We start from the raw sequence: 72,089 nt of genomic DNA on the forward strand, positions 1-72,089 counted from the left end.
CTTAGACCCCTCTTTTTGTCATAGTTTGGTGTATATTTTATAAATACTTATATACTACATAAATATATACATCATATATACTTAATATACATATTTAAGAATATATAATATATATTTGAGAATATATGTGGGATATGTATATATTTAAGAATATATACATCCCAAAAATATATGAACATCTGACTTATTTACAAAAAATAGCAGTAAAACTTGTGTATGATGGGGGCAGGATGTGTGTGTGTGGAGAACGTCTAAACCTTGCTTCCCGCCCTGTTGTCTGATAGGAAGTTATTCTTTTCAGTGTAACTTTGAATAACCCTACAGTGTATAGTACTGTAATGTATTCACAGTATCACCATCCTCATTATTACTATTATTATCATTATTGCCATCATCATCAAAATCATCTACCATATACATGAGTTTGAATCCAAATGTCCATGTATCCATCATGGTGTTCTCCACTGAGGAGCAGATCACGGACATTCACCAATAACACTGCCCATGGCCATTCTCTCTTCTCAGGTCTGCAGATCCAGAAGTGATTGTGGTTTCTTACATTTGCCCCCAAATTTTCTGTGTATCAAACATCATGTTCTTCCATAATATGTCATCATTTCACCAGTTAACCATTTTTAAAATTTTCATTATAATTTAACATCTCACTTCAAGCGATCATTTTTTCACAAGAAAACAAATTTTACAATATTTGGATGACTTCTTTAAAAACTTGATGTGCATATTATGCAGAAAAAAAGAATAACGAAGCTCAAATGTAATACTTGTACTGGAAGTCTGTTTGGGGGGTAGGGGTAGGGATGTGCCTCTATTTAAGTAACAGGATCCTTCCCACCAACTCATCTTCACCGAGACACCACTTTGAATCTTGGTAAAATTACATAGTTCTGGGGCTTGCACATTCAGGTCATTTATGAATGATTGAAATAGAAAACATCATAATCCCTGCTACCTAATATGTATTGAATATAATTAGAAAAAAAATACTCGATTCCTTAATCACTTTAGAACTTAGTGGTTTGTCTACCAAATTACTTCAGAAAAATTATGGAAGCAAGACTGGGAATTTATATTGAAATTCTTTTTTCCCAGGGCTCTTGTATACTAAGGGATGTTCATGATCCTTTATTAAATGGGAAAAGGGCAAACTACTGCAATCTTAGCAATCCCTAGCTTTTTTGGACAAAACTTTGGGGAAAAAAATGATACTGACTTTTAAAATGCTCATGGTATATAAAGCATTTTCATTGCAATGAATAACTGTCACTTAGGGCCTTGGAACTTAATTAAATGCCCTGAATTGAAACTGTCTTCCCTGGCCATAAAGGTGTTTTCTCTGAGATCTGTGGCTGTCTCTCTGCCATATGTTACCTTGTAAATTTGAATGCACATTTCAGTAAATTAGGGTCACGTTATTTATATGGCTAAATTTCAATTATTGGACATTGCCTGCACCATTTTAAGTACATATATATGTGAAACGGAGCATTTAAAAGCAGTGTAAAAAATGTCAGATGATCTTTTTTTTGCATTGCTAGATATTACCACCACATGCCATTTTATTTGAATTCCCTCATCAGAAATAGGTTCCAAAGTGGAAAGTTTGAAAAATCACCAGGTTTTGCATAATGATCTTCAGATTTCATGGAAGTCGTCCATAGAGTCTGTCTCTTTTTTATACCTTGAGTTGTTTCAATCAACCTGCTGCCAACAGTGTTTCACCTGAGAACACAGATTGTTCTGGGCAGTTCTCACTGACATTAATGTTAGTTTAAAAGCCACCCCTTAGGTACTGCTTGGAAAATTTAGGGACTCTGTTCTCTGCCAGAGCAATATTTCTTCAGGATGAAATAGAAATGTGCTTTGATACTGAGAAGGACATTTCAGTTTCAAGCCTGTGGAAAATTCAGTGGACAAGCCTCTAACCGTAGTTTATTTTCAGATCAGCTACAGAAGTGGTGTAGGTGTTGCCACCCAAAGTTAACAGGGACTGAATGAATGTTTATGCCTGAGTCACACCATATTAAACGAAATTAGAAAAAGTAAATACACAAGCTCCTAAACCCTATGAATTATGGCACAAATCCAGATTACCACCTGGATGTATACAGTTCATAAGCTAAGAATAGTTTTCTTTTTCCATTTTCAAAGATTAAAATGTTTTAAAAATTAATGTTATGAAAATTATATCATGTTTAAATTTCAGAATCCATAAATAAAGGTTTACTGTAGCATAGCAGTCTATGGCTGCTTCTTGTTGCAGCAGCAAAGCTGAGCAGTTGCAAGAGAAACCACATGGCCCACAGACTGTAAAATACTGACTCTCTGATCCTTTACAGAAAGAGTTGGACCATAATTACAAATCAGTTGCTCATGATGTTTTCATCCTATAAGCAACTTTGTATATATAATACATTGTAAAATATTTTGCAACTAGTTGCAATTTTATATGTGAATAGCTTTGTATGTGTTTGTATATATGTGTGTGTATATATATATATATATATATATATATATATTTAAAGACTTTATTTGAGAAAGAGAGAGAGAGAGCAGGGGGAGGAGCAGAGGGAGAGAGACAAGCAGACTCTGTGCTAAGTGTAGAGCCCGACGACGCAGGGGACCTGAGCCGAAATCAAGAGTTGGACGCCCAACTGACTGAGCCACCCAGGTGGCCCTATATATATTTTAATATTAATTTTGGTCATTTAAGATTAGGGATAATCTTAATTGCTCTTTATATGGTCAGCATTTACAAATGTCTATAAATATGGTATTTTCTTTTTGTAATGAGAAAATATTATGACAAATATTTTCTATCATAAAACTGATATATTGTTAAACTACATAAAATACAGTGGCAACATAAGAAAAAAGGAAGTCATTCAGTCTTCCAACTTAGAGATAACAATTTCTACATGTACACAAAAATACACACCTAATTTTCAGAAAGGAATAAATAGATATGCATATATTGTCTTTAAACAATGGAATAACAATTAGGTACTTTTATAATCTGATTTTCTTCTTAACATAGTCATATTTTGTTACAAGTTATACATTTCCACTCTAGAAAATTCAAAATATAAAATGGCAATGCAATTGACTTTATGGCCTCCAGTTAGAGATAAGCAGTATTAAAATTTTAGTTTATTATTTGGTTGTTTATCTCATTCATAAGGTATCTTTATATTGTAAATGCACATTTTTAAATATGTTTTCACAACTATGTGGTCAGGTTTACATTCTACTTGGTAACTTTTTTCCTTTAACATTCCATGATAAGCATCCTTCACATCAATAAATATTTTTATGTAATTTTAGTATTTTCATAAGGATGTAAATGTTCTTTAGTGTATAAAGCATGGACATCTTTTTATATCAATAATTGTAAATAAGAAAATTAGAGCCACTTAATGGTTTACCCATATATGTTATGACATCCATATAGTGCAATAGGATGGAGTTAATATACTATTTATAGATGAATATTGACTGACATGTTATGGTTAATGCCATACTGCTGTCTTGCTAGCTGGCTTTCTTTTCCCTGTGTTGTTTCAGAGACTGGCTTCTTATTATTTAGCTTTCAACTCAAGTCTGTAAAACCATATGACTAGTATGCTCTCATTAATACAAATAGACACATATACACGTGTGTGAGCATTTGCATGTGTGTGTTATGTAAAGCGGACATCGATATCTGGATGGATGAATGGATGGGTAGATGGAAAGACAAAAGATAGCTAGGCATCTGTCCATATAGCCAGTTTGCCTGAAAACCTGAAGATAATATACCTAATACTAACCGTGGTTGTCCTTAGTTGACAGGATTTCACAGGACATCCTTTTAATGCATTTTTAAATTTTTTTCCTCAACATATTTGAAAAATGCCAGGTCATTATGGTAAAAATGACCTATGTGAATTTATACTTATTTATTAGAGCAGTTTGGGACTTCATCTGTGTGGTCAGTTTTAGACAATAATACGTGCTTGACAAATACAGCTTTCCTCAAAGGTAGTTTTTAAACTGGATTTGTTAAAGCACCACAATGCTAATGAGGCTCCTGTCACAGGTTCTCTCTGTGGTCCCATTTGTTTGAACCCACACGTCAAAACAGTGCCCTTTCCTAATGGAGCTCTACCAGTGGGCACTTTACAACTGGGCACCATTTCCTCTTGGGCACTTTACTAGATCTGTGTATACAGAGGTGACCTAGAGATATGTGGCCTTTGCCCTCCTTTGTGAAAGCAGGAAAAAAGGGTGTGGGAGAAAGAATAGCGGGCGGAGGTACACCCTTCATGATACTTGGGGAAGGAATTTCTCAGAAAGGACGTCTGAGCTAAGTAGAGACAAGAGAGGGAGTCAGCGAGGCTGAGAGAGATTCAGGGGGAGGAAATGGTTTTCTGAAGGAAAGAACCAGTATGTTTGAAGAACAGGGGACAGAGGGAAAATGAAGGGTGGGAGCACCTTGCAGAGGGAGGGAGAGGGTTATAGGAGTCTCTGGATCTTCTGAAACCCCCCCAAAGATGGACTCCTACACTCAGTGCAGTGGGAGGTACATGACCAGAATAAGGGGACTGTGATAAAACACCAAGAAACATAGACGGAGGTCATGAAGTTGCTTCACAAGTAGTGGAAGTGGAAACTTCTGGAGATACATGAAGACCATGGTGGAATGGCTTTCTCAGATTCTCATTTTCCATGGTATAGAGCACACCACCAGACCAGAGAGTCCATCAATAGTTCCAAACATATGAGTTGTGTCTTCCTGGCTCTCGCCTGCTTGCCTGGAGGGTGATTTTCTTTCTAGCAGCTGTACCACTTGAAATATCATGATGGGAGTCTCATATTGTCCTGGCAGGGAGGAAACATTTAAAGCTCAACTACTACTACTAGCCTTTTCTGATTATAAATATAATAAATATTTTTTGGATCAAATTTGAAACAAAGAAAGGCAAATACCATCTGTATTCTCGTCTCAAATATATAATTAACTATAAAATATAGGTCCTTCTATTGCCTTTTCTTTGGCTATGATGAGGAGGATGTGATGATTGAACCAGGCTTATGATTTAACTACTACTTTAAAACCTGCTTTACTCTTTACTCTCTAACCTACATGTAGACCAGCCATCTTGCACTGTCTTTAAACTAGATGTAGCATTTTACTGCATCTGCCATACCACTGCGCACATACACACACACACATCCACATAAATACACACACACACACACACACACACCTTATTTCACATACATTATGCAATGATGCAGATCTTTATTGATGGTCCTTTTGTTGCATTTATCACAAGACTTTATGTTCAGAATTTTAAATAATTTCTTTCCCATAAAATAAGGCAACACTCCTGATAACTTTCTTGCCTTCTATTTTTCCCTTGCTTCTTTCCTCTAGCATCTTCTTATAAATATAAAACAGAGGTTACAAACCTCCTCAGGTTTGCCAAATCTTCAGAATTTTGAGACAAATTGAAAAGATGTATTACATGAAATTGCCTTATCTTTAAAACAGATGCAGCTCAGATGAACCATTCCTATGATCTCTATTCTAGACTTTACATAGTTTTGTTCTTCAATCTTTGATTTTCGTTTTGTGTGTTCCATCCTCTCCATCTTAAATTCATATTATATATTTTTGAAAATCTTGCTTCTAAGCTTTAATACCCCCCCTTTGCTCATTTCAGTGTCTTTGTTCTCTGCATTATGGGATATCTTTTGAGCTTACTCCCTCTATTATGGAATTGAATGACTTCTGGATTTTAATCTCCTGTTTTGGATCCCATGAGCCTGTTCACTGTTACCTAGTTTACCTTTTGCAGAACGTCACATAAATGGAATTACACAGTTGTGTAGCCTTGGATGACTGGCTTCTTACACTAACCAATATGCATTTAAGATTAATGCATATCTTTGTGTGTCTTTATTGCTGAATAGTAGTGCATTGTATGGATATACCACAGTCTTTATATCCATTCACCTGGAGAAGGACCTTTGCTTTTTTTTTTTTGTTTTGGTTTTTTTAAGGGGGGGGCATTTTTTTTCTTTCAGGGAATGTTTTCTGACTCCTGTTTAAATGGAAGCATTCCATGGCAGAAAAAAAAAATGCAAGTTCTGTCTTTAGTTTCATCATTATAGGGTCTTCTTGAAACTGATTTCAAATATGAATTAATAATTATCCAAAATTTCTCCTGCTTGTAAAGTAACTCCTATTTGAATGACCCTTTCTTTGAACTTTCTTTTGAGCTACCAGCACATTTTCATTTACCTAATGATTTTTTATATATATCATTCAATAATGTGTTGTAACTTCACAGGCTGGTACAGCTATGACCACAATTGAAATTTAGATTTCCATCACCCTAGAAAGATCCTCAGACTCATTTGCAATCAGTCCCCTGATCCATGCCAAACTCCAGCCTCAGTCAGCCATGAATGTGTATTGTCCCTGTGGATTTGCCTTTTTTGGTCATTTCATGTAAATGAGATCATCAAATATATAGTTTTTTGCTTCTGGTTTCTTTTACTTGTTTTTGAGGTTCATCTCTGTTGCAGCAGATATTAGCAGTTTGTTCCTTTTTGTTCCTCGATAGTGTACTGTTGTATGGATATACCACATTTATTTATGCACTTGCCAGTGGATATTTGGACTGTTTCCATGTTGGAAATATAAATAATTGCTGCTCTGAAGACTTATCTACAAGATTTGCATGATGATCTCTTTTTTCTTCATTTTTGCATGGCTGAGGCTTATGCATTTCTGGCGTTGGCAGTTGAGATGAAGTTTCAGCAATTATGTGGACTTTATCGTCATTTTTTTAGGCTTTTTTTTTTTTTAGGAAAACAAGAAAGTTTTTATTTATTGTATTTTTGCCTGTTTAGAATTTCCAACAGCCTGGGAAGGGTGTCGGAGCAAAGGTGAGGGCACAGCCAGCAGCAGTATTTGAAGGTTTTACTACAATTCAGAAAAGTGTCTTTTAATATTTAATGTTAGAGGCTGTCCCCCCGACCCTCTTTGCAAAACACATCTGAATCTAACCACTTCTCTCCATCTGTCACATTGGTCTAAGCCACATCATCTTTTGCCTAGACTATTGCAATAGGCTCCTTCCTGGCTCCCTGCCCCTAGTCACAAAATAGGTAGAATGATGTCTTAAAAACATCAGTGAGGTTATTTTACCCTTAAACTTGAAATCTCCTAGTGGCTTCCCAGTGTATTTGGCATAAAATCCATTTTTTTTTTTTTTTTTTTTTTGCTATTGCTTATGAGAATCTGTGTGGTGTGGCTTTTAATCGTCTCAGTAGCCTTATCACTTACTAATCTCTTTTGCTTTCTTTACTTAGGCTAGCGTGGCTTTCCTTCCTAGCAGGCTTATCCTTGCCTCCTTACTGGGGAAATACCCTCTGCCTAAAAGACCCTTTTTTTCAGATGTTCCTGCTTGTCCCTTTTTAAAGTATACTTCTCAATGTAAAGGCTTCCTTTGGCCGTGCTTGTCCCCATCACTGTCAACTGATCTCCATTTTATAATTTCTCCATAGCTCTTATCATGATCACTAATGATGTCACTCACCCATATTTTATTGATTGTTACTCTTATCCTTTAGATTGGAATCTTTATGAAAGAGGGACCTCACCTGTCTCATTGTTGATTATATTCCTGGTGCCTAGAACCATGTTTGGCCTCCAATAAATATTTGTTGACTGAACAGCTATTTGCTGGGGCCTGGTAACCTCATGGGCACACAGTAATAGCTGAGTTGTCTTTCTGTGTTTAATTGGATTTTCCCCATCGATGCACACCGAGAGTCAGCACTGTCATAACCCCCCTGCTCAATGTAGCTGACCTCCCCTGATTTAGCCTGCACCTCTAGAGATGTGGAGATGACCATGGAAGCACCATGACTATGACCCCTATCCCTCCAGGTTTTACCCCTGGAGTTAGGGTCATTAGTAGGATTTCCATTCTCATGACTTGCTTCTCTGGGTCATGTTGGGTCACTGTTTCTCAATCCAGGCATGGCTATAGTTCTCAATCCAGGCATGACCTGGTCCTTCTGTGGTGCTTATTGAGGTTATAGGTTTTTCCTATTTTTATATTTGTTCTTTATAATAGAAATCTGGAAACATCAATGTATGTGTGTATGGATGGATGTGTGCTCACGTTTATGCTTAAAAACGTCAGATACTGTGGTAGACAGAACTCTAGATGGCCCCAATGACTTTTGCTCCCTGGTGTTATTGCCCTAATTCCTTTATGTTCCATGACAAAAGGGATTTCACAAATTAACTACTCAGTTGAGGTTAAGATAGGGAGATTATGGATGCAGGCTCAGCGTAATCACATGAACCCTATAAAAATAGAGTATTTTCAACTGGCAGCAGAAGAGAAAATCAGAGAGATTCATCACATGAGGAGGATCTGACATGGGAGGGAGGCTCCCCACTACTGAGACGGAGGAATCCAGGGGGTAAGGCCCTGACAGTGGCACCTGATTGTGGAGAACAGTCCCCGGCCAATAACCAGTAAGAAAATGAGGCCCTCATTCCTACAACCAAAAGGAACTGGATTCTGCCAACAACCTGAATGGACTTGGCAGCAGATTCTTCCCCAGAACCTCCAGAAAAGAACACAACCCTGCTGATCCCTTCATTTTCACCTTGTGAGACCTGTCAAGGTCTTCTGGCCTACAGAGCTGTAAAATAGTAAGTGGATATTGTTTCAAGCCACAGAATGTGTGGTAATTTTTTACACAGCAGCAGAACTATGAATTCAGATATGCTTTTAAAGATTGTATTTATTTATTTTATTTGAGAGAGAGTGGGTGAGTGAGCATAAGCGGGGGCGAGGGAAAGGGAGAGAGAATCTCAAGCAGACTCCGAGCTGAGCTCGACCCAGACATGGGGCTCGATCCCATGACCCTTAGCTCATGACCTGAGCCAAAACCCAGAGTTGGACGCTTCACTGACTGAGCCACCCGGGCGCCCCCAGATATGTTTTTAGAGTCATCATCTTACCCAGATAAAATATTTGTCTTTACTGTATTTTAATCATGTTTATTCTTCTTCCATGGAATGGACACTTCGTTTTTCAGAGTGTTTGAGAAAAAGTAAGCTTCCATTTCCCACACTAATTATTAGGTGTAACTGCCCAGTTTAACTTCCTGTCAGCTGTCTACTTTCTGAAACTGTTTCTGCAGTGGTGTTAATTATTTGCAGACCAAGGGCCACTATTAAACTGATGATATTCATGAGATGATACTTGGCGATAAGAACTGACAGAGATGTGTTCCTTGCTTTTGAAAGTCCCACGTCTTCTGAAATTCAGTCTCACGTCCCACTCAGTCAACACGCTAGCTTTAGGTTTTACATTTGTCTTTCAAGAGTTGTACTTTCATTGTTCATCTGAGCCATGCATTGCCCATTTCTGACAAGTGTGTCTTTGGATTCTGCTTCTGGTCTTGTCAGTTATTACACTGAGGTGCCAAAAGAAAGGGTCAGGAAATGCTTGCCCTTTGAGGTAGCTCTTCTTTCGTTTTATTGAACCAAAGGTTGCTTAAAAGGTTTTCTAGAAGGAGGGAAGTTCAGCAGCTAATTTGCTCCCACAGAGAGAAAGATTGTGGTATATAATTCCTGTTACTGTATGTAACCAAGTCTCAGTTTGTTGCTCTGAGAATCTTAGAGCAAAGCAAGATGCATTGGATCAGAATAACAATTCTTGGTCACTGACTGGCTGTGCATTGTAGATAAGTTATTGATGCTCTGTGATTTAGTTTTTACGTTTATAAAATGACAAAACCATGCATTAATTACCTAGACATCTAGTGCTCTTTAATTTTTCCTTACAGTAATGGTTCTCAAAGTGTTATTCCTGCACCAGTAGCAACAGCATTCCCTGGGAACTTGTTGGAAATGCAAATTCTCAGGTCCCACCACAGACTTACTAAATCAGAAACTCTGGTGGTGGGACCTAGCAGTCGGTGTCTTAACGAGATCTCAGTGATTGCATGTGAAAGTTTGAGAACCATTGCCATACTAGTGTATAATATAATCTTAGCATTGGACCTGGCATATATTTTAACAAATATTAGTTGACTTAAGTAATACGTGTATGAATGAAAGCAAGATTGTATATAAATAATAGAAGTTAACTAGGATGCTAGGACATAGGAAGAAGGGGCTCTGTGAACCCTATAATTTGTTTTAAAACTCCATGGAGAAATTTTTTGCATTTTTGTTTTAATATAATAATGCTTCTTAAGTTACTTTAAAAATAAAAAAAAAGAAAAAGATTCCCTATTCTAAATCACATAGTAAAATTAAGTAAAAGGAAAGCTCCAAAAAGAAATGCCACGCTGTTCCTGTAGCTTTGAAGTCTTCCTGGCCCACCTCTGGTTACTCTCAGAGTAACTGAGATGCATGACCCTGTGCACAGCGGTATCATTTTGGGCTGCCCAAGTTTGGTTTGTCTTCTGAGTACAAATGCCGCTTCCTTCCTGTCTGCTTAATAAGTTCTTGTTTTCAAAGCTCTAACTGGTTGTCACAGACAGTGATGTTGGTCTTTCTCTGGGATTTTTAGGAGTGGCAGGACCTCCATCTCTTTTCCTTTGAACCAGAGTCCTAGAGCTGTGAAGACTTAGTAGGGAATCTACGGCAGGACTGCAGAATTTGTTAATGTTCTATAGTTTCTTCTGCATTTTTCTCCTTACATGTAAATGTAGAGTTTAGTATCAGAGAGCCATAGGTTTGAATGCTGCCTTTGACCACTTACTAGCTGTATAAACTTGGCCATGTTACATAAGTTCTTTGAGTCCAAATTTTTGCATCTGCAAAATGTGGGTAAAAACATTTATGCAACCAGGTAGCATATGAAGATAGCTGGTACCTGGTAGATGTTCAATAGATTTTAACTAACACTCCATGCAACAGGTAATGAAATTGTGCCATGTATTAGCCAGGTGATGTCACTATTCACATGCAGCAAGGCAGGATAAAAATCGAGGGATGATAGCGCCTTTCCAAACACTCGTACCCATTCACTTCTCTCCTCACTTTGCTCCTCCTGTGATTTCTTAGATCACAAGTGAATTTCTAGTTTTTGTGTCTCCCTGGCATACTTCCCTCCTAAACTCTGCATTGTTGAGGTGCTTCATTTAGGTCTTTGTTTGAATGCTGCCTCATCAAAAGAACCTTCTTTGACTAGCTGCTACACAATGGCTCTTTTACCCAAGTCTCTCCTTATGACTTACTCTGCCTTATTTTGCCCCATAGGACTCACATCCAAATTTATGTATTGATTTTTTTACTTTTGTTGTTATTGATTTTTGTTCCCTTAGGACAAGATCCATGAACACAAGGACTTGGTTGTCTTTTTGCTACATTATTCCCCATCAGCCAAACCAGGGCCTGGTAGAAAATAGGAATCTAATTCAATTTGTTAAGTGAATAAAGTCTTTGATGAGTGAATGGATACATGAGAATTATTTAGTATGCCATGGCACTAGACGTAGAAGGGAGATAAATAATGCCAGGCGCCTGTTAGGCTCTCTAAACCCTCCAAAATTGTCGGATATCACTACAGATCATGTTTAGTATATGAAAGCACCTATATTATTGTGTCTAAATCTGAGGCTCTTTAATATAAAAATAAATTTCTATTTTTTTTCCAGATAGTAGATTATTTTAAAAAGTATATTCAGTAGCTTGGAAGCTGAAAATAATGTCTATCAATCAGTAAAATGTAGGTTTTGAAAAAGAATTTCAATTTAAAAAATTCTGTTGAAACTTTCAAGGAAAGAAAAAAAAAACTCTCAACAAAAAATACTCAGATATTGGCAATAGTAGCACTAAGATGAGGCTCCCTAAGTATCTGTAGATTTCTTAAGCATTTACTCCATTCATTCATTGCTATTGGCTATCCAGGCAAGTGACTTTGTTCACATTGCTGTGGAGGTTGGATCTTCACCATAGGTGACCTTGCTCAAAGGTTGATAATGATCTCTTAATGACTCTTTAGGTCTTTTTCAAAGTTCTGGAGCTTATTGGATCATTATACCAGGTGATTTTGTTAATTGGGAATTATCTGGAAGGATTGTTAATAGGATAAGCCGTTACTGAATCTGCCAGATGTTGTTTCTTCTTCTTCTTCTTCTTCTTCTTCTTCTTCTTCTTCTTCTTCTTCTTCTTCTTCTTCCTTCTTCCTTCTTCCTTCTTCCTTCTTCCTTCTTCTTTCTTCTTCTTTCTTCTTCTTCTTCTTCTTCTTCTCCCCCTCTCCAGTTGGCATTGACCTTAACTGGGGTCAGCTTGTTAATGTCTTAAGTTGCAGTTTCAGAGGTAGTTTTTGGTTGATGGGGGCGGGGGGTGGTTGGATGTGGTGCAAATAAGCACTCCATTAGAGCCCAAGTCATACTTCCCCAGTGTGCTAGGGCTGGATAGAAATGTATCAGTCATCTGCTGGAAAGATGGAATTGCCTGCAACCCCTGCCAGGCTACTCAGGGCAAGGGGAACAGATAAGACAGATTATTCCTGAATAGCAAGAGTATAAACATGATGGGCAGTTCTTTTAGTGAAGATGGGTCTGCATAATTATATTTGGAAAGACCCAAGTCTGAATCATGAGAGATGATAAAGGCAGATTTCATAAGACCTGTATAACAGCTATGGCTTCAAATTCTAACTCTAACATTTACTAACTTTCTAGCACTGGATAATCACTTACAATATTTTGGTGCCTCCATGTCTTCATCTGTAAAATGGGAACAATAATAGTATCTACTTTGGAGAGTTGCAAGAATTAAATATGAAGAATATTTAGCATAGCATATTTCATGCAAGTGTTCTGTGCATTGAATTAGTAACTACTGCTGCTTAACAAATCATGTCAAAACTCATTGTCTTGAAACAGCAGTATCTATTTTTTAATGTCAGTGCCTGAAAGTCAGAAGCCCAAGAGAGGCTCAGTGGTTGGTTTTGGCTCAGGATCTCTCATGATGTTGCAATCAAGATGCCAACTGGGGCTGCAATCATCTGAAGCAATCCTCAGGTCTCTAAGATCTGTTTCCAATATGGCACCCTCATATGCAGGGCTGTGGTGTAGGCTATTGTCAGGAGTCCTCAGTGCCCCATTTTTTGGCTCTCTCCATAGAGCTGCTTAAATGTCCTCACGTAATGGCAGCTCGTTTCTTTCAGAATGAAAGGATGCAAGAAGGAAGTGACAATGCCATTTATGACAGAAATCACACCATTCAGAATCAAACCATTAATTCCAACACATTCTATTGGCCAGACGGACCAAACCTAATTCAATGTGATAGGTGCTATATAGAGACATGAATGCCAGGAGGCAAGGATCTTTGGGGGTCATCTTGGAGACTGGCTACACTGAAAGTGTTGACTATTATAATGATATATTTTTTTCTAAGAACTAAAAATAATCCATCCAGTTTAGTTAGAACACAGCATGTGAAGAAAGCAGGGATGGTGCTAGAGAGGCAGATATTAGTCAGGTCCCTGAGAATCTTGTTAGCTCTATCAAGGAGTTTAGGCTCTTAGCCTAAGGACAATGGGAAAACATTTAGGAGTTTTTAACTGGAAGGTGAAGATCAAATTTGCTTTCTATAAAGATTTCTGATTTACACTCTGACTGTTATGTAGAGAATGGTCTAAAAATCATGAGCAGTTCTGATGGTTTGGAATGGGGAGAAATGGAAATTGAGTGAATTGATTGGATGTGGGGCGTAAATTGAAGGGTGATAATAGTTCTCAGAATTCTTGTTTGGCAGCTGGGGTATAAGAATAAAGAGTAAAAACAGGTGGGAAAATAAAATATGAATATTTTAGCTTGGAGACAGTTAAGTTTTAGAAGAAATGGAGAGAGTCTAAGTGAGAAGGTACTCTGTTGATATGAATAATCAGGTTTACAAATACATGCCTTCAGTGGTTTCCTTACCAAGAATAGCCTCCAAGGTTAACTAATAAAAACAAATTTGACCATGGCACCAACGTTTTTGCAAAACTAAAACATAAATTCTTTCTTCACTGTTTTTGGAAAGCATTTTAGATGTCTGCTTTTTTTTTCATGATTTCTGGTAAGGTAGGGAGAGCATCCATTTAACCCTTAAGTCTAGAGGTGACTCCTCAAGGAGACCTACATTAAAAGAGGCATTTCTTGCCTCGAACCCTGTGAAAACCAAGACAAGGTCATAAACTCTACCATGAGGCATCAAGAAGGGTAGGACAAGGCTGGTGACTTCTTCTGTGCCAGGAAGGTCATGGGGGTGTGGCAAGTTGCCCCTACCATCTGGCTGTGGCCTCAGCAGGGTAGAAATGAGGGATCTCACAGCTGGGGCGAGGAGACAGCCAAGCAAGTGATCTTGCTGTGTGGACAGAATGTGTGAAAGATTTCACTGGTGCATCCTTCTGACAGTTCCTGGCATTAAAAGACACAGTTTGCTATACTCAGTTGTTTAAAAAAAATTCAGTTGTTGGCATTCTTGTTTTCCCTCAACAGGACACTATTCCCCGGCTGTAAAAGTGAAGAGAAACTTCACCTCTCTGTTTTTGAGACCTGAGAGAATTGTTTCCTAGGTGAAGATTTCAATGGTGTAGCAGGATGGCTTATCAGAGGGCATATAAAAAGAGCCACACACTGTAAATCCTTCCTGGATATAAATAAATAGGATAGAAGAGCACTAGGCTCCATTGGTTTTCTAGGGACAAACAACCAATTGAGCAAGTATTTATTAACATGCAATGTACCCAGCAATGCCATATAGACTCTTCACAGTAGTGAGGGGAATACATGAAAAATTCAAGGAATGAACTGTCTGCTTTTTCTGACTGTTAATACCATTTCTTCTTTCTTTTGAGAAAGACAGAGCATGAGCGGGGGGAGGGGCAGAGGGAGAGAGAGAGAGAGAGAGAGAATCCCAAGCAGTCTTCACACCCAGTGTGGAGCCTGATGTGGGGTCAATCTCATGACCCCAGAGCTCACAATCTGAGCGGAAATCAAGCGTCTGATGCTCAACTGAATGCACCACCCAGGTGCCCCTGTTAATACTCTTTCTAATATCACTGAATAGATTTCTACTGGCTCTCTACTACAACAGCTGTGGCTTCTTCAATCACAAACACCATTATCACCACTACACATTAGCTTTCTCATGGAATTTCATTGGGATTAATGAGTGTTCAGTAAATAGTAACAATTACCATTCCTACTGTGATCATGACAGTAATGACAAATACTACTTTGTGTGTTTTACTAATTATCACTACTACTTATTTAGTATTTTCTATATGCCATCCACTGTACACAGACTTTTATGCATTCTTCTTCTTTAATTTTCACTTTTACTCTGTGCCTTTGGTTATATTAACATCCCTACTTTCTAGGTGAGAAGATTCTAGCATAAAAAAGTTGAACATTTTTCTGTACTGGTGACCACAAGGATTCCAGCCTGGAACAGTCAATAAATATTTGATCAAGAAATATTTGCCAATTGACTGATTAACTTTAAAACTTGTACTTTATTATCTGGCCTTCTAGACAAAATGGTGGCTCTTTTGTCAGAATTGTTCCATGGACATTGTATTTGGCCTTCCACAAGCTTGTTTTTTTTAATTAAATGAAGGGACACCATCATAAATTGGGAGAATTCATAACACACATACACACAATCATGGCTTCTTCTGAAAACAATAAGCAGCCACTTTGGTCCATATTTTGGCCTGGAAATAGCTGCCTTGTGCAGAGTAGCAGCCCGCTCAATTCCAATTCAAGTAGTATTTGCCCATCCTGCTTCACCTGCTCAAAGCCTGTAATCATTCCAGTTTGAAGCCTCTGAAGAAATGCACTGAAGTTACACACTATAGAGGATCACAAATTTAATAAGGAGGTGATGACTCAGTAATGAAGCAGTCAGAATACAGAGCTCAGGTCAGGACACAATTGTGTGAGATGGTGGTATGGACAACAGGTGATGTAGAAACTTGAGCATGGAGATAGAACTTTGTCCTGAGTAAGCAGGGACAGTTTTGCGAACCTGAACTTGAACTGTGATTAAGGAATAGGCAGCCTTTGTAAAGGCAGAGAGGAGAGAAAGTTGTTTTGTATGATATCTATAAATAATAAAATACACAACTTATCATATTCTCTGTAAGTTAGCGGTACCACAGCTTTTAGCAAAGGCCCTGTATTGGGGCCTCAATTTAACCAGAATTGTATTGATTGTTTTAAACTCTTAAAATAGCTTGAGAGTAGGGAAGTGAAGCTGAACTGGAGATACCCTTGGGACCAATTAACATTGCATAAATTCTAAGAGAATCCCTCCATACCACTTCCTGCCTCGCAGAACCAACTGCACTCATGCTCCCTTCCTCTAACCTGGTTCCAGATGCTTCCAGAGGGAGAGGCAGACAACTGGCAATGTAGACACTGGGAAGTCCAATGACCACAGCAGTGGTCATTGCTCTATACGTGGTATGGGATAGGTGTAAAAACTGACCGCCCTGACAGCAGTCTCTCTGGGCTCTTGATATTGGGGCCAGAATTGTCCAGCCCAACTTCCCAAGATCACAGAAACCCTCAATCTGCCAATCTCAGTAGCTGTAGGGTTGCTGGGCTTAGAGGTACTAACGCCGAATCTACTGTCCTAAGTTTGCTTCGATCAGCCAGAGTATTTTCTTCCTTTGTCCTATACCAATGCAGTGTGAACAGATACAGCATGCTAATTCAAATACGTATTCTGGTATCAAACAGACTTGGATTTGAGTCCTTTGCCTGATCTTGGGCTCATTTTCTAACCATCGAATTTGTGGTTTCCTTGTCCGTAAAATGGGGAAAAGAGTTGTTAGAAGAGTCAAATCAGATAGGGCAAGGAAAGCATCCAGAGCAGTGCCTAGCATGTATTGAGCGCTTGAAATGCATTATTTCACTATTATTGTCATCATTGTCATGAGGAGGTAATTGGAGGCCAAAGAAAAATAAGAAATAACATGAGAATTCTAGTGGAATTTGGTGGGATGACTTGCTCTCTCATAGATAATAACAAGTCCTAGGTATGGTGAGTGATCTGAGGAGACCCTGATGCTGGAGGTTAGGGAAGAAGTTGTATCTGTTTCCCTTGGAGAAGTGTGAGAGTAACATTCCATTCTGTGCTTCAGTGAGTCACAGGTAAAAGTGCTTGTGACAAGTGCAAATGGTTTGCTCAGCACCTGGAAAGTACAGGGTGTGAACCTGTTCCACAACGAGGTGCAGGCTCCTAGGGGTGAACAGAAGTGTGAATGAAACAAGAGACCGATTAATTCAGTGGCAGCAGGAGCAATGGAAGGCTAATAGCATTCCTAGAAGAGTCGCATTCTGACCACCTTCTTGCTGCCTGCCCTCATTTATAGCATCGAGCTGCTTCCCACGCACCCCAAAGTCTCCTGGTAGCAGACAGCACTCGGCGTCACTCAGCATCACATGACACTTGGACCAGGCTGGTCATCATTTTTCACACAGTGCCTCATTAAATCAGCCTGCTAGAATTTGGATGCTTTGGATCACGGGAGATTCACTGAGACACCAAAAGGCTTAGGACTGCCCATCCAAACAGGCTTCATTAGCAATATGGAAAACCAGAGAATCCTTCCCAGGCTCTACTCTTCACCTGGCAGATGGTGACTGGAGTCACCAGAGACCCTTGAACAGTCTGTACATGCTTTACAATCCTGTCGAGTGGTTCAGTTTGTAAGCTTATTGGAGGAGTTGGGGAGAGAGGAAAACAAGAGCTTCAGATTTTTCTTTTCCTGTCTTTTTTTTATAGGTTCAAACCACCTCTCCCTGTTTTTGACAGTCTCCAATAGCAGAATTTATCACAATGATGGTTTTTGTTGTGCTACTACAATAATAGTTTTTGCCTGCATCACTGTGAATCACTAAACTTTCGGGGTGAGTAGGGACTTACACATCAAATACTCTGTCGTCTTATTTCACTGCTGAAAAATCCGAAAGCCCAGGAAGGTTAGGTGGGCTTTGTAAAACCACAGGGTTCTGTTGACATATACTGTTTCTGTCTCTTTCCTAATACAATAGCCCCTCGGTTCCTCTTTTAAGGAAATAATCTTCCCAGTTCTCAGTATGTATTTTTTGGGTGAGGTTGACCAATATATCTCTGGCTCAGCCAACAGATGCCACGGTCCAGTGATTGACATGGAACCCACGTTTGGCCAATTGGCACCTGGATTAGGTGTGTGCTATGACCCCAGCGCATGTAATTCGTGGACTTGACTTACAGGGAGTAGAAAAGGGGAGCTCTCTTTCCTGTTGGGGTGGCTAAGATGGTAGGGGATGGTCCTGGAACAGCCGGAGACTATTTGCTAAGGAAAAGAGAGAACCTACCTACTAATGAGGCTAACACAGGAGTCAGCAGAGAGGAGAGATGAGGAAATACCAATTTCTGATGGCATTGTTGAGGCCCTGGATCAATTTCCTGGAATTTTCAGTAGCCCAATGCAGTAGTCTCTCTTTCTCTCTCTCTTAATTCAAGCCATTTAGAGTTTGATTTCTCCATGGGTAGACTCTGGCTGCATTAGAGCTAGCGAGATAACAGATCATCTGAGGCCTGAAGGACAAAGGAAAAAATAAACAGTGACAGTTACCAAAGAACATTAATGAGTTCAACTATTCTAATCATGACCAAGAAACTGAACTTGTAGAATCTGAATCAGAGATATCCCTAACAGACGCAGGAGCATTAGGAAATACCAGTTAGCAGTAACATTATGCCTACGCATAATCCCCAACCCAAAATGATCAGGTGTGCAAAACACATCTTCTCTTTTCAAGTTGACCTCTGCCTCACTGATGTGACCTAAAATGTGTTGTCTTCTTTTCTGTTCTGCTTATCTATTTCTGCACGACAAACTACCACCAAACATGGCTTTAAAACGATACCAATCATTTATTTGGCTCACAAATCTGGGGGTTGACTGAGCTCCGGTAGGCTAGGGAACTCTCATGTGGTTGCGGTTGATGTTGGTTGATTGGGCAATCTGCTTTACTCACGCTACTGATTCAAGTGTCAGTCTCATCCAGAAACACCCTCTCACACACACCCACAACTGTATTTGATTGAATATCCGGGCACCCTGTGGCCCCATCAGGTTGTCACATGAAATTAACCATCACATGAAGTAAAATGTAATGGCAGGTAAGAACCCATTAGCATCAACCACTAAACCAGATTCACCACTATGGATTTTGAGAGTTCCTAAAAGTCTAAATGGTTTTGAACAATCAAATTCTGCATAAAATTTTTCTGTTGTTTACTCTTCTCAAATGTAAACATAAGCATAAGCATACTGAATAAAATTATAGGTGTGCATGTGTCCTTAATAGGCCACTTGAAGTGGGGTGCCTGGGTGGCTCAGTTGGTTAAGCGACTGCCTTCGGCTTAGGTCATGATCCTGGAGTCCAGGGATCAAGTCCCGCATCAGGCTCCCTGCTCAGCAGGGAGTCCGCTTCTCCCTCTGACCCGCCCCCTTCTCATGCTCTCTCTCTCTATCTCATTCTCTCTCTCAAATAAATAAAATCTTAAAAAAAAATAGGCCACTTGAAGTGCTTTTTACATTCTAAACATATAAAATTTCAAAAACATACAAAGATAGAAGAATGTAATAAATCCCCTCATAGCTATTACCCAGCTTCAATCATTATCAATATTTTTCAACCTTGGGTTTATCTACCCACCACGCTTTTAGTTTTTGCTACATTACTTTAAATCAAATTTGAGACATCATGTTGCCTTGCACACAAGCTCTCCAGGATGCATTTCAAACTGAAAAAGGTACTTTGTTTTCTCTGCCTCGCCACCATTCCCTTATCACATCTAACATTTATAATAAATCCCTAATATCATCTAATATTAAGAGGGTTTTAAAAAGTGATTTTGATGATACATGATTTTTATCTCATCTTCACTAATCACCTTAGGCAATACCCAGGTGTATATGAGATGATCAAAATCAAGTAAGGCAAACCAGAGAGACACGGACGAAAGCCCTCGACAGGAAAATGTGACCACTGAGAGTTGCATGTTGGGCCGCATGGTAGAGACTGGAAGCATTTGAAGCATTCAGAGGAGTGAGAAATCAGAGTGGGCTGTCTTGGTGGGTACGACAGTGTCCTGTCAACCTGTCATACATGAGTTCTCGCTATGCTCCCTGATAGCGGGTGCAGAGATGATCACATTCATAACAGAATCCTGGAAAATGATGGTTTCTTTTTTCATGGGGAGAGTGATGGCTTTATAGATGAAACAAGGTGCCTGCCAAAGAAAATAGTATTTTTGCTTCTAATTGAAACAGCTTAATAACATAAGGGATAGTGCACAAAACTCTTTAAAATTCTGGGCTGATGCAAACTTGCTGCTGGGTCGTTGCCAACCCAGCACACCTGCAGCATTTCCCCACTAATATTTCAAAGTGTCAGCTTAAGTGGCCCGAGAGCCGCCTGCAGAACTATGGTAATTGATGAGATATGCCTAGACCAGCTGAGATAATAGGGCGCCAAGAAGCAGGGGAAAATGTCAACAGCTGGGGTTCAGGCTACTAATTTTGTTTTCTTAAAACTAAACTTCATGGAATGACAAATCCCACTAAGAGCTAATCTGGAATTATACTATTACCAGTTCTTTTATTTATTTTTTAATTGATGCATTCAGTCACTAAATACATAGCAAATGTGAATCAAAGGATTCACATTTTCTTCCCCTGCACCAATGGTGGGTGTTATGAGTGGTGCCCTCTCTTGGGTGAGCCTGACCAGGGGCACTGTATCCTTCTCAACACCAAGCTCCGGGCATCAGAGATCAAGCATGGTTAGTGTGTGATACAAAATCTATTTCCTTTTTTTTTTTTTTTTCTCTAGCATGATCTCAGTACACACCTAGACTCTCTGGGAAGGGAAAACAACAATGTGCTGACCACTCTCTGTGACTGTGCTGTCTCATGGTAAACAGGCTAACAAAGGCACGGAGCTCTGATCAGCGCAGAGACCCTACTGTTTTGTATTGTACACACTAGAAGGCGGGTTTGTGCAAAGCACACCCTGAATGCCCAGTTAATCCCTAGCTTGAGAATGTAAAGATCCTGCCCCTGCTCTATAGTCTCATCAAGCAGAATGTATAGAAGAATGTGGTGTTCAGCATTCAAGGTAAAGGGCTCCAGGGGTGGCCAACCTAGAGCGTATCCTTTGTAACAAACAGTGTGTGGATGGCAGGCCTTGATCTCCTTGGAATGCTGGCCGTGCAAGGAGGGAGAGACTACAGATAGTTGCTAGGCTCAGTTGCTATGCTATAAAAACTTGTGGCATGTAGATGCCAGCAGCAGATGCTTTGTACAGGAACTGGTTGTATGTTCCCTCAGTAAACTTATGTTTCCATCACTGTCTCCGGGTCTTCGGCTCACTGGACCATTACCCACCCTTGGCTTAGATTCTTCTGGGGTGCAGCAACAAACTCATTCACCACTATATTTTTAGTTCCAAGAATAGTGCCAGGAATAAGGGAGCTACTCAAAATATACGTATTTAAATATTCAATGAGTAGTTGAACAAATTGAATCAGGTACCTAGACTAACATGTATGCAAAATAAGAATAACAACAGCAATGATAATAGAAAATAATTAATAGGGCAGCTGACACTGAGTGACTTCTGTGTGCCAGGCACTGTGCTAGAGTGTTTTCATGGACAATGTCTCACTTATTACCTACAACAGCCTTCTGTGACAGATCCTGTTACTGGCTGGATGTTTCCAGTGGAGAAACTGAGGCTTATAGAAGTTGAGCCAGTTGCCCAAAGAGCAGCTAGGGCACCTGAGTCCACTTTCTGCATTCTTATCCACTGCAACATGCTGACTCTTGTGCTGAAAAAAAGCTTGGCCAATTTTAAGTGATCATTATCCTCTCTTGGTCTCTTTGTAAAATAGATCTTACACGGTCATTCATTTTTCCCCTTGGTTTTAAGAGCATTTGCTGTAATTTCACTACTTATATTTTAACTTCAGGGGAGAAGTAGAAGACAACCCTAAGAAGTGATAGCAGATATGTCCCAGGAAGAAACTTTAGAGTAACTACGATCAGCAAGGGAAACGAAGGCACTCTGGCAAGTCGTGTTCCTTAGGGGTACTTCAAGTACCAATGCCTGAGAAGAGACAGAAGGAAATATAAAGAGACAGAAGGAGTATGACCAGAAACAGAGGTGCAAACAAGGATGGATTAGTGCTTTAAGGGAGTCAGTTCTGGGAATAGCTGGTCAGATAATAGCAGAGCTTCATCTTATGGCTTTCCTGCAAGAGTCCTCTGTTTTGCTTGAATTACTAACTACACATGGAAACAGTTCAAGGGTGGGGTCTTCGAGCCTTTAAACTCAATACGATCCTGGGATTTCAGATCGTTTATTAAATTTAATTGAACAGTTTTAACACTGGCAGTTTGTTTCTGTTTTGTATTTGAAAACATAAACACTGTATGTATACAAATGTGTATATGCATATGCACACATATACCAGACAATACATACTTTACAAAAACTAAAATTAGGCATATTTCCTTTGGCAGGACCTGGCTATAATTATAAAAGAATTATTAAAAAAACTCTCCTTTTATAATTCTTTAGAAGGAATTTTTTTTTTAAGTTGAAGTATAGTTAGCACATATTGTTACATAGTTTCAGGCGTACAACATAGTGATTCGACAAATCTATATAGTGTCACACTGTGCTCACTGCAAGTGTAACTCCCATCTGTCGCCATACAACACTGTTACAGTACCATTGACTGTATTCCCTATTCTATATCTGTAAAAGGAGTTTTTAATGCTTCTGTGAATATATTTGAATTTACGAGATTAGGGGATATTGAGTGACTTCTTTTATTGCGAATACAATAACAATCAAGACAGGATAGCTATTGGGGTGCCTGGGTGGCTCAGATGGTTAAACGTCTGCCTTTGGCTCAGGTCATGATCCCAGGGTCCTGGGATCGAGTCCCGCATCAGTCTCCCTGCTAGGCGGGGAGCCTCCTTCTCCCTCTGCCTCTGCCTCTCTCTCTCTCTTTCATGAATAAATAAATAAAATATTTTAAAAAAAAAGGATAGCTGTCTATCATGTTTTCATTTCATTGCCATTGAATGATGATGTAATGGCATATCCTACCGGAGACTGTTAACTTTTGTGGACCTGCTCATTGATCTACCTACTTCCCTTTGCTTTTGGTGAGAAAACATGCTAACTTCTTTCTCTATAGTCCTGTATAAGTGGTTGCATTGCAGAGATAGATCCCATGCAGTTTCTCTTAGTTATATATACGTAATACAATAAACCTTTTTGCCTAAGGAAATTCTTTGTAAGACTTTTGGTCTAGTGACACTTATCAAAACTTCTTTCTCCCCTTGATATCTGAAGCTGTGGCATAATGATCCTACAAAACTTCTGGAAGGAAAGGAGTTAATACCTAAGCAGTCCTACCCCCAATTACATTGGATCAGGATGGTTTTGACTGAGCCCCAGTGGATGGTGAAAGATAATGAGATTGTTCAGATAAACTTATCAAGATGTGTATTCCAGTGGTGTGGGCTAAATATAAAAATGTAATGTTTTAAGGGGAATAACTGGTTTCAGCACAGCATGTGGCTAATTCTAAAAAAAAAAAAAATCTAACTATAAAGTAGTAGTTGTATAATGAGAAGCAATGGCTGAGCTTTGGGGTGTAACTAACCAAAAGGAGCACCAAATATGGGACACAAATGACGCCTAGGAATGAATTTGGTTGAGTAAAATAATAGCTTTCTATAATTGCTCATTAGTTCCATGAATTGTTTTTGTGGGTTCTTTGGAACTTTCTACATAGATAATAATGCCTCCAGTTTCCAAATTTTTTTCTATCCTATTGTTTTGGGGTTTCCCTAGGAGCTTCTTCTTAAATTGAGTCTGAGTCTTGCAGCTCTGAGTTGTTGCCCACTGTTGTTATACTGGGGCCCTGTGGATGTGGTAGTTAGGTATTGGGGAGGGAAGCATTCTATAATCTTATGATTAAATCTCAGATATTTGTAGTGGACCTAATTCCTTGAGCTGTGACCTTCTGAAGTGTTTCTTAGCCTTTTTTTTTTTTTTTTAATTCTCCCGTTTCGTGGGATGGGAAGGTAGGGGAGCCTGGATTTGTTTGATTACCCTTCTAATTCAGATAAAACTCTAGTGAAGTAGATTTTCTTGAGGGCAGACCATATACTATTGAGCTCTAGGAGTATTTCAAAACGGTTATTGTTTTCCTCCTCTTGCCGAAGTGAAGCATGAGGATATTTTTCTGTGCTCTTTATCATTGGTGGGCTCTGGGAGGTAAAGCATGTGAAAGCATGTGACCCTCCTAAGACTGGGTCCCCAGGGGATATGAATCCGCAAGCCTTTTCCACACAGCCTGAAGTTTTACTGGAGGCTAAGTACCTTCTCACTTACCTTTTAAATGTTTCTGCCAATGACTGCATCTGTGGTCTCTGCGCCTGGGCTGTGGTTCTCTGTATTCATCTGTCTCATCTGGTTTTTGGGTAGTAGTTTGTCCTGTGACCTCAACTATCTGATGACTCTAAGAGAAGTTGTTGATTTTCACTTTTTTTCAGCTTTTTTTTCCCCTTGTAATGAGGATGGGAGTGATGATGTCCAAGTTCTTTACATGTCACAGCTAAAACATTGGGCTGCTTTTCATTTTCTTCTGTATGGCTTTGACAAACAGATGTTCCCAATTTTAATGTAATCCAGTTTTTGATTGTATCCTTTATGGCAAATACTCTTTAAGTTCATGAAGATATTTATATCTGGATATTTTCTAGTGAACTTTTTGATTTTACCTTTCACATTAATATCTGTAATTTCCTTGGAATAATAACTGTAATTAGAATGAAAAAAATGATGCAAGATACACTTGTATTTCTAAATGAATATCCAATTTTCCCATGATGATTTATTAAAAAACAAAACAAAACAAAACAAACCCAAAAGCTTCTTCACTCTACTTTTAATTGCTACTTTTTGTGTGTGTGTGTGTGTTGTTGTTTTTTTTAATTTTTTATTGTTATGTTAATCAACATACATTACATCATTTGTTTTTGAGGTAGTGTTCCATGATTCATTGTTTGTGCATAACACACAGTGCTCCACACAGAATGTGCCCTCCTTAATACCCATCACCAGGCTAACCCATCCCCCCACCCCCTCCCCTCTAGAACCCTCAGTTTGTTTCCCAGAGTCCATTGTCTCTCATGGATCGTCTCCCCTTCTGACTTACTCCCCTTCATTCTTCCCCTCCTGCTATCTTCTTCTTCTTCTTTTTTTTAAACATATATTGCATTATTTGTTTCAGAAGTACAGATCTGTGATTCAACAGTCTTGCACAATTCACAGCACTCACCATACCACATACCCTCCCCACTGTCTATCACCCAGCCACCCCCATCCCTCCCACCACCCACCACTCCAGCAACCCTCAGTTTGTTTCCTGAGATTAAGAATTCCTCATATCAGTGAGGTCATGTGATACATATCTTTCTCTGATTGACTTATTTCACTCAGCATAACACCCTCCAGTTCCATCCATGTCGTTGCAAATGTCAAGATCTCATTCCTTTTGATGGCTGCATAATATTCCATTGTGTATATATACCACCTCTTCTTTATCCATTCATCTGTCGATGGACATCTTGCCTCTTTCCACAGTTTGGCTATTGTGGACATTGCTGCTATAAACATTGGGGTGCACGTACACCTTCGGATCCCTACATTTGTATCTTTGGGGTAAATATCCAGTAGTGCAATTGCTGGATCGAAGGGTAGCTCTATTTTCAACTGTTTGAGGAACCTCCATACTGTTTTCCAGAGTGGTTGCACCAGCTTGCATTCCCACCAACAGTGTAGGAGGGTTCCCCTTTCTCCACATCCCCGCCAACATCTGTCGTTTCCTGACTTGTTAATTTTAGCCATTCTGACGGGTGTGAGGTGGTATCTCATTGAGGTTTTGATTTGGATTACCCTCATGCCGAACGATGTTGAGCACATTTTCATGTGTCTGTTGGCCATTTGGATGTCTTCTTTGGAAAAATGTCTGTTCATGTCTTCTGCCCATTTCTTGATTGGATTATTTGTTCTTTGGGGGTTGAGTTTGATAAGTTCTTTATAGATTTTGGATAGCAGCCCCTTATCTGATATGTCATTTGCAAATATTTTCTCCCATTCTGTCGGTTGTCTTTTGGTTTTGTGGACTGTTTCTTTTGCTGTGCAAAAGCTTTTTATCTTGATGAACTCCCAATAGTTCATTTTTGCCCTGGCTTCCCGTGCCTTTGGCGATGTTTCTAGGAAGAAGTTGCTGCGGCTGAGGTCGAAGAGGTTGCTACCAGTGTTCTCCTTTAGGATTTTGATGGACTCCTATCTCACGTTGAGGTCTTTCAACCATTTGGAGTCTATTTTTGTGTGTGGTGTAAGCAAATGGTCCAGTTTCATTCTTCTGCATGTGGCTGTCCAATTTTCCCAAAATCATTTGTTGAAGAGACTGTCTTTTTTCCATTGGACAAGCTTTCCTGCTTTGTCAAAGATGAGTTGACCATAGAGTTGAGGGTCTATTTCTGGGCTCTCGATTCTGTTCCATTGATCTATGTGTCTGTTTTTGTGCCAGTACCATACTGTCTCGATGATGACAGCTTTGTAATAGAGCTGGAAGTCCGGAATTGTGATGCCGCCAGCTTTGCTTTTCTTTTTCAAGATTCCTCCGGCTGTTGGGGGTCTCTTCTGGTTCCATACAAATTTTAGGATTATTTGTTCCATTTCTTTGAAAAAAGTGGATGGTATTTTGGTGGGGATTGCATTGAATGTCTAGATTGCTCTAGGTAGCACTGACATCTTCACAATGTTTGTTCTTCCAATCCATGAGCATGGAACGTTTTTCCATTTCTTTGTGTCTTCTTCAATTTCTTTCATGAGTATTTTATAGTTTGCTGAGTACAGATTCTTTGCCTCCTTGGTTAGATTTATTCCTAGGTATCTTATGGTTTTGGGTGCAATTGTAAATGGGATCGACTCCTTGATTTGTCTCTCTTCTGTCTTGTTGTTGATGTATAGGAATGCCACTGATTTCTGTGCATTGATTTTATATCCTGCTACTTGACTGAATTCCTGTATGAGTTCTAGCAGTTTTGGGGTGGAGTCTTTTGGGTTTTCCACATAAGTATCATATCATCTGCAAAGAGTGAGAGTTTGACTTCCTCTTTACTGATTTGGATGCCTTTGATTTTTTTTGTTGTCTGATTGCTGTGGCTAGGACTTCTAATACTATGTTCAATAGCAGTGGTGAGAGTGGACATCCCTGCCGCGTTCCTGACCTTAGGAGAAAAGCTCTCAGCTTTTCCCCATTGAGAATGATATTCGCTGTAGGTTTTTCATAGATGGCTTTTATGATATTGAGGTATGTACCCTCTATCCCTATACTCTGAAGACTTTTGATCAAGAAAGGATGCTGTACACTGTCAAATGCTTTTTCTGCATCTATTGAGAGGATCCTATGATTCTTGTTCTTTCTTTTGTTAATGTATTTTATCACGTTGATTGATTTTGGATGTTGAACCAGCTTGGCAGCCCAGGGATAAATCCCACTTGGTCATGATGAATAATCCTTTTAATGTACTGTTGGATCCTATTGGCTAGGATTTTGGTGAGAATTTTTGCATCCATGTTCATCAAGGATATTGGTCTGTAATTTTCCTTCTTGATGGGGTCTTTGTCTGGTTTTGGGATCAAGGTAATGGTGGCTTCATAAAATGAGTTTGGAAGTTTTCCTTCCATTTCTATTTTTTGGAACAGTTTCAGGAGAATAGGTATTAATTCTTGAAATGTCTGATAGAATTCCCCTGGGAAGCCATCTGGCCCTGGGCTTTTGTTTCTTGGGATATTTTTGATGACTGCTTCAATTTCCTTAGTGGTTATAGGTCTGTTCAGGTTTTCTATTTCTTCCTGGTTCAATTTTGGTAGTTGATACATCTCTAGGAATGCACCCATTTCTTCCAGGTTATCTAATTTGCTGGCCTAGTGTTGCTCATAATATGTTCTTTTAATTGTTTGTATATCTTTAGTGATGGTTGTGATCTCTCCTCTTTCATTCATGATTTTGTGGATTTGGGTCCTTTCTCTTTTCTTTTTGTAAAGTCTGGCCAGGGGTTTATCAATCTTGTTAATTATTTCAAAGAACTAGCTTCTAGTTTCATTGATCTGCTCTACTTTTCTTTTGGTTTCTATTTCATTGATTTCTGCTCTGATCTTTATGATTTCTCTTCTCCTGCTGGGTTTAAGCTTTATTTGCTGTTCTTTCTCCAGCTCCTTTAGGTGTAGGGTTAGGTTGTGTATTTGAGACCTTTCTTGTTTCTTGAGAAAGGCTTGTATTGCTCTATACTTTCCTCTCAGGTCTACCTTTGCTTTATCCCAAAGATTTTGAACAGTTGTGTTTTCATTTTCATTGGTTTCCATGAATTTTTTTAATTCTTCTTTAATTTCCTGGCTGACCCATTCATTCTTTAGTAGGATGCTCTTTAGCCTCCATGTATTTGAGTTCTTTCCAACTTTCCTCATGTTATTGAGTTCTAGTTTCAAAGCAAAGTGGTCTAAAAATATGCAGGGAATGATCCCAATCTTTTAGTACCAGTTGAGACTTGATTTGTGACCTAGGATGTGATCAATTCTGGAGAATGTTCCATAGGCACTAGAGAAGAATGTGTATTCTGTTGCTTTGGGATGGAATGGTCTGAATATGTCTGTAAAGTCCATTTGGTCCAGTGTTTCATTTAAAGTCTTTGTTTCCTTGTTGTTCTTTTGCTTAGATGATCTGGCCATTTCAGTTAGGGATGTTAAGTCCCCCACTATTATTGTATTGTTGTCAATATGTTTCTTTGCTTTTTTTATTAATTGCCTTATATAATTGGCTGCTCCCACGTTAGGGGCATAGATATATACAATTGTTAGATCTTCTTGTCGGATAGACCCTTTAAATAGGGTATAGTGTCCTTCTTCATCTCTTATTACTGTCTTTGTTTTAAAATCTAATTTGTCTGATATAAGGATTGCCACCCCAGCTTTCTTTTGGTGTCCATTAGCATGGTAAATAGTTTTCCACCCCCTCACTTTCAATCTGGGAGTGTCTTTAGGTCTAAAATGAGTCTCTTACAGATAGCATATGGATGGGTCTTGTTTTTTAATCCAATGTGATAGCCTGTGTCTTTTGATTGGGGCATTGAGCCCATTTATATTCATAGTAACTATTGAAAGGTATGAATTTAGTGCCATTGTATTGCCTGTAAGGTGACTATTACTGTATACTGTCTGTGTTCCTTTCTGATCTTTGCTGCTTTTAGGCTCTCTTTTTGCTTAGAGGACCTCTTTCAATATTTCTTGGAGGGCTGGTTTTGTGTTTGCAAATTCCTTTAGTTTTTGTTTGTCCTGGAAGCTTTTTATCTCTCCTTCTATTTTCAATGACAGCCTAGCTGGATATAGTATTCTTGGCTGCATATTTTTCTCATTAGTGCTCTGAAGATATCATGCCAGTCCTTTGTGTCCTGCCAGGTCTCTGTGGATAGGTCTGTTGCCAATCTAATGTTTCTACCATTTAGGTTACATATCTCTTCTCCTGAGCTGCTTTCAGGATTTCTCTTTGTCTCTGAGACTCGTGAGTTTTAGTATTAGATGTTGGGGTGTTGACCTATTTTTATTGATTCTGAGAGGGTTTCTCTGTGCCTCCTGGATTTTGATGCCTGTTTCCTTCCACACATTAGGGAAGTTCTCTGCTATTATTTGCTCCAATATACCTTCTGCCCCTCTCTCTCTTTCTTCTTCTTCTGGGATGCCAATTATTCTAATGTTGTTTCATCTTATGGTATCCCTTATCTCGAATTCTGCCCTCGTGATCCTGTAGTTGTTTCTCTCTCTTTTTCTCAGCCTCTTTATTTTCCATCATTTGGTCTTCTATATCGCTGATTCTCTCTTCTGCCTCATTTATCCTAGCAGTTAGTGCCCCCATTTTTGATTGCACCTCATTAATAGCCTTTTTGATTTTGACTTGGTTAGATTTATTTCTTTTATTTCTCCAGAAAGGTTGTCTCTAATAACTTCCACGCTTTTTTGAAGCCCAGCTAGTATCTTTAAAGTCATGATTCTGAACTCTAGGTCTGACATCATACTAATGTCTGTATTGAGTAGGTCCCTGACAGACGGTACTACTTCTTGTTCTTTTTGCTGAGGTTATTTTTTTCATCTTGTCATTTTGTCCAGAGGAGAATAGATGAATGAGAGAACAAAATGCTAACAGGTTAACAATATCCCCAGCAAATATACTCTATACAAATCAGAAAAGACCTGAAACCAGGGGAAAAGAAAGGGAAAGAAAGAAAGAAGAAAAAGATAAAAACCAGCAAAAACAGAACAAAACAAAACAAAAAAACAGAATATGATCAAGTATGATCAGACTAGTGTATAGATCAGTGCTACACACTAGATTTTGGATGTATTTTGGTCTGTTAGAAGAAAGTGCCTCCTAATATTTTAAAGGAAGAAAGACTTATATATGTACAAAATAAGGTTTGATACAATGAAGGGATGGACGATGACTGTAAAGATGAAAATTATAAAAGATTTTATAAAAGGAATTGATAAGATAAGAAGTTGTTTAAAAAAAGAAAGAAGAAGATTAAAAAACAAAAGAAAAAAGAAAAGGGAGAGAATGTGATCAGGCAGGAGACTAGAACAAAGCCATACACTAGTGATTTAGGGTATATTTTGATCTGTTAGAAGATACTGTACCTCAAAATTTTAAGGAGAGAACAACTTATATATATATATATATATATATATATATATATATATATATATATATATATATATATGCCAAAAATAAGGGTAACTACTATGAAGGGATAAAATATGACTCTAAAAATGAAAAATAAAAAATGTTTTTTTTAAAAAAGGGATTGATAAGATGTTGCTTGAAAAAGGGAAAAAGAAAAAATTTTTTAAAAAGTTAAAAAAATTAACTTTGAAAACCTAATGAATCATGGTAAAAAAGCCATGAATTCTATGTGCAGTATTCCCCTAGCGCTGGAGTTCTCCCTTTCTCCTTGATCGGTAAACTTGGTCTTGGCTTTCTGGCTGTTCGTGCTGATCTTCTGAGGGAGGTGCCTGTTGCTGTAGTTCCCAAATGTCTTTGCCGGAGGCGGAATTGCCCCACCCTTGTTGGTCTGGGCTAATCAAGCTTCTTCGGTTTGCTCTCAGGAGCTTTTGTTCCCTGCAAGCTCTCGGTACAGCTTTGGAGGACCAGGGTGAGAATGGTGGACACCATGTAGAGTCTCCAAACCCACTAGATCCCTGCGGTGTGGTCCCACACTGCTCCTCCTGGGGGAGGAACGGGAGTCTCCCCAGCTCTGCTGCTTGTTGGGTCCCTGCTGGAGGAGCAGTGGCCCGACTGGGCCGCGGATCACAGTTTATGGCAACCCCAAGCTGAGAGCCCGCGCCTCGGCTCCGTCTCTGCAGCCGGCTTCCCTGCTCCAATACCTGGGAGCTCTGCTGCACTCAGGCAACCCTGGTCTTTCTGTGACCCTGAGGGTCCTGAGACCACACTGTCCCACGAGGGTTTCACCCCCCACTTAGCCACTGGAGTGACGTCCCTCAGCGGAGCCGACTTCTGAAAATTCCGATTTTGTGCTCCGTGGCTCTATCACTTGCCAGTTGTGGCCGATGGAGGCCCCCTCCCCCGCTGTCTATCCTCCCGAATATTGCCTCGGGTTCACTTCTCTGCATGTCCTATCTTCCAGTAAGTGGTCGCTTCTCTGTTCTGAGATTTGTTGCTACTCTCTTCTTCGATCTCTTGTTGAGTTCGTAGGTGTTCAGAATGTTGTGATCCCTATTCAGCTGAATTCCTGAGACCAGACGAAATCCAGGTCTCCTACTCCTCTGCCCTTGAATTGCTACTTTTATTCACACATCTCTGTGTCTGTTCCTGGATGCTCTATTCCATTGTTTCATTTCTATGTTCTTTAGCCTCCACGCTTTCTTAAAAACTGTAGCTTTGGAGTAAGTCCATTAATATGGTAGCATATATTCTTAAGCTTTGTTATACCTTTCCAGAATCATGTTGAATAATTTTGACCCTTTGCATTTCCCTGTAAATGAAAGAATCAGTTTGTAACTTTCTCCAAAAAAAGACCTGGTGGAATTTTTATTGGCATTACAGGAGAAAATTCTTCATAAATTCAAATCTACATTCATCAGGATTAACAAGGGCACCACACTGTATGAAGATCACATTTGAGGCTGGTAAATTTAAGATGGCAATGAGCATGTAAAATTCTAGGTTAGATATTACAAAACATCAAATCAATGAAGTAGAAAATAAACAGCTAAAAAACAAGAAGGTAAAACACAGTGGAAGGAAAAAATGCAGTGTTTGGGGGTGGGTTCAAGAGTTACAAAACACAAGCTGTCATCATCAAGACAGTATGGTACTAGCACAAAAACAGACACATAGATCAATGGAACAGAATCGAGAGCCCAGAAATGGACCCTCAACTCTATGGTCAACTCATCTTTGACAAAGCAGGAAAGAACGTCCAATGGAAAAAAGACAGTCTCTTCAACAAATGGTGTTGGGAAAATTGGACAGCCACATGCAGAAGAATGAAACTGGACCATTTCCTTACACCACACACAAAAATAGACTCCAAATGGTTGAAAGACCTCAACGTGAGACAGGAGTCCATCAAAATCCTAAAGAACACTGATAGCAACCTCTTCGACCTCAGCCGCAGCAACTTCTTCCTAGAAACATCACCAAAGGCAAGGGAAGCCAGGGCAAAAATGAACTATTGGGATTTCATCAAGATAAAAAGCTTTTGCACAGCAAAAGAAACAGTCCACAAAACCAAAAGACAACCGACAGAATGGGAGAAGATATTTGCAAATGACATATCAGATAAAGGGCTAGTATCCAAAATCTATAAAGAACTTATCCAACTCAACCCCCAAAGAACAAATAATCCAATCAAGAAATGGGCAGAAGTCATGAACAGACATTTTTCCAAAGAAGGCATCCAAATGGCCAACAGACATATGAAAAAGTGCTCCACATCGCTCGGCATCAGGGAAATCCAAATCAAAACCTCAATGAGATACCACCTCACACCAGTCAGAATGGCTAAAATTAACAAGTCAGGAAATGACAGATGTTGCCATGGATGCGAAGAAAGGGGAACCCTCCTACACTGTTGGTGGGAATGCTAGTTGGTGCAACTACTCTAGAAAACGGTATGGAGGTACCTCAAAAAGTTGAAAATGGAGCTACCATACGATCCAGCAATTGCACTACTGGGTATTTACCCCAAAGATACAAATGTAGGGATCCAAAGGTGTACGTGCACCCCAATGTTTATAGCAGCAATGTCCACAATAGCCAAACTGTGGAAAGAGCCAAGTTGTCCATCGACAGATGAATGGATAAAGAAGAAGTGGTATATATACAAAATGGCATATTATGCAGCCATCAAAAGGAATGAGATCTTGCCATTTGCAACGACGTGGATGGAACTGGAGGGTGTTATGCTGAGTGAAATAAGTCAATCAGAGAAAGACATGTATCATATGACCTCACTGATATGAGGAATTCTTCATCTCAGGAAACAAACTGAGGGGTGCTGGCATGGTGGGGGGTAGGAGGGAGGGGTTGCTTGGGTGATAGACATTGGGGAGGGTATGTGCTATGGTGAGTGCTGGGAATTGTGCAAGACTGTTGAATCACAGATCTGTACCTCTGAAACAAATAATGCAATATATGTTAAGAAAAAAAAAAGATAACAGGAGGGGAAGAATGAAGGGCGGGAAATCGGAGGGGGAGAGGAACCATGAGAGATGATGGACTTTGAAAAACAAACTGAGGGTTCTAGAGGGGAGGGTAGTGGGGGGATGGGTTAGCCTGGTGATGGGTATTAAAGTGGGCATGTTTTGTGTGGAGCACTGGGTATTATGCACAAACAATGAATCATGGAATGATTCATCATCATCAAAAAGTAATGATGTAATATATGGTGATTAACATAACAATAAAAAATTTAAAGAGAAAAAAGTTACAAAATACATTGCAATTTCTTATTAAAAAATCAGAGCTGATAGAGAGGAATTATGGAAGAAGAAAAAGCAGAGGGAGAAACCACTTGAAAGATTCAGCAGACCATAAATGAGTTTATAAGTGATTTGGAAAAAAAATGAAATAAGCAAAGATAATTTTGTAAATACCAAATTTCTACCCTATCCTTTGTAAGAATCCTCAGATATTTGAAAGACTGTTCATATTATAGATTCAAAGGAAACTTCTACAAATGCAGAAAAATAAGCTTCCTCTAGGCTACCTTTACTAGTCATAATGCAACATAACTTAGGTAAAGAATAAATACATAAACAAAATATCCAAACATAAAGAAAAAGAAAACATTCTTCTCAACAATTTTGAGTTTAAGAGTAAATCTCTAATGTAGTCATCAACTACTATGAAAGAAATGATAGAATAATATGTGTATTAAAATGTTGAGTGTAGTAAAAATTGTGGTCATAGGAAATTGTATACCCTTAAACACATATATTGTTGTACAAGTAACAATTATAATCAATAGACTCACAATAAAAATGCCAAGAAAAGCATGAAGAAATAGTGATGAAATTTAAAATGAGAAAGTAGTGATGAGGTTCATGTGTTTAAAAATAATTCAGTATATGAGAAAAAGAGATAAAAGTGAAGAAAATGCTTAGGTATGCTAAGATGAATATGATAATTTTAAAATATATGACAAATCGATTTAGTGTAGGGTAAAAGGATGATTAAATATCTGTAAATCTTTCTACAAAGAAATGTAAAAACATCAACGAAAAGATTATTTTTCTTAAATGACTTATCCCTAGAAGTAAAAGAAATGACTCAAAGTGTTAAGAAACTTAATGGACATTTATAAAGATATTCAAATTATCAGACTTCAGCTGTTCTCCAGGACCACATGATTTTATAGTTGCATTTAAAAAGCTTTCAAGGATCACATAATTCATACACAATTCTGTAAGACAGATAAATGAGGAAATTTTTTGGAAACTAATCAGGTTCAGTAACTCACTCAATCTTAAGTGTATAGTAATGTCCTAAATAAAATATTATAAATAAAACATTAGCATTTTTCAGTGATAAACTTGCATAGTAGGATTTAGAAGATAACATTTGAAGCAGAGTGTCTTTTGTTCCTAATTCAGATGCTATGGAATTTTAAATATTATGCTTATTAGCAGAACTTTGGGACTTTTAGGAAAACAGGCTGCATAGATTATGTGAAATTATTAAATTTAAGAGTGGTAATACCTAATTACCTTTATTCTTCTGATATTTACTGTTGTTATCACTGTTCACTTCTGGATTTGACTTTCTATAATCCAAGTGTTCCTTGGTTTCTTCTTGAGTATGGTTAGTTAAATAATTGGCCAAATAATTATTCAGGTAACTAGTGCCTTAAAAAATATGTTGTGCATCTCCACTTAGTAAATTGGCATCAGTAATATTGATTTTGATCAGGGACTTCCAAGGACTGTTTCTCTTGCTTTTCTTTTTCTTTTGTTTTCTTTTTTTAAAGGAGGAGAAGGTTGCATGCAAAGAAGGGATTTTTGAGGGGTGGAGAGAAGCAGAGGGGGAGGGAGAGAGAGACCCTTAAGTAGGCTCCATGCCCATTGAGGAGCCTAACGCCGGGCTTGATCTCAGGATCCTGAGATCATGACCTGAGCTGCAATCAAGAGTCGAATGCTTAACCAGCTAAGCCACCTGCCTCTCTCTGACTTTTCTATTTTTTTTAAAGATTTTATTTATTTATTAGAGAGAGAGAGAGAGCACCAGTGGGAGGAGAGGCAGAAGGAGAGGGAGAAGCAGACTCCCCGCTGAGCAAGGAACGGGACTCGGGACTCCATCCCAGGACCCTGGGATTGTAACCTGAGCTGAAGGCGGACTCTTAATGGACTGAGCCACTCAGGTGCCCTCTCTCTCTGACTTTTCTAATGGGGAGAGTACACTTATCCCTTCATATCACCTACAAGGACTGATATTTCACCTTCTCCTCAACTCTTGGTTTCAGTTTCCCCTCACCTGTACCCTGTATGGATAACACTCCAATCCCATTTTACTCCACATAGGGCAGGGCCAGACTTTGTGGGACCTGAACCTTATACACTTTGAGTATCCTTCTTTAAGAAAAAAGAGCACAAAATTATAAACTTAGACACAAGAACAAATGTTTATTTATAGTGATAAAATAAATCACCTTGAGTTAGAATTGTAAAACACTGATAAATATTACAAACATCCTAAATCGTTTTGGCTTGTATTAGATTGGGTTTCTCAGAAACAGACCTCAAGATTAGGTTTTTCTTGGAAGTGATTTAAATAGGGAATTGCCCCCAGGGAAGAGGATGAAGCCAAGGCTCTGTGGGATTTCAGGCAGAGTCCCCAGAAGATAGATGCCCGGATCTCACAGATATCTTGGCCAGACACTGAGGAATCTGGGTGTCCATACCCAGGCCGGTCAGAAATTGAATTCCCAGACCAGGCTCTTCTGGCTGTCCACATCAAATGGAAGAGATGCACAAAATGGCAAAATAGGATCTGAAGAGATCAGGGCCAGGGTGGGGTTGGGGTTGACATGATCTGCTACGTGGTTCCCTATATTTTAAGCCTTGTTTCTTCTCCACTACCCAAATTGTGTGTGTGTGTGTGTGTGTGTGTGTGTGTAGTATCATGGTACTGCAAAAACGGTATCTCTGTACCAAATGAAATGGCACATTTGTAGGGAGGGATCTTCCTCAAAGCCATTCACAGACTTAGATTTAGTGATGCTTTAACCATTGGTGGAAGTGGCTGGACACCAAATAAATACATCCCCCTAAAACCAAACTAAGTGCATTCCCAACCACACTTTCACCTAGCAGAGGACTGAAAGATAAAGCAATTTCAAATGTACCCTACACAAGGCAAATGTCATGAAGGCAAGAATCTTCATAGACTTCAGTTAAAAGAGCTTATTTGTACAAGTTTTACAAAGCATGTGACCATGTGAATGCTTATCTAGGACCCCCTCCCCACTCCCAGATTTGTAGAAGGGGCATGTGGATATGAGGTGTCCTGAAGCTTAACCTTCACCAACTTCATCCTATATCTATGTATGATTTCATGCTGCTTTTTATGGACCACCCAGGAATTTTTTTTCTAACTTAAACAGTGGAGCCAAAGAGTTTTATTTGGCTGGTGTGAGATTAATGAGAAAACAAAGTGATGAGAAAGATCACACCTCAACACTAGACACTCAGTTCACCCCCTTCCCAGAGACTTCATGAAAATTTTTTTGTTCCCCGGGGCACCTGAGTGGCTCAGTCGTTAAGCGTCTGCCTTCAGCTCAGGTCATGATCCCAGAGTCCTGGGATCGAGCCCCGCATCGGGCTCCCTGCTCTGCGGGAAGCCTGCTTCTCCCTCTCCCGCTCCCCCTGCTTGTGTTCCCTCTCTCGCTGTGTCTCTCTCTGTCAAATAGATAAAATCTTTAAAAAAAAATTTTTTTTTTGTTCCCTTGTAACTGACTATGACCAAAATTCCAGGAATTTTGCTTTGCCTGTTGGCCTCTGTCAACTCAAGTTTATATCTGATACCTAATGTCAGATTGTTTTCTGACCTGATGTTTAAAGCACATCTTTAATCTAGTTATCTATATTATTGTATTATATGACAATCTCTGCTCTCTTGTGATGAAGATGTGACTCAGATCCTGAACTATAAAACATTCTCCCACATCCCTTCTCTTAAGAGAAAGCTCTGAAATGAGTGGGATGACAGGAACCGGAAGTGTCTCCATTACACACGATGACCACAATCTGACATTTGGACCTCTGACTGCTCCTCCAGTAGCTCCCAAATGGCTTCCCATAACTCCCTAACTGGCTATTACTCCTTCTTCAGAACTCAAGTTACTTGCATTTCCCTCCCTAGGATACTTTCCCTAATTCTTTAGATGAAATGAACACCATATACGCTTACACATTACCCATTCTTTGATTGTCTGTTCATGTCTAGGAATTGAGCTCCTTGAAGCCAAGACAGCATTTTATTTAGTTTTATCTCTGTACTCAGCACAGTACCGGACACAAAGTAAGATCTCAAAATGCTTAAGAATTCGCTGATGAATTAATGCAGGGGTTTTCGACTGGTAGTGATTTTACCCTGTAGGAAACATCTGGCAACATCTGAAAACCTTTTTGGTTGTTAGAGATGGGGCTACTGCTGGCATGTAGTGGACGGAGGCCAGAGATGCTGCTAAGTAACCTACAATGCACAGGACAGCACCCCAACAAAGGCTGAAAAACCTTGGGTGAAATAAGTGAGTGAATGTCCTTCACATTCAATAATAAATCAAATGTGGTTTTATGTCATAAGGATCCATATGAAATGCAGCTTTCATATACAGAACTCAAGAATACAATTTGTCTCAGTCTTTTTGTTCCTAAACTTTTCATTTGTTCTTTAAGAAAGAAAGCTCACAGTGATTTCATAATTTTGGAATTTTAGAATATTCAGCATCAATAAAAGTCTTCATAATCATTTAAAGTAAACTGAAGCATAAAGGAGACAGTGGCCATATTTGCCAAAATCCTTTTTATCAACATTATCTAGTGTGTTAGAATTCGGGATGCCAGTATCTGTTGAATAAGACCTTTGTGTCTCATTTTAATAGATACACAAGTAATGCTACCTAAATTCATTTACTACCACACAATCCAGGATCAAACCCTACTCATGAGAAGTGTGCACATTGCATTAAATCTGTTGTCTTGGCCATGTAAACTCGGAAAGTCTCTTCATTTTGACTCCAGTCCATTCCTTCACTTTGGACTTATTTAATATATGCCCCTTGCTAATTGATCTTCTACAGTCTTTAGTAAATCCTTTCAGCTGGTAGGAAGACAAATGCAGAGCTTTTATTCTTGAATTAATGAAAACAATGCCTCCTGACAAAGTTTTCTGGTTAAAATTGCAAATACAGAAAGAAAACACGACACAACATGCATCTAATGTAGCTAAAATTAGCCACCAATTTCAAGTCACATTACAGAATAAATTAATTAGAGTCCAGTGCTTTCCTGTGTACATGTTATCAATTACCCAGCGGTACTTCCACAACTGTTTGTAGTTTAGAAATAATTAAAATTTTAACATTCTTGGAATGCAAAGTGGTTTCCTTTAAAAGAATATGGAAAAAAAAAACAACTCAAGAAATTTTACATAGAGAGGATCATAGAGAAATATATATCAATTTTGTAACCAAGAAAAAAAGATGGCCACGAATATGGTGTCTAGCCTAACAAACATAATGTGTGTGTGTGTGTGTGTGTGTGTGTGTGTGTGCACGCATGTGTGTATTCATCTTCTGTAGCTAATAGATACATACTTAGATGGATCAATCAATCAACAGAGATAAATATAAGTAAAATATATGTGTGTCTATATACAAATAAATATTCTGGAAAATACACACATACTCCATAAGCCCACACATGTAATATATACAGTCTATTCTCCTGGTCATTAAGCTAATTCATGCTCACTGTAAAAATTTTAAAAACACCAAAAAATACAATTCAAAATATAAAACAAAACAAAAAAACAAATGGCACATGAAATTAATCTAACTACTGAGCAAAGAACATTGTTGGCCATTCATTATATGTCATTGCACTTATTTCTGCAGTAAAATGCATACTTGCATTTGTGTTTATTTTGTATAAAAGAAGTATTCTCTATATGCAATTTATTATCCCAACTTTCCACATATTATATTATGAGCAAATTTGTCAATTCATTAATTTTTTAACATGATTTTTAGTAGATACATAATGTTACATACTATGGCTATGTTAACTTTTTTTCACTATCATTGCAAACAGCACTGTAATTATGAATTTACATAAAATTCTTCACATGTAAATTGATTTTGAAATTGAGATTAAAGTTTTTTATCCTGATTTTTATCTGAATGCATTATATACGTTACACCAATGCATAAAATATTATTTAAAAATTGGCATTTAATGACCACATAATATTTCATGATAGGAATGTACAAAAGTTACATTACATTTTTATATATTTGAAAATTTATATTGTTTACAATTCATTAATAATATAATAAGTTAAATATGGAAAATATTATACATGAAGCTCTTCATACTTCTTTGATTATTGTCTTAGGACAGAGTTAAGAAAATGATATTACTGGCCAAAGGTATAATCATGTGTAAGGCTCTTTGTATATGTCAGATAATTTCCCACTAACTAGGATTTTTCTTCACCTTTCAAACATTAGCATTTATCTATACTACTGACAACACTGCATTTAATTCCAAAAATGAACTGACAGTTTGATAGATAAAGTATAATGTTGTGTTTACATTCATTTCTTTGATTACCAATGAGATCTGACCTGTTTTCAACTTTATAAAACAATTTTCCATTTTTTTTGGTTGTGATTGGACCATTCATATGCTAAATTCCTTTTATCAATGGAAAACTTACTCTTAACTATTTCTGAAAATCTTGGGTTTAATTTGATTCTATTAATATCTTAAGGTTTTCTTCCTGTAGTCATTAGAGTGATATTTACTTACCATGTTTTACTATTTCCTTCTCTTTACCCACCTATGGATGAGGAAAACTTTGTTGACACTCAGTGCTTAGCAACAGACAAGGTGATTGGATTACCCTTGACTCAATTCACCGTCAACTGTGCAAGATAACAAAACAGCATCTGAGAAATTTGGGGCAGTATTATTTCTGCTGTATGCAAGCTAAACATCAGCAGAATAGCATCTAGTACTCATCTAGAATGGGTAATAGCATTGTTGCTTCGGGTCCTATCCTGCTTTCTCATCAGAAATTTCAAATATTAGAAGCAGCTAGGGGCGCCTGGGTGGCTCAGTCGTTAAGCGTCTGCCTTCAGCTCAGGTCATGATCCCAGGGTGTTGGGATCGAGTCCCACATCAGGCTCCCCGCTCCGCGGGAAGCCTGCTTCTCCCTCTCCCACTCCCCCTGCTTGTGTTCCTGCTCTCGCTGTGTCTCTCTCTCTGTCAGATAAATAAATAAAATCTTAAAAAAAAAAAAAAAGAAGCAGCTAGACAAACAACATTTAAAAAGTGGCATGGAATTTGTTTATCTCTATAATCATGGTGATGTGCCTGCTTGGGAAATAATTATCAGCATCTTACAAAGTCATTCTGTTGGATTGAATAAATTCCATCAACTCCTTAACATTTTTAAGCAGTATGAATGCGTCCCTGTAGTGGAAGAATTGAAAGTTGCTATCACTATAGGAGTTATAGAGGAAAGCTACCAAACCTCATGGGATTAGAATGTTTCCTAATGCAGAGCTTCTTGAAGGTTGACCATATGTCCCTCAGAGCCCATGACATGTCCGTCACTGGCCTGAGGTGAGAAAAGTATAGAAATTAAGAATAAGCATTTAGAAACTTTTACAGCTATTTGACTTTACCACTTCATTAATATATTTTACAAAATTCTCAATAGACTGGGGAGAAAAACCAACGAGGCCTTCATCTTAAAGAGCTTAAGAAACACTCCACTACCACTGATTTCTTCTAAATCTGAGGGTTTCAACAAACCATCTACCTGTGACCATTAACATTGATCCTCATCTATTGTTTATCCTCTCTGTGGCTACTCCTTTGTTGCTTCAAGTCCTTATTCTGTTGAGGGATGAGGCGCTTTGGATGTGGAAATTCCCCAAATGTAATACTTACAGGGACCAAACTGGAAAATGAAATTGAAAATCTTGTAAAAGATTCACAATTTCATGATGTGCATAAAAATGATATTTTAGAGCAGATATTACAGAAACAAAATCATAGCAAATTAAGATCTGCCATATTTAATCAGTTTAATAAAAAGGAAATATCACAGACAGGGTTAACATGATAGAAAATACAAGTGTTTAAATATGAAAATATTGAGGGAGGGTCTTGGAAACCTGAGGAAACAAAAAATTATGTTGGCAAAAATATGAGTCCTGTTGTTCATGGATGGGGAGACTCAACAGAGTAATGATGTCAATTTCCCTCAAATTATCCCATAAGTTTAATGCAATTCCAATCAAGATTCCAATAAGTTTTTTATTGTACACATAGACAGGTTTATTCTGAAGTTTATATGTTAAGTTTCAGGCCCTAGAATAAAACAATTTTGAATAGAAGAGAATAAAGTGGGAAGAACAACTATGCCTATCAGAATGGCTAAAAATAAATGCTTAGTGACTACAAATGCTGGCAAAAATGCACGGAAACCAGACCACTCCAAAACTGATGGTGGGATGTGGAATGGGGCAGCCACTCTAGCAGGGAATTTGGCAGTTTCTTATAAAGCTAAATATATTATTGCCATATCAACCAGCAGTTCTACCCTTGGGCAGGTACCCCATAGAAATGAAAACTCACCTTCACACGTATACTATATATATACGTCTATAGCAGGCTTCTCGGTAATAACCCCAAACTAGAAACAGCCCAGATGTCCTTTAACAAAATGTGACACATCCATATTATGGAAAAGTACTCAGCAGTAAAAAGGAAAAAGCTAGTGATCCACCTAAATGTATGATTGCATTTATATAACATTCTTGAAATGAAAAGAAAATAATGGGAATAGATTGGTGATTGCCAGGGGGTTAGTGGGAGTTGAGGATGGGTTACGGGTGGGGAGAAGTAGGTGGAGTTATCCAAGGGTGACGTTAGGGGACACTGGCCTCAGAACTGCTCTATGTAATTACCATATAATCTGGTAATTTTCATAGGATACCAAGGTCCTCCTTACACAGAATGCAAAGGGCTTTGGCAGTGTATCTCCTTAATGTTCCGTGGTTCTCTGGAGGAGGAGGTCATCAGAGTGGGCCAGGTGGGGGCCCCGGGGACCAGGGTGGGAGGCAATGCCTGGTGTCCAGCTTCATGCCAACTGTGGACTTCTGAGTAAACTGCAGGGGAGGTCAAGAGCATCTACCTCCCCTCCCTTGGACTGGCAAATCTGTTCTTTTTCAAAGAACAAAGCTTGTTTCAGGGTCAGCTGCCTATCATTTTGTCATTTCAGCTCCATAAGTTTGATAAGCTAGTAAGAAATCCTCCAGGATTCTGGTAATACGTTGGCTTGTCAGCCTTGGTTTTTGGTATTATCCTTTTCCATGGCTTCGAAGGGTTTGTAAGGGGAAACCGGGAGGCCTTTAGTGATAGACTGCTGGCCAATGAATCCCAGAAGTCAAGAAGCTACTCATTGCCTTTCAAATTTACATGATGCCTTTTGATTAGAGAAGATTTTTGGTTTTGGTGCAATAAGTTATACCAATTTTTCCTTATGACCCTTTACATTGTTTTTATGAAAATCACGCTAATGTTGCTATATAGCTTCTAAAACACTAGGACTACACTTATTTTTATATGTAAACATACCTATGTTTCAAATACCGAGCCCGTCTTTATTTCGTTAAGAATTGACATGAAACTCTATTTGAGGCCCCCCTTTTTTTTCAAAATTTGTTTGACTTCTCTGCAATATATGGAGTATTTATTTTCAACTAGTCTATGATGCTAAACTTATCATTTGTTAATTCTTATGTCTGTTTCTGGGCTTAAGTTCCTATGAGCTGTCAATATTTTACTCATACCACACTGCTTTCATTGTTATACTTTGTGATACACGCGATTACTTAGTATCATCCATTTGCATAATTTCCTTGAATATTCTTGTTCATTTACTCTGATAAATAAATTTGAGTTACCTTAGCAAGTTAAAAGAATATTCCCTTCTGGTTTTCATTGGATCATATGAAACCCACACACTGATTTAGAAAGAACCATCATTTTGCAACATTTAGCCCTCATATTCAGGGCAATCCTATATTTCCCCATTTATTCAAGTTTTGTTTTATGACCCTCAGTAAAGTTTTTTGATTTCTTCAGAGCAATATGGTAGTTACTTGTTATGGTTATTCCTAGGAAATTGTATTTTCTTACTATTTTAAATAGAGTCCAAACATATTGTCCAAAAGGTTATGGATTTAAATATGTGATATACATGAGAATACATTTCATTTGCCATTTACGCTGATGACGAGTGAGAGGTCTAAATGGCACTGAAAATATTGCAGTTGGGTAGTTTGAAGAAGTTCCTGACTATAGTGTTGATTTCCAAACAATGGAAGCCGTCAGTCTGTGCACTGAATGAAAATAGTTACCCTTGAGTGCATCGCATAGAACGTTTCTCATTAGTATATATTGTTATTTAAAATGTATTTCTACTTAAACACTTTTGACTCTATTTATGTTTTTATTCAGTGTCCAAAAGGGAGTATATTTATGCTCGTATTGTTGAATCTATACATTATAAAGAAAAAGCATCAAAATTTCCTGGAATCAGGGAGATTCAGTACATAATTGCCTAAGGATGCCACTTTGCAGTTTCTCAATTTATCCCAAGTTTCTTTCCTACTAGCTCATGTGGAGTAGTGGAACCTCAGACTCTAGGGTTTATGAGGCCAAAAAGGAACCTTTGTAGACCAGGCTTTTCAGTGTATTGGCTTTTTGTCTTGGAAATCACAAAGCAGCAGAACTCTGTGCAGGGAGTTACCTATGAGAATATTAATTGTAGATGGCTCCCAAGGAAATAAATTATCAATTGTATCTGAATATCTCAGTTCTTCCTCTAAAATGACAAGAATGTACCTCAAGTTTCAGTATAATCTGATAGGATGCTGTAAATTCAGCTAACACTTGTCAAGAGGCTTGTGGTAACTTTAAAAATCACAGATCTTAATGAAGGCTTTGTCAGGACCCAAGGTAAGTAAATTGGTTTCGAGTATCAAAGAGAATTACATTTCCTTTTGTCCCTGTATAGTCAGGCTAAAAACAAAGGGAGAATTAACTTGGGAAGTTAATTACTTGATACTGAGTTTGAATAAAAATCCTAGCAGTATTGGCCTAAATACTTTTTTTTGGTATCCATTTAAGGACATTAAGCTAATTATCAGCAAAGTGAGAAATGAAATTTAAAATTAGTGTTAAGGGGCACCTGGATGGCATCTGACTCTTGGTTTTGGCTCAGGTCATGATCTCAGGGTTGTGGGATGGAGCCCCGCGTTGGTCTCTGGCCTGGGCGCGGGGTCTGCTTGAGATTCTCTCCCTTCTGCTTCTGCACCTCCACACACTCTCTCTCTCTCTCTCTAAGAAATAAATAAATATCAAAAAAATTAGTGTTAAAATGAATTATTGCATCAAGAAATTACTGCATCAATTGAATTCTTTGTCTTCCAATCAGATTCTCAACTTCAAAACTATTTTAATATAAACGTTAAACAATTTACTTTAAGAGCACCATCCTGAAGGTAAAACTCCAGTGGTTTTTAACATTGTACTTCCCTTCTTCTCCTGCAAGAACAGGCCAGATTTGTCTTGAAGAGGGCACAGGGGCATCAGCTACTCTTCTCACTCTCCTCTACTGCTGCTTTTAGATGTTCTTTCCATATTGCCACAAAGAGGGAGGAAAGAGGAAAGGACTCAGTCTTCCCCCACCCCTCCCCTGGGTTGGTTGTTCTGGCTTCTTGGCCTTGTAAAGAGCTGTCCACACGACCCTTTGTGCTTTATCCATCTGTTGTAGGTTGAATTGTGTACCACCCCCCACCCCCCTGGGAATGTATGTTGAAGTCCTAACCTTCATCACCTCATCATGTGACCTTAATTAAAAATAAGCTTTTAGAGAGGTGATCAAGTTAAAATAAGATCATTTGGGTGGTCCCTAATCCAATATGATGGGTGTCCTTATGAAAAAGGGAAATTTGGACAGAGTGACAGACCTACACAGAGGGTAGATGATGTGAAGACAGGGAGAATGCTCCTGAAAAGCAAAGATGGATATTGGAGTGATGCATCTACAAGCCAAGGAATTATAAAACTTGCCTAACTTTTGGTGGAAGTTAGGAGAGGGGCATGGAGTAGATTCTTTCTCACAGCCCACAAAGCAACCAACCTGTGGACACCTGGATATTGGATTTCTGGCCTCCAGGACCGTGAGAGTATACATTTCTGGTTTTTGAACTACACAATTTGTGGAACTTTTAAGGCAACCCCAGGAGACTAAGACGCCACCCAAAATGCTGGCTTTTTTGCAGAGTAGGTATTTTGAAAGCCGTACAAGAAGTCGTCTGATTGTTTGCTCTGTGGCATGAGCCTTTGGGCCTGAGTGTGACCCCTTCCACCAATTCCTAACCCCCATAGGATAGCTCCCATTTTCTGGGACTCCTTGTCTGGGTGACGGCCCTATTGGTAGGGCACCAGAAAGAAGGCTCAATCCCAATGACATTCCTCAGTCAGTGCTAACTCTTCCCTTGGAAAATTCCTACCACACAAGATGGTGAGAACATCGGTTTCTCCACAGGTAAGCATACATCCAAGCAGGGAATAAAATGCCGATCCTTCATTCTTGAAGCCATTCTTAATCTTGAAAAGTGATTATTTTGAACCACCTTGCCACTGAAAGGGTCAGTGGATTCTTCTTCCTCCCCAGAAGGGTGTGAGGATAGTCTCTACCTGGGAGCACTCCCTTCTCAAAGAGGTGTCAACCTCCTTGTGCTTCTGAGGCCTCCCATCATACGGCCCTGGGTTTGGGAGACTCAGGGTAGTGGCCGGGCCAGGTTTGCTCCTGCATGGGTCCTAGAGCCATCTGTGAGGAGTCTGACCCCAACTTCTGGAAGCCTGACCCCAACTTCTGGAAGCTTTTGAACTTAGAATATGTGGTGTTTAGCTCCATTTGCCCTCAGTTTTAGCCACACTTCCAAAACAATAGGAAAAATGCCACTCAGTACCTTTTTATAAATGGAGGGTGATTCTGCTATGAAATTAAAATATTTTCTTGTTTTCACTCTCTGTCCTTGTCACTCTTGAAAATGCCTTGCCTGTGCCTGAAAATATGGAAGTTTTTTCAGACATCTTAAAAATAATTTGTTATTTGGTTGTTTGATTTGTCATTGAGGTTGAAGAGATCCCTAAAACAGCAAAACATCAAGGAAACTATTTCAATTGCTTTACCTCATTCTGACCCCTAATATCAGTGTGTGTTAAGCATTAGTGCTGTTCTCCCCAGTATTTTTGGATCTCTGTCTTCTGGGTACATGATAATATAGCACCTGCTTGGCCCTTGGAAGTCTATCATGGCCCTGTGACTTGCTTTGGCCAATGAAAGGTGCCATGTCACTTCTGGGTGAAGCTTTAAGAGCCACTATATGATTTGTAAACATTATGTTTTCCTCTCTCTCTGTCATGATGTCTGGAAGTCTCAAGACAGCTCTGTCAGCTTGGGTCCTGGAGGAAGGGCAATGCAGAACTAATTTCCAGCTTATTAACAAAAGCAGGCAGTGAGGCCAAGAAAGAGAGCTGATCTTTGTAGACACTGAAGGATTTTAGTCATTTGTTGCCATGGCATGAACTGGCCTATTCTAGTATAGTTGTCGTCTCTTAGACTAGAGACACCCCCTCTTTTCTATTTTTTTGCCTCTTTCTATTCACTAGGTCAATGATTCTGAATACAATCCATATACCAAAGTTCTCCCTTCTACTCCAGAACGTATAACCAACCATCTAGTCATTTAAATACAAATAGCATCACAATGTCGCCTATCCAAAAACAAATTCTTGATTATGTGCTCCCTAGCATGCTTATCTGCAACAATCTTCATCTGCTGAGTGTACTACCAACTACTCAATTATCTATTTACTCTATCAACAAGTACTGTTGAGTCTGATTTCAAAACTATGCCCAGTTCCCACATACTTCTAACTCCAGCATGGCCATCCCAGTGTAAGCCACCTTGATCTATAACTGGACTTCCGTAATTGCCTCCTGAATACCTCCCTGTTCAAGTCCACCACCTGCTGCTCTATGGCAACTAGTTCAGCCAAACTTTTCTTTAAAATATAAATCAGATCATGTCACTTCCTCCTCCATCTTCCCATGGATTTTCATGAAACTAAGAATAAAATGCAAAGACCTTTCAGCGATGTACAAAGACTAACAGAATATGGCCCTGTCTTCTGCCACGTGTTCTCTTATTCACTGTGTTACAAGAACACTGACCCACACTCTTCTTCCAGCCTGCCAAGTACATTCTGCCTGCCTCAGGGCCTTTGTAGCTCTTATATTCCTTGAACCTAAAACATTCTTTCTCAGATATTCTGTCTTAGTTGAGATCACTTTATTTTGATCTCAATCCAAACATCAACTATTGAAAGAACTTCTCTGAGTATCCAATAGAAATCATCACACTCTTCAACTATCATTTTAGTCCGATTTATTTATTGCACAACCATTACCTGATGTTATATGATATAGTGATTAAAAAAATTTTTTTTCTGGTGTTCCACTTCCACGTAACCTCTATGAGATCATGATCTTTGTCTGCATTATTTACCTTTGTAGCTCCAGTGCCAAGAATGGTACCAGCTCAATCAATAAACACTCAGTAAATGTCTGATTATTGACAGAATAATAAATAAGTGGGCTAATAGAGGGTAAAGAAGATAAATATGACTATTTTCCCTTACCAAGACTCACAATATAATAATAAGCATAGGCAAATAATCAACTATATAACCAGACTATATTTTTAGACATTCAATTAGCACATACTTTTTGTCACATATAATCTTTATTATCCCAAAGATCACGCCTGTTGAAATAATGGCATTAGTCATTTCAGCATAAAACTAAACAGTGGATATGCTTGCTCAGCTTTGCACATCAAATTTTTATTGTCATGAACAGTATCGCACAAACAGATAGTATATGAGAAAATAGTATATGGCTCACTGAATTAATGAAGGGCAAACAGTCCTGTAAATACAGCCTAAGCCATGAAATAGACAAAATAGTCATTTCCCCCGATTCTATAACTCTTTTTTTCTTTAAATTTTTTATTGTTATGTTAATCACCATACTTTACATCATTAGTTTTTGATGTAGTGTTCCATGATTCATTGTTTGTGATCGATTCTATAACTCTTGAAAACAATTTAAGGTTTGATTTTTTTAGTAATATATTTTCTCTAGGGAATATCCCACTATGGTCACATAGTCAACTTGCCAGTTGGAGGCAGAACAGAGGCTAGGGCCATGGGAAGAGGTGAGGAGGGACTCTCAGACAGGAAAGAGCCAGAGAGGACCGACCTCAAGTTCTGTATATAAATTCTGTATATAAATCCAAATCTCTGGCTGATCCTTGAAACACACATGCACAAGAAGAATAGTAAAGATGAATGAATTAAAGTGAAATTTAAGCTTTGGCCTCAGAGACAGAATTTGCAATTTGAGTCCTACCAAGTTCATGCTCTGTTAAAACAAAACAGCAGTATCCTTTTAAGAAACACAGTGCAGTCCAGAGTCTCACAATGTGTTGGTTGTAATTCACAATTGCTTGCCACCCAGAGAACCAGGGAAACAGAAGTAAAGACATTCAACTGAGATTAACCTGAAGCTAACCCAGATGTGGTTTTTTTTTGAAAAGGGTAATGAAAGCTATTATAGTTTTGTTTAATAGAAAGTAAACTAGTCTGGTGATAAATGAAAAGATAAGAAATATTAGCAGAGAAACAGAAGCTATTAAAAACAACCATATGGAAATCCTAAAACTGAAAAATGCAGTATCTGAAATTAAAAAAAAAACACACAACTGGAATGGTTTAACAGAAGAATGGAGATGAAGAAGGAAACAGACATTGAATTTGAAATAGCATGCCACTGAATATGAATTTGAAAACAAATTAAAATTTTCCACATTCTCAGGAAAACTTAATGTTGCTTTATTTATTTATTTTTATTTTTAAGCCATTCTTGGAGGTATGTGACAGTATCTCTTATGGCTTTAATTTGTATTTCTCTGATGGCTAATGATGTTGAAAAGAAATTTTCCTGTGCTTATTTGCCATCCATACATTCTCTTTGAAGAGCGTCTGTTCCAGTCTTATGCCCATTTCCTAATTGGATTGTTTGCTTCCCTACTGTTAGAGTTTATATTCTGGGTACAGGTCTTTTGTGGTGTATGTTACTATCATCCTCAGCAGGAAAGCTGGACTGAATTACTGAATGCACAATTGTAGAAGCAAAAGTATGTATCTTTTGTTTGAAGGGGTGTTTTGCAGGAAGAATATCTAGGTTGGTAGTTAACTTTCTTTCTGTACTTCAAATATATTATGCCAAATGCCATCAGACTTTTCATATATGTATATAAAACACACACACTCTCTCTCTCTCTCTCTCTCTCTCTCTATATATATATATATATATATTTTTTTTTTTGCAAAAGGAGGTCAGGGTTTTGATATTAAGTAGCAGAATCCAGAAAAGTAAGATTTTCTTTTTTCTTGGTTTATTCATTTATTATCAGATTTATCACTAACTTCCTCCTTTCACATGGCTCACATTTCTCAGGAAAGGCTTCCTGAACCCAAACCTAGGCACTACTTACTAAATAGTCCATTTGAAGAGTTGGGGGATGAAAATGTTAAAGCTATGACATTTTAAAAAGCTACCATACTCTTTAATTTCTTCATCTGATCCATTTTGCTTGATTTCTACCTCTGATGTGTGTTGCTCTTAAAAACCCACTTGCCAATTTTTATTTGCTTTTCCCCTCCATTCTGCTTCCTCCATTCCAAATTCCCTTGCTTTCTCTGAGATCACACTGCCTGGTGACTCCTTAGCATGGAAGTGGTGATTCAGACTCTTTTTCTACAGAACTGGGCTAATATAATTGGCAAGTGGGTTTGGGGTGAAAACTATTGTTTTGCAGCTGTTGGTAATGTCATAAGCCAAAGCTTATATGCTATTTGGCATTGGACTGCCCCTGTGGTTGTGGGTGCCCTTCTTCCTGAATACCCGTGGGTGCTCTGAGTCATGTAGTGAGTTCTCGGAGGTACTTCGAAAGGAGCAGTTGAGAAAAGGCAGGCCCAGGACACCATCTGGAGGTCCTTGCAGCACTTTGTCCTTGGACCCTCACAGAGCGGCTGCCCTCCATACATATGAACGAGATGGATGCTTCCCCACCTTATTCACTATTGATGAGATCTTTGCACTTACCCTTTGCAGAGTGTATCAGGTCATTGCTTTGATTCCCTTTTGTTCTCAAAGGGCATTTAAAACAAAGCTCAGGATTCATGCAACTTTGGGAGAGGAGAGCAGGGTGCTCAAATACCGCCTGCTTTTCATTAAATGTGAGTTCACTGCAAAAAAAATATTACGTGATCTTATTTTACAGGCCTTTTATTCTGTTTCTTTTAAGAGACAGACTACCTTATTAGTTTATCGTATTATTAGGGAGCTAACGTATATTTAACATTGTGTTTTTAGAGCTCTAGTGCATTTCAACAAGTATTGATCGATCACTTTTATATGCCCCATATCACTATAAATTTACACTGGGGAGAATACGAATGCAGTCTGTGATGTCAAACTTATTCTCAAATGGTTTACAATGGGAGAACTGGGGAAAGACCTCTTGACACATATGAAACAATCATGTAACACATGACAGGACAGAAAACAGGTGCAAAAAAACCATACGCTATCTTTTTAAATTAAAGCAGCACAAGCTGCTAAGCGGTCGCAATGGGTGGAGATCATTGACTGTGAGTCATGGTGGGCTTCCTAAAGAAATAAAAAATAAAACAACAAAGAAAGAAATCATATAAACTATTACCTGCAAAGGTATAGGATGGATCTTGGAAAATAAATTAGAATAATGGAAAATGCATTCATAATTTTATTTTGGTTATTATGCATGTATTTTTGGCAAATGATAACATGACTATATCAGAGTTATGTACAGGGTGGTTTAAGCAAATAAGAAGCATTTTTAAGATATAGTAAGAAGTCTAGAGAAAGTCAGTCTAAAGTTGGTGAAATGACCACGCAATATCATCAGGGTCCCAAGACCCTTCCGTCTTTCGGCTTCGCATATGGTTTCCGTCTTCTTTTCTTTGCCTCACTGGCACAAAATGGCCACTATACCTCCAACCTCATGTTTCCGTTGTTGTAGATGTTGTGAGGCCCTGCAGAGCTCACCCTTCGGGAGTGGAGGCTGTGAGTGCAGCAGGTCCATAATCCTCAGCCAACAGCCCTCAGCCCGCAGCCCCCTTCGGGAATGGCTTCAACTCAAAGTCATGCCTCATGAAATGTACAACATGGAATGATACTTAAGGGTCAGCTTGTCTTCCCTGCTCCTTGTCGTGTTGTCTGAGTCTTCTGTTGACATTACCTTGATGCTTCTCTTCCTCCTCCACCCAATCCCACTTCCTTCCCTTTTACGAGTTTTGATACTGTGAGAGCTCCTAATAATATTTCTGCATGCTAATCTCTTCTCAGGGTCTGCTGCCTGAGTAACCCAAGCTTTGACACATTTTGAGTGGAGATAAGCTTGATGTGGATAGGAAAAAAAAAATAGTGCCCACATTAGGATGGCCAAACTTATCTCAAATACCCAGGAGAATGTGGTGTGTTCTCACTGACAGAATAGTGTTTCATGGCTACCTTTAGCTATAAGAGACTGGGAGCATGCACTTTGGTCTGGCTACATTATTTTCTCAAAGTATGAGACTATCATCCTCTTCCAGAAAATTCTCAAAGGCATCTATAATACTGAGAACTGAAACACCATTAACAATTAAGCAGGCTGGAAATGTCATTTTTATCTGGGCACATTGTCTCCACAAGTAAAAATCAGGCTTCTATTATTGAGAATGAAGGCAAGAATGAAGATTGGGTATGGAGATAATATCCTGCCACATATAGAAATAATGATGTTGATAACTAATACTTACAGAGCTCTTATGATGTATCAGGTGTTGTGCTATGCAGATTTCTATCTACCAAGTCATTGAAGTTTCTCAATAACTCTGTTATTAAACTCAGGAGATCTATGGGACTCACAAAGCATTGCTTTCATGTCAATATTAATGCACTATTTATAATTTTTTTTTCTTTGATAGGACTTGATTTATACAGAGCTATAGATATTTTCTCTCATAGCATTCTCATGCTCAAGTTTGAGATATGGGCATTATTATTAATCCCATTTAACATACATGAGGCTTAGAAGATTTACTTTACTTCCTTGAAGCCACATAGCTGCCCAGATGTGAAACTGGGATTTGACCCACATCTGTCTGACCTTTGAGCATACTCTTTTCAGCACTTTGTTCTTCAGATCTTCTGCTGTGGCTAAATGATGTCAGCTTCAGGCTACCAGTATTCTGTAAGAGACTCAGGAATTTGTGTCCTTAATATATGCTAGGCCTTAGGCTTGATGGTGGGCACAGAACTGAAAATCAACTTGTTATCCTTGAAGAGTGCATTCAAGTGGGAATCAACAGAAATGTAAATACCAAGTAAGATACCAGGTGATTGGTGCTATAATAGCAATACATAAAAGCTTATGGGTAAGGAAGGAGCAATTAAGTCTACCTAAGATCATAGGTAAATCAGAGCCCAAAATCAAGCAATTTCAGGGCTTTTATAAGACATCATCTGATGTCTTGAGAGGCCTTTAACTATGACAGAACACCTTTCTGTGTCTAGATGTATATTCACTCTGGGTAAAGTGAGGTAATGTTAGTATGAGCAGAATTCCTCTGTTACTATGGCTACATAATAAATGACAAAATTTATTTTGCTCATGGGTGTACAATTTCAGTAGGACTCAGCATTGAGCGGGTGTCTCTGCTCTACTCAGCAGCAGCTTGGCTGAATCAAAGGCCAGGGGCTGGAATCATCTGAAGGCATGCTCAGTCACACAACTGATGGTGAGGCTGGCTCTTGGCTGAAACTTTAGCTGGGGTGGTCAGTATCCAGGTACAGGGCTTCCACATAACCCGGTGGCTGGGCTCCAAAGGAGGGTGTCAGGAAGAGGGAGGGAGAAAGAGAGAAACAGAGAAAGAGAGAGAGGGAAGTAGGGAGAGAGAGGAAGATAGAGGGAGGGAGAGGAAGGGAGGGAAGGTCAGTCCCCATCTCTATGACCTAGCCTCAGCAGCCCCATGCTGTCACACCCAGCATACACTACAGGACAGAGCCATCATGAGACCCTGATTCGAGGAGAGTAAAACTTGACACCACCCCTGAATGGGAGAACAGCCAGTCACAGAGTTGGAAAAGCATGTGGAATGCAACACAACCATCTTTGGAAAGCACAGCCTACCACGTCCTGCCTTCCAGTCACAGCACCTCATATCCCTCACCCGCAAAGAAACGCACGGTTCCTCTCCCCCAGGACTCCCAAGACTCTTCCCTTTGGGCATTGGGCTCAAGCTCAAAGTCTAAGTTACCATTATCTAAATCAGGTTCAGATATGGCTGAGGCTCTTTAGGTGTGATTCCTCACCACTATCTGAGCACAGTTCTCTTATTCTCTATCCCTATGAACTAAAGAGGGGATTTACCACACCTTCTATATGCCCCGTATGCATGCACGGGAGAACAGCCATAGATCCCCCCTTCAAAAGTGGGAAGGGGCAATGAAAGGAATAGAGGAATGGCCCGTAGTAATTCTGAAATCTAGCTCGGAGATATTGGTAGTTCTGTGAGTAACATACCATCTTATAGCCTAGAGACAATTTTCCATGGCTGTTGGGTCCTCCTTGTGGGCTCTTGATGGCTCACAAGGAGTAACCTTTCATTTCCATAAGAAGTGCCTGGCACTTGTAGATTGATAGTTATTCTGAGACTGCTTTCTGCCTCTGGTCATTTGGTCACTCATGGTCATCTCATTCTGTTCTGTCTCTGTCACTTTTGGTCCGACCTGGTAGTGTTTTTGCAAATCAATTCTCATTAAATCCCCTTGAACTTCCTGTGAATTGCATTAGGTACACTTCGTTAGTAAAAAGCCAGCCCTGCCAATCAGGATCAGCCCTTCTCTACCTAAGACAGCTGGGGAGCATCCCTTGCTGATCCTTGGAAGTCCTATTGCTTTAATGGAGAGAATCTCCAACATGCTTTCAAGGCTCCTGTCTATTTTAGGCATCTTCTGAGGTCTCAATAAAAGGTTTTATAATTATATTCTTACCTTCATCTTTAGACCTTGTTTCCTGCCAGGGTCTTGGATTTTATCTTTGCCTAGAAGCCATTTCTTAATTTTAGCATTGTTTGCCATTGAAGGAGGCTGGAAATGAGAAATAGTTTTGTTATTTGTGAACTCAGAAACTCCTGGTTTCTTTAGACTTCATGTTTTATTCTTTCGCTTATCTTACATTTTACAATAGGCAATGGGAGGAAGCCAGGGGTGTTTGCAACAGTCCGCCTATACATCTCCTTAACTGGACCGTCCAACTCATTAGGTGCATTTTTCCATTTTCAACATTACTACAGGTGATGCAAAATTTCCTGCCACTAACGAGGGTCCCTTTTCTCTAGCTTCCCATAATATTTCCTTCATTTTATTTGAATGTCTCACTTTCCCCTAAGCCCTCATTGGCAAGTATGGCCTGGCTCCTGCTAGCAGCCTCTTCACAACACTTCAAGTGACCTCTTACAGCCCCATCTTGAAGTCATCTCCACATGCTTCCATTGCCATAGCAGCACCCCACTTCTGGTTACCAAATCTGTTCAAGTTCCTACGGCTGAATCACATGTTACCTCAATACTCTGTGGCTTAACACAATGATGACATAAGTTTTACTGAAGAATCTGTAATTTGTGCAAGGTTCAGTGGGCACAGTTCATCTCTGCCCCATCCGTCATGTGTCTGGTGGTCTATGTTGCATCCAACTGAAATGCTCACACGTGACCTCTCGATGTATTCTGGATTCCTCATGATATTGCCATGGCTGGGTTGTGACAGTAGGCACACAGAGAAAGGGAGAGAGTGACAGTCAGAGAGAAGGGACAAATGGACACTGTCTCCACACTATGATCTAGGCTCAGAGATCACATAGCACCGTTTCTACCAACTCTATTGATCAGAGCAGTAACAAGCCCTTGAGCAATTTCCAAGGAAGGGAACTTATACCTTGACTCTTTGTTGGAAGAGTGTCAATCACATTGTAGGGTATGGGATAAAACACAGATGGATGCAGAGCCGTCTTTGGAAAATACAAGGTGCTACAAAGTCATGATGTGATTGCAGCCAGTATTATAGGAAAGGCTACAGATTTGTGGATTATTTAAAAAATCAAGGAGACGTGAGTTTAATTCCTAAGCCCTCAATCTGTGTGATATTGACCAAATGAAATAATGCCTTTGCTTCCGTTTCTTTACCTGAGACTTGTCTTATTTGGTACAGTGGGCATGTCTTCTCCTACTTCCCTTCCCCTCATTTCCTCCCTATTCTTTGGGTAATTGTTTCCCTGCCACTGGGGGTATAACTCCTAGCTATTATAAGAGGTCTGAGAAGGCTATAACCTACTTATTCCAAAGCAGGCATGAGATCCAGGCTAAACCACTAGGATTCATCCTCTGGGGAATTTGAGACTTAAGTACAGAAACACAGATGAAGAAAATGGATTGAACAGAGTCATTTTGGTGGCAGGAAGAATGCAGAGACTGTTGATGAATCCTTGACCAACGAGTGAGCCTTCCAAAGATGGGTCACCCAAACTTACCTTCAATTCTGTGAAGTAGGAAGTAACATTTCAGTAAGTGCCTTTTTAGGCTGAAGTTAGCTACAGTTGGTTTTGATTGCTACCTAACCAGATAAAAGAAGATAATGCACCCTACCTCGTGGTTGTAAGCATAAAATGAATCCATATATATATAAATTGCTAGACACACTGTAAGGACTTAAGAAAGGTACTTTATTAGTTTTTAAGTAATCTCTACCCCCAATATGGGGCTTGAACTCATGACCCCAAGATTAAGAGTCGCATGCTCTACTGATCCAGCCAGCCAGGTGCCCTGGTAGTTTATTATTAATAACAATTTATCAACAGCGAGTATGACATTTGCCTCACACACCTTCTTCCTTCCTGTTTTTCAGCAGCCAATTCAGGGGTGGTTGGTGGGGGGCAGCCCAGTGGGCCTTGTAAGTTAACTGTAGTCACCATGGGCTAGATTCCATCTCTCCATGCGCTCATGGTTCAGGGCCACACTCTCATTAAGAAGGACTTGGGGGGCCAAGATGGCGGAGGAGTAGGAGACCCGGATTTTGTCTGGTCTCAGGAATTCAGCTGGATAGGGATCAAACCATTCTGAACACCTACGAACTCAACAGGAGATCGAAGAAAAGAATATCAACAACTCTGAACAGAAAAGCGACCACTTTCTGGGAGGTAGGACGTGCGGAGAAGTGAATCCAAGGTGATATTCAGGAGGATAGGCAGCGGGGGAGGGGGTCTCTGTCGGCCACTTCTGGCAGGTGATAAAGCAACAGAGCACAAAATCGGAAATTTTAGAAGTCTGCTCCGCTGAGGGAGATCGCTCCAGTGGCTAAGCTGGGGTGGAAACCTTGCGGGACAGTGTGGTCTCAGGACCCTCGGGGTCACAGAAAGACTGGGGGTGCCTGAATGCGGCAGAGCTCCCAGGATCGGAGCGGGGAAGCCGGCTGCAGAGACAGAGCAGAGCTCTCAGCTCGGGGTGGCCATAAACCGTGATCTGCGGCCCAGTCGGGCCACTGTTTTTCCAGCAGGGACCCAACAAGCAGCAGATCCGGGGAGACGCCCCTTCCTCCCCTGGGAGGAGTGGCGCGGGAGCACACCACAGGGATCTGCTGGGTTTGGAGACTCCACACGGGTCGGGTGCCAGAGATAGAAACGCTGGGTCACAGGCCGGGTGAGCACGGAGTGCGGCCGGAGACCGGGGAGACGGGAGTGACTGCTTTTCTCTGGGGGCGCATTGAGGAGCGGGGCCCCGAGTTCTCGGCTCCTCCGGGTGGAGATTGGGAGGCCACCATTTTTGCCCTCGTCCTCCAAAGCTGTACCAGAGCTTGCAGGGAACAAAAGCTCCTGAGAGCAAACCCGAGCAGATTACTTAGCCCGGACCTACAAGGGCAGGGCAATTCTGCCTCCCACAAAGACATTTGGGAACCACGGCAACAGGCCCCTCCCGCAGAAAATCAGCACGAACAGCCAGCAAGCCAAGACCAAGTTTACCGATCAAGGAGAACGGGAGAACTCCAGCCCTAGAGGAATACTGCACATAGAATTCATGGCTTTTTTACCAGGATTGTTTAGTCTTTCAAAGTTAATTTTTTTAACTTTTTTTTTAATTTTTCTTTTTCCCTTTTTCAGCCAACATCTTATCAATCCCTTTTTAAAAAAATTTTTTTATTTTTCATTTTTAGTCATATTCTATCACTTCATAGTAGTTACCCTTATTTTTGGCATAAATATATAAGTTGTTCTCTCGTTAAAATTTTGAGATATAGTTTCCTCTAACAGATCAAAATATACCCTAAATCTCTAGTGTATGGCTTTGTTCTAGTATCCTGCCTGATCACATTCTCTCCCCACCCTTTTTTTTTCTTTCTTTTTTTTAAATCCTCTTCTTTCTTTTTTAAAACAACTTCCTATCAATTCCTTTTATAAAATTTTTTATAATTTTCATCTTTACGCTCATATTCCATCCCTTCATTGTATTGACCCTTATTTTGTACATATATAAGTCTTTCTTTCTTTAAAATTTTGGGAGGCACTTTCTTCCAACAGACCAAAATACACCCAAAATCTAGTGTGTGGCACTGATCTATGCACCACCCTGATAATATTTGATCATATTATTTTTTTTCTTTGTTTTGTTCTGTTTTTGTTTTTTTTATCTTTTTCTTTTTCTTTTTTTTCTCTTTCTTTTTTCTTTCTTTCCCTTTCTTTCCCCTGGTTTCAGGTCTTTTCTGATTTGTTTAGAGTATATTGTCTGGGGACATTGTTACCCTGTTAGCATTTTGTTCTCTCATTCATCTACTCTCCTCTGGACAAAATGACAAGACAAAAAACATCACCTCAAAAAAAGAACAAGATGTAGTACCGTCTGCCAGGGACCTACTCGATACATTAGTATGGACATTAGTACGATGTCGGACCTAGAGTTCAGAATCATGACTTTAAAGATATTAGCTGGGCTTGAAAAAAGCATGGAAGTTATTACAGAAACGCTTTCTGGAGAAATAAAAGAACTAAAATCTAACCAAGTCAAAATCAAAAAGACTATTAATGAGGTGCAATCAAAAATGGGGGCACTAACTGCTAGGATAAATGAGGCAGAAGAGAGAATCAGCGATATAGAAGACCGAATGATGGAAAATAAAGAAGCTGAGAAAAAGAGAGATAAACAACTACTGGATCACGAGGGCAGAATTCGAGAGATAAGCGATACCATAAGATGAAACAACATTAGAATAATTGGGATCCCAGAAGAAGAAGAAAGAGAGAGGGGGACAGAAGGTATATTGGAGCAAATTATAACAGAAAACTTCCCTAATGTGGGGAAGGAAACAGGCATCAAAATCCAGGAGGCACAGAGAACCCCTCTCAAAACCAATAAAAATAGGTCACCATCCCGACATCTAATAGTAAAACTCACGAGTCTCAGAGCCAAAGAGAAAATCCTGAAAGCAGCTTGGGAGAAGAGATATGTAACCTATAATGGTAGAAACATTAGATTGGCAACAGACCTATCCACAGAGACCTGGCAGGGCAGAAAGGACTGGAATGATATATTCAGAGAACTAAATGAGAAAAATATGCAGCCAAGAATACTATATCCAGCTAGGCTGTCATTGAAAATAGAAGGAGAGATCAAAAGCTTTCAGGACAAACAAAAACTAAAGGTATTTGCAAACACAAAACCAGACCTCCAAGAAATATTGAAAGGGGTCCTCTAAGCAAAGAGAGCCTAAAAGCAGCATAGATCAGAAAGGAACACAGACAATATACAGTCACAGTCACCTTACAGGCAATACAATGGCACTAAATTCATACCTTTCAATAGCTACCCTGAATGTAAATGGGCTAAATGCCCCAATCAAAAGACACAGGCTATCAGATTGGATTAAAAAACAAGACCCATCAATATGCAGTCTGCAAGAGACTCATTTTAGACCCAAAGACACCCCCAGATTGAAAGTGAGTGGGTGGAAAACCATTTACCGTGCTAATGGACCTCAAAAGAAAGCTGGGGTGGCAATCCTTATATCAGACAAATTAGATTTTAAAACAAAGACTGTACTAAGAGATGAGGAAGGACACTATAGCCTACTTAAAGGGTCTATCCAACAAGAAGATCTAACAATTGTAAATATCTATGCCCCGAACATGGGAGCAGCCAGTTATATAAGGCAATTAATAACAAGAGCAAAGAAACACACTGACAATGCAATAATAGTGGGGGACTTGAACACCCCCCTGACTGAAATGGACAGATCATCTAAGCAAAAGAACAACAAGGAAATAAAGACTTTAAATGACACCCCGGACCAATGGACTTAACAGACATATTCAGAACATTCCATCCCAAATCAATGGAATACACATTCTTCTCTAGTGCCCATGGAACATTCTCCAGAATAGATCACATGCTAGGTCACAAATCAGGTCTCAACCGGCACCAAAAGATTGGGAATAATCCCTGAATGTTTTCAGACCACAATGCTTTGAAACTAGAACTCAATCACAAGAGGAAAGTCAGAAAGGACTCAAATACATGGAGGCTAAAGAGCATCCTACTAAAGAATGAATGGGTCAACCAAGAATTAGAGAAGAATTAAAAAAATTCATGGAAACAAATGAAAATGAAAACACAACTGTTCAAAATCTTTGGGATGCAGCAAAGGCAGTCCTAAGAGGAAAGTATAGAACAATACAAGCCTTTCTCAAGAAACAAGAAAGGTCTCAAAAACAACCTAACCCTACACCTAAAGGAGCTAGAGAAAAAACAGCAAATAAAGCCTAAACCCAGCGGGAGAAGAGAAATAATAAAGATCAGAGCAGAAATGAATGAAATAGAAACCAAAAGAACAGTAGAACAGATCAATGAAACTATGAGCTCGTTCTTTGAAAGAATTAACAAGATTGATAAACCCTTGGCCAGACTTATCAAGAAAAGAGAAAGGACCCAAATGAACAAACTCATGACTGATGGAGGAGAGATCACAACCAACACCAAAGAAATACAAAGAATTATAAGAACATATTATGAGCAACTGTATGCCAGCAAATTAGATAAGAAATGTATGCATTCCTAGAGATGTATCAACTACCAAAAGTGAACCAGGAAGAAATAGAAAACCTGAACAAACCTATAACCACTAAGGAACTTGAAGCAGTCATCAAAAATCTCCAAACAAACAAAGCCCAGGGCCAGATGGCTTCCCAGGGGAATTCTACCAAACATTTAAAGAATAATTAATACCTATATTCCTGAAACTGTTCCAGAAAATAGGAATGGAGGGAAAACTCCCAAACTTGTTTTATGAGGCCACCATTACCTTGATCCCAAAACCAAACAAGGACCCCATCCAAAAGGAGAATTACAGACCAATATCCTTGATGAACATGGATGCAAAAATTCTCACCAAAATACTAGCCAATAGGATTCAACAGTACATTAAAAGGATTATTCACCATAACCAAGTGGGATTTATCCCTGGGATGCAAGGTTGGTTCAACTTCCACAAATCAATCGATGTGATACAATACATTAACAAAAGAAAGAACAAGAATCACATGATCCTCTCAATAGATACAGAAAAAGCATTTGACAGTGTACAGCATCCTTTCTTGATCAAAACTCTTCAGAGTATAGGGATAGAGGTTACATACCTCAATATCATAAAAGCCATCTATGAAAAACCTACAGCGAATATTCTCAATGGGGAAAAACAGAGCTTTCCCCCTAAGGTCAGGAATGTGGCAGGGATGTCCATAATCACCACTGCTATTCAACATAGTATTAGAAGTCCTAGCCACAGCAATCAGACAATGAAAGAAATGAAAGGACTCCAAATTGGCAAAGAAGAAGTCAAACTCTCGCTCTTTGCAGATGATATGATACTGTATGTGGAAAACCCAAATGACTTCACCCCAAAACTGCTAGAACTCATAGAGTAATTCAGTCAAGTGTCAGTATATAAAATCAATGCACAGAAATCAGTGGCATTCCTATACACCAACAACAAGACAGAAGAGAGACAATTTAAGGAGTCGATCCCATTTACAATTGCACCCCAAACCATAAGATACCTAGGAATAAATCTAACCAACGAGGCAAAGGATCTGTACTCAGAAAACTATAAAATACTCAGGAAAGAAATTGAGGAAGACACAAAGAAATGGAAAAATGTTCCATGGTCATGGATTGGAAAAACAGACATTGTGAAGATGTCAATGCTACCTAGAGCAATCTACACATTCAATGCAATCCCCATCAAAATACCACCCACCTTTTACAAAGAAATGGAACAAATAATCCTAAAATTTGTATGGAACCAGAAAAGACCCCGAATAGCCAGAGGAATATTGAAAAAGAAAAGCAAAGCTGGTGGCATCACAATTCCAGACTTCCAGCTCTATTACAAAGCTGTCATCATCAAGACAGTATGGTACTGGCACAAAAACAGACACATAGATTAATGGAACAGAATCGAGAGCCCAGAAATGGGCCCTCAACTCTATGGTCAACTCATCTTTGACAAAGCAGGAAAGAATGTCCAATGGAGAAAGACAGTCTCTTCAACAAATGGTGTTGGGAAAATTGGACAGCACATGCAGAGGAATGAAACTGGACCATTTCCTTTCACCACACACAAAAATAGACTCCAAATGGCTGAAAGACCTCAATGTGAGACAGGAGTCCATCAAAATCCTAAAGGAGAACACAGGCAGCAACCTCTTCCACCTCAGCCACAGCAACTTCTTCCTAGAAATATCACCAAAGGCAAGGGAAGCCAGGGCAAAAATGAACTTTTGGGATTTCATCAAGATAAAAAGTTTTTGCACAGCAAAAGAAACAGTCAACAAAACCAAAGACAACCGACAGAATGGGAGAAGATATTTACAGATGACATATCAGATAAAGGGCTCGTATCCAAAATCTATAAAGAACTTATCAAACTCAACCCCCAAAGAACAAATAACCCAATCAAGAAATGGGCAGAAGACATCCAAATGGCCGGCAGACACATGAAAAAGTGCTCAACATCGCTCGGCATCAGGGAAATCCAAATCAAAACCTCAATGAGATACCACCTCACACCAGTCAGAATGGCTAAAATTAACAAGTCAGGAAATGACAGATGTTGGCAGGAATGCGGAGAAAGGGGACCCCTCCTACACTGTTGATCGGAATGCAAGCTCTTGCAACTACTCTGGAAAACAGTATGGAGGTACCTCAAAAAGTTGAAAATAGAGCTACCATGTGATCCAGGAATTTCACTACTGGGTATTTACCCCAAAGATACAAATGTAGGGATCCGAAGGTGTACATGCACCCTGATGTTTATAGCAGAAATGTCCACAATAGCCAAACTGTGGAAAGAGCCAAGATGTCCATCGACAGATGAATGGATAAAGAAGAGGTGGTATATATACACAATGGAATATTATGCAGCCACCAAAAGGAATGAGATCTTGCCATTTACAACGACATGGTTAGAACTGGAGGGTGTTATGTTGAGTGAAATAAGTCAATCAGAGAAAGACATGTATCATATGACCTCACTGATATGAGGAATTCTTAATCTCAGGAAACAAACTGAGGGTTGCTGGAGTGGGGGTGGGGTGGGAGGGATGGGGTGGCTGGGTGATAGACATTGGTAGGGTATGTGCTATGGTGAGAGCTGTGAATTGTGCAAGACTGTTGAATCACAAATCTGTACCTCTGAAACAAATAATGCAATATATGTTAAGAAAAAAAAAAGATAGTAGGAGGGGAAGAATGAAGGCGGGGGGGAATCGGAGGGGAAACTAACTATGAGAGAATATGGACTCTGAAAAACAAACTGAGGGTTCTAGAGGGGAGGGCAGTGGGGGGATGGGTTATCCTGGTGATGGGTATTAAAGAGGGCACGTTCTGCGTGGAGCACTGGGTGTTATATGCAAACAATGAATCATAGAACACTGCATCAGAAACTAATGAAGTAATGTATGGTGATTAACATAACAATAAAAAACTAATGATGTAATGTGTGGTGATTAACATAACAATAAAAAATAACTAAAAAGTTAAACATAAAAAAAAAAGAAGGACTTGGGGGGCACCTGGTTGACTCAGTCGGTTAAGCAACCATCACTTGGTTTTGACTCAGGTCATAATCTTAGGGTCGTGGGATTGAGCCCCCCGATGGGCTCCTTGCTCAGTGGGTAGTTTGCTCAGGATTCTCTCTCTCCTTCTCCCTCTGTCCTTCCCCCGACTCCTTTGAATGTGCACTGTCTCTCTCTCTCTCTAAAATAATAAATAAATCTTAAAAAAGAAAAAACAAACTTGGGTCTGTGGATCACGTGGATTTCTCTTCCGAGCAGTCACTTTAGTCCCTGGTCTTTGTCACTCAATCTAGCGGCTGTCTCTGTGGATAATCTTTTCTATAAGAAGATGATCTGTATTTGAAGGTGGCTGTACTTGTAGCTTTGAAGCTTCCTTTTCAACGGGTTTGGTAGGTGAGGCTCACCTCCTTCTGCATTTTCCACAAAATAAGCAATTAGCCATCTCTTTCTCAAGGCCCTGCTATGCCGCTGTTGAGTTTGGTGGGGGGTGAGACACCAGGGCACTGGGCTCTCCTGTGGCATCGTCAGTATTTTTGATCACATCTGACACATGTGGAGGTGGTTTCTGACAATGCAGCCAACACTTTACCCATCAGAAGATTCTAGGAAAGTAGTTAATATTTCATTGGATAGGAAGGCACGTGAGCATTGTATACTTCATTCTGATGACCTTGTACCATTTTTTATTAGGAAAATAGGCAGAACACTCATTATCAAGGGATGTTGCCATGGGATCAGCAGTAAGAGAAAGCAGAAGTTCTTTAGGAATTGGCAGAGCTTGAGGCTCATTCCACGTTAAGAGGACACAATGTCTTACTGAAATGTAGCATTTTTCATGACAATGTGATATTGGACAAGTTCTAAACCCTCTATGTCTGTGTTTACATATGAGTATTAGCAGGATAATTATAATATCTCCCTTGTAGGACTCAGTGAGATCATGAATATAAAGCGATTAACACATTGTTAAAAAACTGTAGGCATTTCTTAAATATTTTTTATTAGTTTATTATTTCACTTCTTACAAGTGAGGCAGGGAGGCAGCTTTAGAATGGATGCTGGGAGAGACCAAAGAGAAAGGAGAAGTATGCTGGATTCGATAGTACCTGTTTTGAACCCTAGCTTCAGACATGTACCACTGAGGAAATAATTTAACTTATCTGAGCATCAGTTTCCTTGACAGTCAAATTCAGATTAAACAGAAATTTGCCCATCTCCAGCCTTGTTGGTTCACATGGCAGATACTTATTTTTTAAAAGATTTTATTTATTTATTTATCAGAGAGAGAGAGAGCACAAGCAGGGAGAGTGGCAGAGGGAGAAGCAGGCTCCCTGCTGAGCAAGGAGCCTAACGCAGGACTTGATCCCAGAACCCAGGGATCACAACCTGAGTCGAAGGCAGATGCTTAAACTACTGACCCAACCAGGTGCCCCACATGGTAGATATTTAATAGGAAATTTTTAACTATTTCCTTGTAGTCATGCAGGTGCTCGATCCTATTTATTTATGCGACTTTGGGTACGTCACTCCTCTGGCCACACACTGTTCACCTACAGAATGAGAAGCTTGGACTAAACTCCCTACATTATTGCTTCCAAGCCTGAGATTGTAAAACTATGTTCAGAAGCAGGATTGAAATGTGAAATAGTTCATGTTCATTCAGTAATATTTATTGGGTGACATTATATGCCAAACACTGTGCTAGGTTCTGGGGATTAAAAAAAAAAATTCCTAAGTATATAGACCCTGCCCTCAGAGATCTCAGTCTACTTGGGACACACACACACAATTAGAAAATAACCTACAAGGAAGGTGCTAGAAATATATTTATGATATTATGGAAACACAGAAAGGGAGGACACCTAACCCTTCCTGAAGGAGGTAAGGTTATCTTTCTTGGAAGATACGAACCCTAAAAGGTGCAGAAACTTTAGGGAGAAAATGTATATGCTGGGTATAGTGGGCTCAGTGAGGCAATTCTACAATAAGAAACTGAGACATAGCGTGACTTATGGGAAAGTAGACAGGGACAGGAAAGAGCCATGGCTGCCAATGTTAGCAGGAGCAAATCTTGGTGAACCTTGCTGACCACGCCAGGGACTCTCCCTGTCTCCCTTGGTGCTGGGTAGGGATATGTGCAGGCAGAATGGCATCTAAAAAGAACCATGTTGCTATGCTAAAGATCACAGGCTTCATTGGTACAATCCCTAGGTATAAGCATGGTGATGGTAGGCAGTTTGCAGTCATGGATATCTGTCATTTGTGGGTATCTATAATCTTTGAACACTGATGGCCTCTGACTATTGTACATTCTAGACTCTGTCGCTGAAGTCTTTTTTTTTTTTAAAGATTTATTTATTTGAGAGAGAGAGCATGGGGGGAGGTGCAGAGGGAGAGAGAGAGAGAACCTCAAACAGACTCCCCACTGGCTGAACTGACAGAACCACCTAGGCGACCCTCTGCTGCTGAAGTCTTATGCATGTGACTTCCTGAGCATTTGGACAATGTTCCTGGTGGCATTATATGGATGTCTTGACTTACTTGGTCTTCTACTGGCTGCAGGACCCACAGCCTCCTGCCTTATTCCCCAGCCTGACACCTGGGTTGACATTCTGCTTCAACATCTTTGCAGGGGTTACCCTGTTCTGCCATTCAGTATTCCCACTATACTTGGAATTTGGGGATTTTATACCTTTAGGTATTGCTGTGCCTGCCCGAGGTCCTTGTGAAATGTCAGTACCTTGACTGACATGAAGCAGCTTGTAAGGTGGCTTCTGATCAGACTCACTTAGACCGCAGGGGAGGAGTGCTCTCTCCTTCCCAGTTAATATTGGGCTTAATCACGTGACTTTCTTTGGCCAAAAAAGTGTCGATGGAACTAACAGTGTCAGTTTGAAGCTGAGGCTTTGGGAGTCCTGGCTCATTCCCACCAGCCCTCTTGAGTTTCTGCCCATCCCAGTCAATGAGTCCTCGTTTTGAATGGCATTAAGCCAGGAAATGACCTGGTCATGTATGAGTTACAAACCACCTTTTGTGGTTTAATAAAGGACAGACTTGAAAGATGTCAGCTTTAAAATGGAACTGGTCTTGCAGGATGTGGGTAGGACAAGGAAGGGTGGTGCTCACCTGTGGTTCTATCCTCATCTGTGTTGGGGGAAGCTGCTTTCCTAGTTCTATCACCTGCTAGTCTGTCACCACCAGGGGTGAAGTCATGCTATGATTGTGGATGGAGTTAGACAAATCTCCTTTTCAGATGGTCACGTGGAGAGATTAAGAAGTTAATTCATATATTTGGGGTTTCTGATATGACTTGGTTTCTGATATGACCTCTGACCACTTTTCCTTTGGTTTTATGAATTCAGTTTTATTTACCTACTACAAAATGTAGATCATGTAAACTTATAAAATAATCAGAGAAACGATCAAGATGGCAATGGAAAATGAAAAATGGCAATGGAAAAAAATGATCAATTATTGAATACTAAAAGTTGATTTTTAAAAAATACTACAGTTAAATTATCTTTATCCAGCTTGGGTAGAGTTTTGAGCCACTTTAACAAATGGTACAGACTCATCCTATGCCTGCGTTACTGACTGGGCTAAATTCTGAATCCCATGACTTGGGATTGCTATATAGTGGGGTTATATATTCAGGTAGATGATTATATAATTTAGCATTTTCCTAAGAGAATTTAAGAGTTATTTTTATTATCAGTAGTTGTTCTCCTTATTTATATTCTAACTTTCAGAGCCTAATCCCTTTATATAATCTGTGTCAGCTCTATTTTTTCTGATAGCCCTGTTTCACACTCTTGCTTGATGAACCCAACAGGGAAGAATGCCAGAAAATTGGAATAGGAAAAGCAAACATTTATTGAGTGCCTACTACCGCCAGATGTTAAGATGAGTCATCTCATTTGAGCCATAAGATCCGAGTGCTTAGGTAACATCATCACCCTATTTTTAAAGTTGAGGAAACTAGTGCACCTGGGTGGCTCAATCGGTTAAGCGTCTGCCTTCGGCTCAGGTCATGATCCCAGGGTTCTGGGATTGAGCTCTGCATCGGGCTCCCTGCTCAGTAGGGAGCCTGCTTCTCCCTCTGCCTCTACTGCTCTCCCTGCTTGTGCTCTCTTGCTCTCTCTGTAAAACAAATAAATAAAATCTTTAAAAAAAATAAAGTTGAGGAAACTGAGTTTCAGGAGCAGCTTCCCCCAACACAGATGAGTTGGTGGTTGAGATATGATTGGACCCAAATGTAGCTGCATCTCCAGTTGAAGCATGCAGTCTCTGCTCTGTACTTTTATGGTTTTTTTTTTTTTTTTTACATTTATAAATGATTTTATTTTTGTTTCAGCATTGACTGACATGTTTAGTGACTTAGCCTGGGGATCTGCTCTGTACTTTTGAACAGTCCAGTGACAAGACATGAACAGCTCTTCACAGATTTTCCTTCTCAAATGAACAGACAGCATATGTTAGGGTGCAGAAGCTCCCAGACAGCTGTGTGAGGAAGAGCCACCCAGAATCGGGGTCTTTTTCAAAGATGCCATTCCCCAAGTTCCACCTAAAGAGACTTGGGCTCCTTAGTCCTCTGCAAGTCCAGAATCTTCATTTTAAAATGTCCCATAAGTGTCCAGACATACCACTACGAGATCTGGTACAGAGTACAAACTCAGAAATGTTTGCTGAACAAGTAAATGAATGAACAAATTATCCAGACTATAATATCTAGCAAATAAACCACAGTTCTATGAACAACCAGAATCTGAATATAAACTGAGTTTGTTACTTCCTGCTAAATTAGCAGAGATGAAGAGCTCTAAGTAAACTAAGAAGTGTAAAATAAGTATAGTAGTATATTAGATATATAGGTATAGTAAGATAACAAATACAATAAGTGTAGTAACATAATTAGTATCACAGCTATAACTCCCAACTGATTTCTTTTCATTTCACCCTACCTCCCTGTCTCTGGGGCCTCTACTGTTCCTCAGAGTTTAAATATTAATTCTTGAGCCTTCCCAGAGCTTGCCCTGGTCATTATTTTCATATAAACATTTCTCCTTGCAAAGGTTTTCTCTGACCCTTCTACAATAACCCTAGTCAGGCTTTCGTACTCTGCCCTATTTTTATTTATTTATTTATTTAAATTTAATTTAATTAACATATAGTGTATTATTGGTTTCAGGGGTAGAATTTAGTGGTTCATCAGTTGCACATAATACCCCATGCTCATTCCATCGAGTGCCCTCCTCAATGCCCATCACCCAGTTACCCCATCCCCCCACCCAACTGCCCTGTTTTATTTCCGACTTCCTATTTCCCACTTTTTGAAGTCTCTTGACAGTTTCCTGATTTGTCAGTCTCTCCTCTGCTTGCACGAAAGCTTCACAGGATTAGACCAGGTGTGTCTTACTTTCGTATCTGCAGAAAGTAGTTGGGGAATCCATGAATAATTTGTGTATGAATGGATCGACCTATTTGAACCAAGGGATTCTTAGTCTAGACACTATAGCAGGACACACGGAGAAAAGTCAAAAGTTAGGTGAAACATATGATGAAATGCCGTTTTGACTATTTTATGAAGCTCACATCTTGTGTAAGTTTATTTTGGACTTTTCCGTCGTTTTTCAAATATCTTCCCAAAATAGACCCTAGTACATACCAGATCTTCCTGTGGAGATGTTAGCATAATTTTGGAATAGAGTTTTTTTCCCCAAAATGTCAACTTCACTAGTGGTGTGTGCCATCTGGGGGAGCAGCTGGAAGAAGGAAAACAGAGATTGGATGAGGTTCCACTCAGTTTCTATCATTTCCAGGGTCAAATAGCTGTCCCTTTGTTTACAGGAATCTAAACAGCAAGTGAGTGAGGAGGGCTTTAGGGAAGACTCCCAGACATGGAGAAACAGGGTATCAAATTGACAAAACAGGTGGTAGACTAATTTTGAAAAAAAAAAAGAAAGAAAGAAAAGAAAAGAAGGTAAAACACCATATTACTAAGTAAATCCTTTGCAATCTGTTGAGCAGCTAATCCCAGGCAAGGAAAAAAATACAAGCAGGCAACTCCCAGGCATCACAGTATTTGCAACAGAAATTTCTGGCTAATTTATATCACTTGTCTAACTACAGGTGTAGTGAAGGTTTAATGTATTTTTGAAGTGTTTAAATGCCCACAACAGCAATTCAATAGCTGTGGGTAGAGATGTGTCTCCAGCATCAGATGAGAAAGTACATTGTCACTCTAGAAAAGCAAGAGTTATTTGCATTCTCTCCCTTCCTGATCTCTCATTTTTTTTTTTCCTCCTTGGTTTCTTTTTCTTTCTTTTTCTCCTTCCTTTCTACCTTCTAGCGTTCCTTCTTTTTACTTTATTTTCTCTTTATTAAGAAGACGGAATTATTTGTTTGGGATGCTAGGCTGCCACTGCCTGATCACCATCTTAACACATGGAATAAAGTCAGTAGATACCACAGAAGCCACTCTGGAGACAGAGGAGAGGCCCAGGAGCAGGTCATTTTTTTTTTTTTTTTATTAGATTGAGTGTAGCTTTCAACTTACCGGCTGTATTTCATAAGATCTGTGTTATTTAAGATGATGAGCAACGCACTTTTGGAAGGGGGAAGAAACCAAGCATCTGTGGATTGGTTTGCAAGTGACAAAGACTTCTCTTCCTTCTCTTCTTCCCCTGTTTTGACTTCATTAGAACTGGAATCCACAAAGTGATGTGGAAACCCACTGGACTATAAAGAAAAGAGGTCTGGGCTTTCTGCTGTTTTGTGACCTTGGACAAGTTAGTCAACTTTTTGGGCCTCAGTTTCCTGTTTTGTAAAATGAAGGAGATTTGGGCTCCCGGTACACAAGAATGCTATTCTTTATAAATTGATTTTTGTTCCTGGTTCTTTGATAAATACGGTGAACAGGTGTAGTGATAAATAAACCTTATGTGCCAGGCCCAGTTCTAAGCACTTAACCACATTTCAACGTCCTTAAACCTCACAACCAACCTGGTTGGACCTATGTTAATATTATCTTTATTTTCTGTCTGAGAAAATGTGAGACACAGAAAGGTTAAGTAACCAACCCAAGGTTATGTCATTCTGGCATGGAGACAGAATTTGGGAACCATGGCCGTCTAGAGCCAAATGTTTGGTTCTCTTATCATTTGCAAGGAGCTGAGTTCCTATAACCTCGGGTTTGGTTGCCAGTCCTGAGCTTCTCCGCACAGTAGTTGTTTAATTCTGAGTAAATGATTGCTTGTGCCTCATGTCCTTCATCTGTAAGGGATTATCACGGTACCTTAATCAAGGTTGTTTGGAGGAATTGAATGAGATGATATTGTTATATTAGCCAGGACAGGTTGGTTTATGATTCAGTAATAACTCAACTTCCAAACTTCAGCGGCTTAAGGTCACAAAGACTTTTGTGACCATGCCTCATGCCTGGTGCAGTTGGTAAGGTTTCTGCTCCGTATGGTAACTCATGAATTCAGGCTAATAGAGGATCTTAACAGCTGAAGGTCATCTGCCCTGTAGTTGAGGAGAAGACAGTTGGAGAGTTATATATTTTCATTGCCCCATCCGAATGGGACCCACACACCAGCCTTGGGTTAGAAGTAGTCATGTGGCTTTGCCTAACCCTAAGGGAGCTGGGAACGCAGGACAAATCAA

The sequence above is a fragment of the Eumetopias jubatus genome, unplaced genomic scaffold (genome assembly GCF_037043125.1).
Source record: "Eumetopias jubatus isolate StellerSeaLion01/CBP00866 unplaced genomic scaffold, mEumJub1_p1.0 scaffold_9, whole genome shotgun sequence".
Lineage (NCBI taxonomy): Eukaryota > Metazoa > Chordata > Mammalia > Carnivora > Otariidae > Eumetopias > Eumetopias jubatus.